We start from the raw sequence: 60,948 nt of genomic DNA on the forward strand, positions 1-60,948 counted from the left end.
AAGTGTCAGGAGGGGTGCGGTCTGAGTACAAGGGTTCCTCTCTGCACCCACAGAAACAGGCAGACAGACCCGCGGGCACACCCCGGCCACCCAGCCCACGACACCAGGCCCCGGCCAGCCAAGGCTGCGGGCTGGGCGTGCATCTGTGATCCGTGGCTTTATAAAACGCCTTCTAATGAAAGTCACACAAGGCAGAGGGAGAGGACGGCCCTCACGCGGGGCTGCGTCTCGGAGAAATATGCTTGTTAAAACGTGTAATAAGAGACATAACAAATCCCCAATATTGGGCAAAGCTGTCGTTAAATCCCTTAATGATAGCGGTATTTTTCTGGTGCACTGCACAGGTCTTCATAAACCCCTTTGGTGTGGGGGGGACACCAGGGGTGGAGGGGGTGGGGCTTTTCCTGCAGACTGAGGCCTGGGACCCTGACCTCCCCCACACCTCTGCCCCTTCTCCGAGGTGGCCGTGTCAATGCGTCGCTGTCCGGCCGGGCCCCGAGGCTGGGTCCACGCTGGGCCGGCAGATGCCCACCCTGTGGTCCGCTGAGCTGCCCCTGGTCGGCTGCCCTGTTATTGGGCTCCTCCTGGCTCCGGGGCTGTTTGGTGCGCAGGGGGTTGGGGGTGGGGGAGGCAGGAGGCAGGAGGGTTCTCAGCCAGGCTCCTGGCCTGTGAACTGGAAGGCCTGGGGCTTCAGGGTGTGACCTTGACCTCCCCCGGCATTCTTTCCCATCTGGTGACAGGCCCTAGGAGCCCTGTGAGGAAGAGGAGGAGGGAAGGGGAGGGGAGGAGGGAGAAGTAGGATGAGGGGAGGAGGGAAGGAGAAGGAGGGGGGAGAGGGGGAGAAGGGGGGAGGAGGAGGACGGAGGAAGGAGGGGGAGATGGGGGAGGGAGAGGGGGGAGGGAGAGAAGGAGGAGGGGGGAGCAGGAGGAGGGGGAGGCAGGAGGAGGGGGAGGGGGAGGAGGGAGAGAAGGAGGAGGGGGAGCAGGAGGAGGGAGGAAGGAGGGGGAGGCAGGAGGAGGAGGGGAGAAGGGGGAGAGGGAGGGGGAAGGAGGAGGAGGGTGGGAGGAGGCGGAATGGGAGGAGGGGGAAGGGGAGGAGGGGGAGGAGGAGCGTCTGCCCCAGGCCCCCACCTCCCAGGCACAGCCTTGACCTGAGCAGCACCCTGGGTTTCGCAGGCCTGGCAAATCCTCAGGCCTGAGACCTGGGCGGAGTCACAGGAAGGCCACCGTCTCGCTGCCCGAGCCGAGTCGAGCCCACGAGTCGCGCCAGGAGCCAGAACGGCACCAGCACCCTCCGCCGCGGGCACCAGCAGCACCAGTTTGGGTTGGAATCTGTCACTTGCAATCAATCACAAGGGTCCTAATTAAGGTTCTCCGAGCCTCGGTTTCCCCATCTCCCGGTGGGGCCTTTCCCAGCAGAGACTGCAGCCGGGGGTAGGCCCGACTGGGCCTCAAGCCTTCCTGGGGGTGAAACTCCTGCCCTCTTGACCCTGAACTCCCTGAGGACGGGGCGGGGGGCCGCACAAGGACCGCCACCAAAAGCAGCCTGCCCGGTGAGTCCTCGCATCCCCGGGTGTCTCTGAGCCCTGGTGGTTCAAGGTTTGGGGGACACGGTGTGGTGGCCCGACCTTGGCCTCACCAGAAGGCAGTGTGGCCTCAGCTGAGGGTCGATAGAGATGATGTCTGCCCCTCCCAGCTGCGTGACCGTGAGTCAGTCACTCGACGGCTCCGCTCTCCAGGGCTCGTGTGAAGAGGGAGGTCCCTAAAGGGCGCTCAGCGCCCAACGACCCCCATCCCTCGGGGTCCCAGGCTCGCGGTGCTGTGTGTCCGTCAGGCCGGGCCCCCGTCTCTAGGGCTCCGCCCCCACCTCCCGCCCCTCCCCACGCGGTGCTGATTACGGCTCTGCACCCCACCCCGTCTGTGCCTGCGTGAGGCCGTGCCCCCTGCGCAGACACACAGACACAAACACGCACCTGCTCGTGCACCTGTCTCTGAAGCCCTGCTTTGCACAACCTGGCGGCCGGGGTCTCCAGTGGGGCTGGTTTGGAGGCAGGTCTGAGGGGTAGGAGGTGCCGGTCCGGAGTCAGGCCGGACCCAGAGCACCTGTCTCTCCCGCCACGCATGGGAGACTGAACTCGACTTTGGACGGTCGAGGACACCGCTGTGCGGCTGGGAAGGGGCTGCCTGGGCTCCCCTCCTTCATGGGGAGGACGTGTCTAGGGCTCCCAGCCGCCAGGAGCCTCCACCTTCCCCTCCTGTGCGCCCCCAGCACTGAGGGGCTGGGGGCCCGGAGAGGAGCACTCACACCCTCATCCCCACGACCAGATCAGCACCTACTCATCCTTCAGATGCCCAGAAATGAAGGCCTCCCGGGAGGCCCCAAAGACTCAGCACAAAAGCTCACAGGTGGCCGCACAGGAAGGGGGTCTCTCCTGGGACCGGCAGGGGACCTGGAACCCACCGGCTGGATGGGTGGGGTTGGAGTTGTGGGTTCCTGGGCCTCCTGACCTCTGCCCAGGTGAGCACCGTGCTGTCCACGGCCCCGCAGAGCGGCCCCTCCCAGCAGAGCAGCCGGGGGGCGGGTGGGGACCCTCCTACCCGTTTGGGGACTGAGCCCCAGTGAGGGGAAAGTCAGGGCCGCGCTCCCCGCCCCATCCCTCCCCCTGAGGTCTCTTACCTGTAAAGCAAGCATGCAAATTTAGCGGGGCGGCGATCGACCCCGGGGAGCAGGTGGGTTCGCAGGGGCTGGCTGGGAGCTCGGCCGTGCGGGTCCTCGTTAGGGGACACGCTCACGGGAAGCAGGCCTGCATGGCCGCCGTTCCCAGAGGCTCTCGGCGTCCGTGGCCACCATCCTTCCGGAAAGGCCGATCTGAGCCAGGCCTCACTGCCACACCCCAGAGGTCCTCCCCACAGGAAGCGGGGATGAGGCCACTCTGCTGGCCGGGAGGAGGACGGTGGGAGGGTGACCCTCGCTTGCCTGGGGCTCGGCTGACACAGCACACGCAGCCTTCGCCGGCCTCCCCCCGGGGCGGCGGTTACCAGGCCGACGGGGGACCCAGGTGTGGGGAGTTTAATCGTCCGTGACCTGCCGTCCACTCTTGCTTGGGTGTTAATGGCCAAATGTTTTGCAAGTAAATTACCAGAAAGAGCTATTCCTGAGGGGGGCAGAGGCTTGTGGGAAAGTGTCAGGACACCGGACAAATGGCCAGCGTCAGCCTCCGAGCCGCCACCCCCTTCCTGGCAGAGGGCCGGACAGGCCCGCCTCGGAGGCCTGGTGGGGGGTGAGGAGGACGGGGAATCCCTCCAGACGGGTGCCCCCAGGAGCCACTCCCGCGAGGGGGGGAGCGCCGCGAGCTGCGTGGGGGGCCACAGAGCTCTCTGGAACGCCTCCCCCCTCGACGGCATCCTCCAGAGGTGGTCCAGGCACAGGTGGGACCGTGGCGGGTGTGGGGGGAGGGTCCGGACTGCCCAGAGAGCATGCGTGTCCCCTCCTCATCCCCTGCAGGGAGAGGGCTGTTCTCCCGGGCTGTCGTCGGAGGCGGTGGACAGAGCTCCGTCCCCAGCCGGAGAGGAAGACTCGACGGGACCCCGGCTTTCAGCAGTGGTGGCAACAACACGTGGCCCCGCCCAGGTGGAGGCACGGAGCCCAACGCCAAGCTGGCACGGCGGGCACCTTTCACCGGATCCCGGGCACCGTGACCCTGGGCGTGGCCGGTGGGCGGACCGTGTGAGCTGCCGCCGGAATACGGGGCAAAAAGTGGTGACCGGGCCCCGGGGCCAGGAGGCAGTTGGCACAGGGAGGCCCCCTCCCCAGTCGTCCAGCCCGCCTCCGCCACGCGAGACCCCGGCTGCCCTGAGACCGCACTCGGCTGACCTGTAACCCGACCCCAGGCGCAGGGAGGGACCGGCCACCGAGGGAGCCCGGACGGGCTCCGCAGACGAGGCTTCCCGGTTCCCGAGCAGCGTCAGGCCCTCGGCGGCACTAAGCCTCGTGCCATCAGGGACACGGGGAAGGCGCCCCCCTGGAGGTTTTGCGAGCAGCAGATGAGATACGTTGAAAACACCTCCCACGGCGTCCTCGCGGGACGGTGGCCGAGCGCAGAGCCAGGTGTGGGTCCCCGAGGGCCTCGGTGCTCAAGCTCCCACACCGCCGGCAGGAAGACCCTGGAGGCCCGGGCGGCGGGCACTGCCTCTGCGCCCAGGTGGGGGGCTGGTGCTGCAGCCCGAGGAGCGCCCAGACTCCCCAGGCATCGCCCAGCCTCCTGGAGGGGGACATGGCCCTCTGTGCGCCCACAGGGGGCCTGGAGCAGCGGGGGGGGGACAGACCCGCAGGTGAGCGAATCTCCAAGCAGACGCTTCGCCCTCCTCGACGGGCTCGGCCTGCGTCTTTAAGACGCTAATGGGCCCTCTTAAAAAAAAATGACAGTTTGCTTGCTCACTAACAGGTTCTCGTCTGACATCAGCAGGGAATCAAAGATATTTTATTATTTGGAAACCCCATATAGGGAAGGCAGCCTTGGAAGTCTGTCATTGCTCCAAAACCCACACCTCCCCTGGGAGTTAATTATTTTCTTAAAATGCAACTTGTACTGTTAGTTTAAAACATTCCAACTGTGTTCACACTCTTTAAATCTTCAGTAAACCTTAGAGTTTAAATCACTTGCAGATAAGAGTAATTCTATTAGGGAGGGAGGGGCCCACACTCAGAGGAGGTGAAATCAAATGGAATAAAAAGGCCATTGACTGTGGGCTCCTCGGCCACCTCCCGCCCTCGCCCCTCGGGACGGGCTGGCCACGGACGGCGGCCCACCGGGTCCCAGCGGCCGGGTGACCTGGCTGGAGCTGCCCACCGTCCCTCTCAGGGGCCCAGACACAGGCCCTGGAGGCTGGATCAAGGCCAGCTGCGTAACGGCCGAGGTGGGGTGGCTTTTGGGGTGACCTGGGACCCTTGCTTTCGTGGGGAGGAGCCTCTGGGTCTCGGGGCAGGAAGGCTCCGGGGGCCTGGACACCCACCTGAACCGGCACGGGGCCAGCGATCTGGGCAGCCCTGGGGGTGGTTGACGGTTTTCCTGTCCTCGCCCCCTAGCCCCTCAGGTCAGACGCTGCCTCCACTGCCCCCAGGGCTGAACACAGCCCGTTTGGATTAGCACCTGGGGGCTGGCCTTCCCTCCGAAGGGCCTCCCTTAAGTCAGAAAAATCAGATAACAAACCCAGAAGCCAGCCTGCTGGACAGGCGGGTTCTGTGCTCTGGAAGGCTCTCGGTTTCCGAGGGGCTCCGAGCTCCCCTGAGCTCTCAAAGCCCGCCCCTGGCCCCCACCCCTCTTAGGCCCCACCGCCAGCTCAGGGGCCATCTGTTTCTCTCAGGGCGACACCTATCATCCAGGTCCTGTGCTTGTCTTCTAGTCCTGAGACACTCCTGTCCCCTCCAGCTTTGTTCACGTTGGCTGCCCAGCCTGGAACGTACTGCCTGGCTGGATGGCACGCGCACCGCAGGGACGGCCAAGCCACCAACCCCTCCTGGCCTCCTTTTCGCCCTGCCAGACCCCTCGCCAGGTGCATGCGGGGACCTCTTCCTCCCGAGCCCTCTGGGTCTGTCCGTCCGGGCGCTGGCCACGCTGGGCCAGGACTGCCAGGCCACTGGTCATCTCCCCGCTGGACTGAGACCCTACCCCCAGGCAGGACCAAGCCAAGTTGACCTCGGGTCCCCAGGCCCTACCCAGGAGAGGCCCCGGGTAGGGGAGAAGAGGGGAGGGTGGGTTGGGTGGGGGAGACTCGTGGCCTCCCACACGTACTCGACTCCCCTTGTGCTGGACAAGGAAGGCAGGGGGCCAGCCTAGGAGTGGACAGAGTGATCGGCAGTCTCCCGGGGTGTGGAAGGGGCTGGGAGCTTCTGGAAGTGGAACCCCCCTCCCCAAAATTGCATAGCTGTCCCAGCTGATTGTGGGGAGGGTGGGACAGCTCGGGTGGGAGGCAGGTGCCCCGAGCTCTGGGCTCTGCGCGTCGAGAGAGCCTGTTGAGTGTTGTGAGTCTGCGGATGTGTGTATAGGGCCTGATTCCCGAGGGGTGTCTGGGAGGAGGGACGGGCTGTGTGAGCTGCTCCTACCCTCCCGCGGCCGCTTGGCTGCTCGGCTGGGGGTCTGGCTGCCCGGCCCTCCTCGCCCCGATGCCCTCACACCAGCCCCGGGGGCTAGTTCCCCGGTTCCGCGGGCCCATCAGCTGCCAGGAGCCCGGCCTGCCTTGCGAGCACTTCACGCCCCATTTCTGGCAGCTTTGCGGCTGCCTCGGTGGGACGGACGTGTTGGTGCCTGCTGTCTCCGGGAGGGTGACTCTTTCTCCATCATTTATAGGTGTCCCCTGCTGTCCCCTCCCCATCAGCACGGCCAGCTGGACCTATCTCTGTCTCTGCCGAAGACGGGTCAAGCCAGGCAGAACTCCGACAAGCTTCCCAGAGCAGGCTCCGGGGCTGGCGGCCGGGGCAGCGGGCTGTCCCCGCAGCGATGGCCATCCGCGGATGGCAGAGGTGCCCGCCGCCTGGGCCCGGTCCGCTGGGGGCTCCACCACGTCCGGCCTGTGTCCTCAGGCCGCCTCGCCTCCAGCTGGGGGCCAGGCCGGCCTCGGGCTGCATTTGGGGTGCAGGAGCCAGTTTCTAAGCTCCCCAGATTCTCACGGGGCAGAGGAGCTCGTGCTGGCCACGAAGGGCCGGCGCCCCATCCCTGGGACTGCGCCCCGGATGCGGGGAAGGAGGCAGTCCTGTGGAGCGAGCGTCCCCCCGGGGCGGCCCGGGGGTGCGTGGGCTCCGTCGGCTCCCGCTCCTACCAAATAGCACTTTGATGAGTTAAGTGTGAGAGAATTAAAAACAACCCGATTAAATTTCCTTTATAAATACACGTGGGTTTAGAAATCAAGGGAGACGCAGCGTCGGGCTAATAAATTGCCGTGTGCGTTTTCCCCGCAAGTGTTGGGGGATGGCGTCTGACAGGCCCTGGGAGCCCCGACCCCAGGCCGCGAGTCTGAGGCCCCCCGACCTCTAGCTCCCTGGCCTGGTCTGACGTGGGGCAGACCCGCGGCCACGCAACCGGTGCCGGGATCGCGCCCGCTGCTCAAGAGAGTAAACCGAGGCAGGGAGCATGCCCAGACTGGCTGAGGGGCTGAGCAGGGACACCCTAACCCCTGGGCCGCAGGGCCCGCTCCCAATATTTGAGGCGTCGCTGGGATGGGTGTGCAGAGGGGGCCCCCCTGCCCTGGGGAGGGAGGGAAGGAGGGAGGGGTCTCCGGGCATATGGCAGCAGGGGGAGGGCTCCGTGGCAGTGGAACGTTTGAGGTCATTGGAAAGGCAAACAGAATCATTAACAGCTTCCCAAAATAACCCAGTAAGAGTGAGATTCCCAGGGGGTTCCTCCAGGCGATGGAGCTTGGACGAGGGGCGCACCTGTAACAGAGAGTGGCGGGCAGGGGTGGGGCTGGCCTTGGGGGTGGGCCAGGCTCCAGCCTGTGTCCTGGGCCTTGCAGAGCGCTGGGGAGTCCCCCAGCCTGCCTCGGGTTTCATCCTGCAGGACGGGCCATCAGGAGACCTGACAAAGGAGGGGACGCTCATTCATCCATTCCGGCAATGTCCCATGTTCTTTTTTTTTTTAAGTTTATTTTATTTTATTTATTTGGAAACAGAGAAAGAAAGAGACAGAGAGAGAGAGAGAGAGAAAATCCCAAGCGGGCTCCGTGCTGTCAGTGCAGAGGCCGACGGGGGGCTTGATCTCACGAACCCGAGAGATCATGACCCGGGCCAAGATCAAGAGTCAGGTGCTTAACTGCCTGAGTCACCCAGGCGCCCCTGTCCTGTGTTATTTTAAAGCAGCATTATTGGGGTACAGTCGTATACAGGAAACTGGTTAAATCGTGCCGTGTATTAAGTGTTCACACACGGATATGCCTGTGAAGCCGTCACCGTAACGGAGGTGGTGAGTGTGTCCGTTGCCCCCCAAAGTCCCCCCGTGCCCTCGGCGGCCGTGCATCCTTCCAGCCCCGGCCCCGGGCAACGCTGACCTGCTTCCCGTCCTTCCAGGGTGAGTGGCAGGCGTGTCCCCGAGTGTGGACGGGCCCTTCCGAGCCTCACCCGCTGCCATGTCCCTGCTGCTCCTTGCCGTGCTGGCCAGTGCCAGATTCTTTCAGCTTCTCCAGGTCTGAAGAAGTCTGGGTTCCACTTTGTCATCTGAACGACGTTTTCACTGGGTAGAGCGTTCTAAGTTCACAGGGCTGGAAACTTTTACAAAGTTTTTCTTGCAGGACGTTACCCTTCCAGCCTGCGTGGTTCCTAACGAAAACTCTGCCGTCGCCCCCGTTTCTGTGGGTTTTCCGTGTGCCACGTGGCCGCTTCTAGGCTGCCTCTATGTGCTGGTCCGATCAACCTGACCGTGAACATATTCTCCTTACGTGTATTAAATTATCGAGCTTTGCAACCACCCTTCCAGATGAAAAATAAATAAACGCGGGTGCAGGGACGCGAGGCTCTTCCAGGGTCCCCTGGCCGGCCGCCGGGCAGCACACAGAAGCTGGGTCGCATCCTCCGGACTCCAGAGCCTGAGCCCCCAGCCGCTCTGATCTTCCCACCCAGCCCGGGGCGCGGGTTGACGGGATCCCCAGGGCTGGAGGGGAGGACCCCTGGAAGCCTCCAGATTCATCCCATCTTGGGGAGGAGAGGCCCCCGGAACACGGGTCCCACAACCCTGCAGATACCATACAGACAAGACAGCCTTCAGTGTTTCCGACGATGTTTTCTTTCCTCAAAGCCTCCCTCTCTGCCCCCCGGTCAGACTGAGTCAGGCAAGTGCTGGCTCACTGCCACAATGCTAGCTCTGAAGGACCAGAGTGGCCCAGTGGCCCGTACTAGCCCACGGGGCCACGCAGACCGCCCTCCTCAGCCCCATCCGGGCCTCCGGAGGGCCAACGGGCAGACAGGTGGGCCAACAGGGGTCCCAAAGGAGCAGGGTGCGGGCGGCCGGCCCGGCAGGGGAGCCCGGAGGTCAGGCGTGCCCAGCTCTGCCCTCTGGCCCCGCTCCTGGCTGAGGGCTTGGCCTTCCTCCGTCCCCGCCCTGGTGCAGGCGGGCAGCGGCGGGCGGATCCGGATGCTGTGGGATGTGGGTAGAGCCACGAACTCCCTCACCAGGTGCTCTGGGCAGGTCGGCCCCAGTCCGGAGGACACGCGGGGTCCCAGCCCAGAGAGGACTGCTCGGGGAGCCCAGGGGAGACCCCGCAGAGAGGAGGCCACGGGGATGGGCAGCCCCGAGGCCCGAGGAGCCCTGGCCTCCTCATGCCCTCTGTCACCGACCTGTCACCTCTCTTGGCGGGCAGGCCCCAGGGTCCTCGGAGAGTCCGCCCCGTGCCAGCCTCAACTGTCAGCCTCCGTGTGAACGCCTGAGAAGCCTTTTTTGGGGGCTGAATTGCCTCGATTTCCCCCCCTCGGCTGGGCCCGCTCCAGGGCTGTGCGTCCATGAGTGAACAGGCAGCTTTGTTTCATTAATTTTCCCCGTTGGAAAACTCCGGTATTAATATTTATGAGAAATGACCTAATATCCACGCTGCCTGCCGTGTGTTTGCTTAACATATTTAACGTGATTTGGGGGCTATGTTTACTTTTTAACTGCCTCAGTGAGGGGGCCTGACCTGCGTCTCCCCACCGTGGAGAAGCAGCGATGTGAGCCCCGTGGCCTCCAAAGTCCGCGTTTGTGACGCCTCGAGGAAGGCGCCCGGGACCCCCCACTTGGCCCGGCCCTCGGGAGGGAGTCCTGCGGGAGCCGTGGCGCCGGGTGGGGGTCCCCTGAGCTCTGCAGCTGTGTGCCATCCAGGTCCCAGCCTGGCAAACCTGGGGCAGGAGCAAGGGGGATTTCTCCGGGAAGAGAAGAAAAAACATTTGAGCGGTTTCTGAAAATAGCTCCTTAGGCAGTTAGAAGACAGCAATTTAAGTAAGTGCTTTCTCCCAGTTTCTCCTGAACATAAAGGTAATTGTTTTTGCCCTGGAATAGATGGCCGGTTTTACTATAAATCGATTCTTTTCTTTAACATCCCTTTGTGCACTGCATTAGCTAATGTGGTGTGGCAGGCCAGCCCCACGGGGGTGGCAGGGACCGCGGGTGCCCTGGCCCGGGCCGTCCGACCCGACACCAGGAAGGATGTGTTCTGGGAAGACCCGGACCCGTGCGGCTGGATCCCGGCTCTGCTGTGGCACCTTCCCGAGCCCCCGCCGGGTAGAGGGGCATGAGGACGAGGACCGCCTCTGGCCCCAGTTGTTGGCGTGAGTGTTAGAAACGGTGCCCCGTCCACTCTGGCCCTGCGTGGGTGGTTGGAGCGGCCAACCTGGGCGGCCGTGGGGACCTGGGACCCACCTCTCCCATGTGGCTCAGAGACTCCAGGAGCTGTTCCCAAGGGGCTCCCGCAGGGTTGTCCTCCCTCCTCCCCGGTGAGCCCGGCAGGCGACACCTCAAAGCCAGCCTGTTGCCTCGGAGACCCCGAGGTGGGTCTGGACAGGGAGGGGCCCGTGCCCGGCCCAGGGGTCACCACGCAGGGGCGATTAGGACCAACACGTTCACCGAGTGCCATCCTGAGCGTTCCGGGCCGTGAGGTCTCTGCGATGTGTCCAGGGACATTCTAACGGAGAGACCCGTGTCCTGACTGCTCACCTAATAAGGAATAAAAGGGGACATCGAGAGCGACCCCTCCACCCCCACCACGAGGTGCCCCTTCCTAGGCTTGAGACATGCACCACACCTCCCCCCACGGGGCACAGAAATGACGTGGGAGGGGGAGGGGGAGGGGGAGGGTGTCCCGGTGCCGCCTGCCTGCTGGGGGTCCGGCAGCCAGGGGTGGGATGTCCACGTGATGCTCGAAACCCACCGCAGGAGACCGGGCAGAACCGGTGGCCGGTCGTGACCTGGGCCCCGTGGTCAAGCTGAACACCTGTTGTGCCTCAGTCACCCTGAGGGGTGGACACCGTCTCCCCATTTTATCGCCTCAGCACGGAGGCTTCGGGGACTTTCAAAGCCAAAGCCCACAGCTTCCTGGGCCTCTCAAGCGCACCTGCTCACGGTACAGCCTCAGACATAAGACATCAGACGAAACCGCTGCCCCTGCTCCGGGGTGTCGGTCAGCCGCCTGGACTGTCCGCTCCCTCCCGACCCAGCCGCCCCGTTGTCTGTCTTCTTTTGCCCGGGGAAGGGGTGACACCCACAGCCCCCCCGCCCCCCCCCCAGGGAGCCAGCACGGCAGGGTGGCCAGTGAGACCTGAAGGGGAGAGGAGCCGGGACCCGGCAGGGGACCCTGCACGTGTGCCGGAATCTTTCCCTGCGGAATAAAGATGCGGCTCCCGGCCCCGACCCGGCTGCCCACCGAGCCCGGCCCCAAGGCCCCCGGGAGAGGACACCAGCACGCGTGATCAATCAGCCCAGCGCTTCCCAACGTGCTTCTCGAGTTACACACAGGGATGAGGTCATAGCGGCTGCCAGCCCTAGCCAGGGAAGGAAGAGGCCCCTCTTTTTCAAACCAAGGGCCAGCACAGGCCAGCTCTTAGTGCCTCAGAATCCCTCTTCTTGGCTTTGGGAAGGGGACGGCTAGTGCTGGAATCCCTGCCTCAGGTCACGGGAGCAATTCATGCTCACTGCGGAGGATTTGGAAGATCCAGAAAAGCAAGAGGAGAAAGACGATATTCAGAATCTCACTCCATTACATTGCCTTCTAGTGTTTTCCATCACACGGCTCTACTTACCTGCCTATCTACTACTCATTAATCCATCCATCCTCCATCCTTCCTTCCTTCCTTCCTTCCTTCCTTCCTTCCTTCCTTTCTTCCTTCCAACCACTCATCCAGTTACACTTATCTATCCATCCATCCACCCATCCTTCCTTCCATCCATCCTTCTATCCATCCATTCTTCCTTCCTTCCTTCTTCCTTCCTTCCATCCATCATCCATCCATCCATCCATCCACCCATCCATCCATCCTTCTATCCATCTGTCCGTCCATCCATCCATCTATCCATCCATCCATCCATCCATCTATTCAACCATCCACCCATCCATCCATCCTTCCATCCATCTGTCCATCGTTCTATCCATCCAGTCATCCATGTAGCCACCATTGTTCCTTCCTTCCTTCCTTCCTTCCTTCCTTCCAAACATCCATCCATCCATCCATCCACTGGTTCATCCATCCATTCGTATTTTCTTTCATCCATCCATTTATCCATCTGTCATCTTTTCAAACATCCTTTCTTCTTGATGATACCCCTCAATTTGCCCGAACGTATTTCCTAGATTCAGCTGCGGAGGGAAAACAGCAGGTCATGAAATAATGTGCTGGTCACAGGAGGTATGGGGGTGGGAGGGAGCGGCAATAGTGGGATACCTCGTTTTGTGCATGTGAGAAGGACGGTGTGTGAATGTATGCGTGTGCGTGTGACTGTGTGCACATCAGTATGTGTGTCTGAGTATGTGCAAGAGTGTATGCGTGCCCCCACAGGGAGGGGGGGCTTGGAGGATGCAGCTGGTGGGTACGGTGGGAACCCCGCATGGGCCTCCCGTGAGAACTCCCTCGGCCCTGCCATCAGCCAGGACGTCCATCTCTCAGGCCCCAGGGAGCTGCCCCACACCCTGCTCTGGCCACCTTGTTTGGGCCAGGGGCATGTCCAAAGTCAAGATGGATGAACACGTCTTTGCTTGTCATGCAGCCGGCCGTGCGTGTCGGAGCCCGCTCTCCCACACATGGTCCACGTTAGCTGCCTCCCCTGACTTGTGTCCATGAAGCGCCTGGCCCTGGTGGTCAGTCCCCGCCCCCACCGCCAGCCTACCTCCATTTCTAATTGGGCCGCAAAGCCGTTTAATGGTGTCTGCGAGGCTGCAGGCTGCTCGGGGCAGAACAATGCACTATTCATGTCCAAACAGAACACTAGTGATCGGGCTAATATCTTGAAGCTAAAAAGCAAGGCTTAATTGCGACAGATGCTGCAAATTCCAGTGCAAAAGGCCAGCTCCTATGTGATCTAAACCAGGTATGTGCCAGGGGTTCATTTTAATAGCGGCTTTTATTTTTTTTATTGGCATATGCAAAACTCACTAACGTTCTGCACAACAGACCAGCAACGGTCTCTTAGGAAACCTCCCCAGGGAAGAGCCCCACAGACCTCGGTTGCTATTGTGTGGGTTACAGGAGACCCCCTACCATTTGGCCAGCTGTGTCCTGGCGGACCCTGGTCTCTCCTCTTCCCTGGGCCAAGATTTCGGGTCTTTCTAGACCACTGCAGCCACTGGTGCATCTGCCAAACGTGCTCAGAGGTTGTGGGTCCTCGCGGATGTGGCCTCCCCTTTGCCAGACAGTGTCCTACCCTCCCAACGCCCACTGGGCTCTTTCTTGCTCGTATGCTCCTGACGTGCAAACACCTGGCTTTACTCTGAAACTGTAGCTGTTGGACAGGGTGCTCCTGTTTTTAATATCTCAGCTGAATCTTCCAATCTAGGAGGAAAGTTCCGGAAGCCAGGGGCTGCTTGTGGTTTCTACAGTGTCTAGGACCTTGCTGAGAAGAATGGGCTTCAGTTTTCATGACTTCCACTTTCTCAGAAAAAGATGCCAATCCCAAAGCTCCCAGCTCTCCCCGGGACTTGGGGAGGGCCTGTGTCCTTGCTGTTCCGAAAGGGCCCTTGCCCTGCGTGCCCCATCCCGTCCGGGGTGGACTCAGAATATTCCTAAAAGTGAGCCCGACAAGGAGGGCCTGGAAGTTGAATCCAAAGCTCACTGTTGCTCAGACAACTGAAGCTGCCACCTCCTGACCCACTTCTGGAGGTATGGAAACTGCTTTGGATTCCTTAGAACATGCTTTCTGTTGTCGTAAAAGCTAAACTGAATGTGGCTTCCTGGCCAGTGAGGACTGTGATTCCATTCACTGGGGCTCCTGAGACCCCAAGGGAGCTGTTGGTGGGAGTTTTCTGAATAAATACCCCAAGAGGAAACCTCGGCTTCAGGTAGAGTCAAAAGTTGCAGAGACTGCCATCAGTTTACTCCAATTTACTCATCTATTTACCATTTACTTATCCCTTCATCCATCTGTTCTTCTACCCAACCGTCCATCTACTTATCCACCCATCCATCCACCCATCCATCCACCCATCCATTCACCCAATCATTCATCTGTTCACCTGCCCACCCATCCACTTATCCATCCATCTAGCCAGCCAGCCAGCCAGCCAGCCATTCATCTATCCATCTATTCACTCATACATACATACATCCATTCATCTGTCCATCCATACGTCCATCCATCTGTCCACCCACCCACCAACACGCTCATTCATCCATCCATCCATCCATCCACCCACCCACCAACCCACTCATTTCATCTATCCATCCATCCATCCATCCATCCACCCACCCACCCACAAACCCACTCATTTCATCCATCCATCCATTCATCCATCCATCCACCCACCCACCCACCAATGCACTCATTTCATCTATCCATCCATCCATCCATCCATCCATCCAAGAAGTATTTACTTGGATGCTACTAAGTGTTCAACTGATGTGTGAATTCCCTTCTGGCATTATGGCAATACACCACCCTCTCTTGGGCTATGGGGTAGGCCATGGGGCTTGCACCAGTGGCTGGTGGTTCAGTGAAGACCAGAAGAACCGGGAAGTCAGTGAATAAATTGCATGCGCACAGAGGCCAGATGAAGAACAAGCCCTCTGTCTGGGACTGGGGCCGGGCACCTGGAGGCCCTTCCTGCAGGAAAGGCTCTCTCTGTCCAACCCAAATCCCCCAAGAAATCCCTTTTCAGGCCCAGGATCTGGAAAACCTCCAGATAATTAGTGGGCAGGGAGGAGGGGGGCTTAACACCGGGGAAGTGAGAGTCAGGGGCCATTAACTAGGGGTGGCCCAGGCTCCACAGCCTTCCTCTCCCTCCCTCTACGGTGCCCCGGGCCAGAGAAATACAGGCCAAGTGGAGCAGTGGCCCTCCTGTGACCCCCACCTGTGGGAACCTGGGCCCAGCATTCCATGAGCTTCGGACTCTCCTTTGAATGGTAGCCGAGCACTTGCCCACGGTCACAACAGGGATGGACCACAGTGACCGCTGTGGTCCAGGTGGCCTGACGCTCTGTCTGGCTGAGCGAGATCTCTGGTGGGGTGGCAGGCTGTAGGAGTCAGCGGCGTGGGGACAGCCTCCCCGTGCCAGCACTCATTCCATAGGCTTCCTGCGTGGTGTCCTCCGGTGGGGACAGTAAGAGGGACTGGGGATACCCGGGACCAGGGAGCTGGGACCAAAACCCAAGGCTGTTCCTCTAGGGACCCTTAGGAAGACGCACCGTACCACATCCCCGTGGGGGAGACGCAGGCAGAGGGGCACAGGGGCCTCGCTCGGGGGAGGGGAGCCAGGCTGTGTTCTCATTTCCGTCGGCTTCTTCACAGGACTCTTCCGCCTTGGAATCTTACAAGCATAGAGAAAAGTACAGAGAACAACAGGCAAACCCCCTACTCACACTCCCGCCCACCTTTGTCACCTTTATCTCGTTGGACAGCCCTTGATTCCGTCCTGTTTCCACTTGGAATCTCTCAGATTTGGTCTCGATCATTGCCAGGCCTGGTTTGTACTCTTCCGCTGGGCATCGCACGTTTAGTCCTGCTTTGCATGTGGTCTGGACGGGCTGTAAGTGGCTTCCCGTGTGATGTGCTGTCGGGTGGAGCACCCGTTGGGAGGAGCGAGGCTACACCCGGCGGTGTTCACCCGCTGTCCTGGTGATGGCATTCGGGGCTATTCCTGCATGCGATTCCTGGGTGCACACCAGTGAGCTCTTTTAGGGAACGCGCCTAATGGTGGGATTGCTGGCAGAAGGTGTGACTTTAGAGACGAAGCTGGCCAAATGACACGGGGGGTTGTTGCACCGACTCGGGGGCCTCTGGCCCCAGCGGTGTGAGAGAGGTCGCCCCTGCTTGGTGCCTCAGACCCTGTGTGGCTGCCCATCTGGCGTCTGTGGGGCGGCCTAATTAACATTCCCTCCTGCCTGCTGACTTCGAGCATCGCTGCCTCAATGCCCAGGCGGTTGTTTCTGCATCTATAAAACACTCATAGCCTTTGCCCATTTTTCTGTTGGAATGTCTTATCTTTTCTGTTTACTCTTGATTTTTAATTTTTTATAATGTTTATTTTTGAGAGAGAGAGAGAGAGAGAGAGAGAGAGAGACAGAGCATGAGCAGGGGAGGGGCAGAGAGAGACGGAGACACAGAATCCGAAGCAGGCTCCAGGCTCCGAGCTGTCAGCACAGAGCCCGACGTGGGGTTCAAACCCACGAAATGTGAGATCATGACCTGAGCCGAAGTCGGACGCTTAACCGCCTGAGCCACCCAGGTGCCCCATTCTTGATTTTTAAATGAACATTTATAAAAATACAACACCATACAGAAAAAAAATGTGCAAGTCGTAAGTGTGCAATTGAATGCATTTTCAACAACTGGGCATACCCGTTCACTCGGAACCCAGACTGAGAAACAGAACATTCCAGAACCCCAGAAGACGGCTGGGTCCTTCCTGGGGAGGGACCTTTACACCCCCACCTTTGCACTGAAGGTAGTGACTGTCCTGACTTGCACTGCTGTGGACACATTGCTATTCCTGAACTCTGCGCGAGTGGAGTCACGCAGCCTGCTCGGCCGTGTCTGGTCTCTTCTGCGCCATGTTTGTGTGTGGGGTGCACGGTGTCATTGCCAAGAATAATCACCAGGGCCTTCTTGTTAATAATCACTGTTGCCTTCTTGTGCCTTCATAGTGGCCCCTTGTTTAAATGCGTGATAGATTTGGGGCGCCTGGGTGGCTCAGTAGGTTGAGCGACTGACTCAGGCTCAGGTCATGATCTTGCAGTTTGTGAGTTCGAGCCCCGCGTCGGGCTCTGTGATGACAGCTCAGAACTTGGGATCTGCCTCAGATTCGGTGTCTCCCCCTCTCTCTACCCCTCCCCTGCTCGTGCTCCGTGTCTCTCTGTCTCTCAATAATAAATGTTAAAAAAAAATTTTAATGCACGATAGATTTGTACATTTTAACATTGATGAAGTTGGGTCATTTCCGGTTTTATGATATTTTGATTGAGGGTCATATCAACCACCTTGTAAATGCCTTTTGATTCACGTGGGTGCCATTTCTGTTGGGCATCAGCACCTGGATCTGAGTGACGTTCTGGTTTTAGCGGGACTTCCAAACAGTCTCTCACAGGGTCCGCCCTACTGCAGACCCTCTGGCCGCGCACGGGGGGGCCTGTCGTTCCCCATCCTGCCAGCACACGGCCGGCTGAGGTGTGCGGTGGTGCTCACCGTGGCCTTGACTTGCATTTTGCTGCCGACTAAGAAGGCCGGGAGCTGTTCCGGGTCGTCTGGCCCTGTGGTGTCCCTCCCTCATCTGGGGCCTGTTCAAGACTTTTGCCCACCTTCCTGTAGGGTTGCCTGTTGTTTGTGTCCTCTGCGAACACCAATTGTATTGCCGCAGGGGTGCTGTTCCATGTGCCGGCTTGCTCTTTGCTCTCATAGTAGCATTTTGTAATGATTGAAATTCAATTCTACACAGTTCAGTTTATTACTCCCTTTCTTATGGTTAGTCCTCTGAGTGCTGCTTAAAATCCCGGCCTGCCCACGGTCGTGAACATACTCCACGATGTCCTCTGGAAGCTTTATCGTTGTTCCTTTTACATTTACAGCTACACCCCATCTGGGTACATTTTTTTGCATGGTGTGAGGTAGGGACCAATTTTCATTTTCTTCTGCATGTGACTATCCAATTGACCCAGGACAATTGCTTAACAATGTCTTCCTCTCCCCACTCCTCTGTGCTGCTATTTTGTCAGAAGTCAAATGTCCATATGATGCATCTGCTTCCAGACTCTTCTGCTTTGTGAGTCTGTAAGGATGAGAATAACATTAAAATGGAGCTAGTCGCTTGTAAGCAGAGACAGAAAGTGTAGCAGCCCCCTAGGCTGCGTAACAAATACCACACATCAGGTGGCTCACAACACCCCCTTTTTATTACCTCAGAGTTTCTGAGTCAGGAGTCAGGGTACAGCCTGGCTGTTCTCTGCTCAGGACCTCGTGTGACTTCAGCCAAGGTGTCTGCCAGATTGCGTTCCCTTCTGTTAGGGGTCCTCTTTCAAACTTATGTCATTGTTGGCAGGAATCAGTATTTCCTTGCTGGCTGGTCTGTTCTCAGCTCCCAGAAGCTACTCTCAAATCCTCACCATGTGGTCCCCTCCATCTTTAAACCCAGCAGCATAGACCATCCCTCTCATGCTTCAAATCTCTTCTGCCAGAACAAGCCTACTCCCTTTAAGGGACCACCTGATTAGGTGAGGCCCACCAGGGAACATTTCCCTATCAGCTGATTCAACACTTAATCACATCTGCCGATGAAATTCCTGCTCCCACCATTGTGTTGTGGGTGTCTGTCTGGGGGGGTATATGACGTGTCTTCTCCTGCTCTGTAGGGAGGCACATCCAGACCTGGAGGAGAGGACCACATGTTGCCGAGAGATGGAAACGTATTTGCTCTCATAGCAGTAGAATTGTTGGCTGTGTGCTCAACATGACTCAGCTCAACATGATTCAGCTGCCCGAGGTAATAAGCCCCACAGCCCGGCCTCTCTTGTAGGTAGTCGTGGCCAAGCTAACGATGTCACTAACAGCGGTGGAGTGACACGTGCAATTCCAGGACTGTTTTGGGATGGTGCACAGAAGGATGTTCGGGTTTTTTGGTTGTTTGTGTTTTTGTTTTCTCAGTTTCTGCTCTACACAGACATGTGGTTGTGATCTGAATCCTCTTGGACCAGACAGCTGAGGGCCATACCCCAGAGGCGATGAAGACAAAGCAGAAGGAGGCTGGCTCCTCGTATAATCTCCTGAAAGGGAGCTGCCATGCCAGCCAGATGGCCTCTCTCCAACTTTCCATGCAAGGGAGAATTAAACCTTATGTGTTCAAGCCACTTTTGTTCTGTCGAACGCTTTCAAATCTGAGCTCAGTTAATACTCATGGCAACTAATTTGAGTCAGACTTCCTACTGTTAAACCAGCCTTGCATTCCTCTGGTAAATCTACTTTGGTCATAATATTTTGTGTTTTGCTTGTATGCATGTTTCACATTGCCGGATTTAATCTTTAGATTATTATTTATGATTTTTACTATGATCATAAATGAATTTAGCCTATAACTTGTCCCTTCTTGTGCTGTCCTTTCCCAATCTTGATTATCAAAGTGATTTTAGCTTCACTAGATGATTTGGACGGGTGTTTCTTGTTTCTAGTTTCTGAAACAGTGGATTCAGAATCGCGATGTTATACTTATCAAATATTTCAGAGACCACCCTCTAAAATTCGTAGATTCTGATGATGTATTTTATGTGTATATTTGGAATTATCTTTAATGGGCAGAGATTTGTTTTTCCAGATAGTTATGTTTACTTTTTTGCTTCTGTTTTTAAAAACCAAATGATGGACTTCGTTTGGATTTCACCAGGTTTCCTGCTAAGGTACTTGTTATGAGCCAGGACCCAGTCCCGGATCCCACAGGGATTTTGTTTTCTCATGATTACATTGTGGTGGTGGATTTGGGGGGAGGGAATTCTATGCCCTCGATGCTGTATGTCAGGGAGCCTGGGCTGGTGCCACAGCTTGTAGCAGTGACATTAACCTTCATCTCTGTCAGGGTTTACACTGCAAAATCGCGATTTTCCGTTTGTATTTGAGGAATGCTTTAAGGCTGCCCAAACATCCCATTTCTCCGTAAGCTTTTACCCGCTAATTCTAGCTTCCATTGGTGGATCTTGCCTACAGCGGTTATCACCACGGTTTTGTAGAGGTGATTTTAAAATTGCCGTCCATCCAACCATTTTACGTGTATTAATCGGAATATTACCGTGAAGAAGAATTGCCCGTTTCCTTCCTTCCTTCCTTCTTTCTTTCTTTCTTTCTTTCTTTCTTTCTTTCTTTCTTTCTTTCCTTATTAAAAGATTTTATTTTTTTATGTAATGTCTACACCCACTGTGGGGCTCGAACCCTCAACCCCAAGATCAAGAGTTGCCCGCTTCTCTGACTCAGCCAGCCAGGCACCCCCTTCCCACATTTATTTATTTATTCAATCATTTGCTTATGGACTTGTAGATATCTTCCCCTCCGGGTTTTAATCAAATACTAGTATTATTTATCTTCTTATTCAAATTGTTTCAGCTTTGGCCGGTGAGTGCTTTCTGATTGGTTCCTGTGTCCTTGAGATATGCCTCGCTCAAATTTGTTCTTCTTCTCCCCTCCCAAGATTGTTTATTCTGGGCCTTTTGCATTTCCATATGACTTTTAGGATCATTTATCAGGTTCTGGGTTTTTTTTTTTTTATTTCTTTTTTTAAATTGTTAAAAAATGCTTTATTTTATTTTTGAGAGACAGAGACAGACAACATGAGTGGGGGAAGAGCAGAGAGAGAGAGAGAGACACAGGATCCGAAGCAGGCTCCAGGCTCCGAGCCATCAGCACAGAGCCCGATGCGGGGCTCAAACCCACAGATTGCGAAATCGTGCCCTGAGCCAAAGTTGGTCGCTTAAGTTGGTGACTGAGCCACCCAGGCACCCCTCAGGTTCTGTTTTTTTTCAAAAAGGCGACTGAGATTTGACAGGGATTTCATTGTCTCTGCAGACCAGTTAGGGAATGGTGCTATGTTCCCAGGATTAAGTCTTCTGATCCAGGATCACAGGTGTCTTTCCATTTATTTATGTCCTTTATTTCTTTCATTTCATCATGGTGTTCTCAGTGTGCAAGCAATAAATACCTTTTGTTGCATGTACTCCTTACGATTTCATTCTTTTTGAAGTCGTTACAAACCAAATGGTTTCCTTAATTTCATTTTCAGATAGTTCACTGATAGTATGTGGAACTATAATCCCTTTTTGTATGCTGATCAGTGTTCTTAGGTCTTATAGGTTTTTCTTTCTTAGGATTTTCTATGTACAAGATGATATTATCCATGAATAAATGTAGTTTTGCTTTTTCTCCAACCCGGGCGCCTTTTATTTCTTTTTCTTGCCCATTTCTTTATTCAATTTATTCAATTTTTTTAAAAGTGAATTTTGAAGTTCTTATTTTGAGAAAGAGAGAGAGCAAGCAGGGGAGGGGCAGAGAGAGAATCCCAAGAAGTCTCTGTGCCATCGGTGCAGGACCCCAGGTGGGGCTGGATCCCATGAACTGTGAGATCATCACCTGAGCAGAAACTAAGAGTTGTACACTTAACCGACTGAGCCACCCGGGCGCCTCCAATTTTTTCTATCTGAGCATAGTTAACACACGATATAATAGCTGATTTCAATCTTTGTCTAGTAAGTGCAACAATGGGGCTTCCTGAGGGGCAGGAATACATTGTCCTATTGTGTGTGTGTGTGTGTGTGCACGTGGCAAATTTTTGTTGAAAGATCAACATTTTAGGGGTGCCTGGGTGGCTCGGTGAAGCATCCCACTCTTGATTCCAGCTCAGGTCATGATCTCACTCACAGTTTGTGAGATCAAGCCCCACATTGGGCTCTGGGCTCACAGAGGGGAGCCTGCTTGGGACTCTCTCTCTCCCTCTCTCTCTGCCCCTCCCCTACTTGTGCTCTCTCTCTCTCTCTCTCTCTCTCTCTCAAAATAAATAAATAAACTTAAAAAAAAAAGGCAGATCAACATTTTAGGTAATATAACATGGCAAGTCTGGAAATCAGATTCCCTTTCCCCAGAGATTGGCTGCTGCTTCTCTTTCTTTATTTAGTGACTTTCCCGAACTCATTCTATAAATTAGAAGTCAATTGTCCTTGTCGTGGTGGCCACAGAAACTTCTGCTTGGTTGCTTAGCAGGTCAGCTTATGTTTGGGAGAAGATGTCCTTAAATACCTTGAGCCAATAAGTGCTCCGGACTTTACTGAGAAGGACATCAGTGCCCCAGCAGGGTGATTCTGAGTTCACCTTCAGTTCCTGCTCATGCCGAGTCTCAAGGTCAGCGGGAGGTGAGAGATTCACACCCCCCCACCCAGGTCCTTGCTAGGCACAAGTCCCTGCACACGCACGTGGCCTTTGGCTCCTTGGGAACGCACTCACACGTCCCCCTGGTCTGTAGGCTGGTCTCTCACAGCCCACGTGCTGGTGTTCAGACTGTAACAGTGCCCGGGGGGTGGGAGGGGGGGATGGCGAGCGAAAAGGCCACAGACGCCCTATTCTCATCTGGATTCAACCGTTTTATGAACAAACGCGCTCCCAATTGTCGAGGCCTTAGGGGGAATTTCTAGAACTTTAAAAAGTTGATGTTGATGATTTTTGTGAGTGGCCCCCTTGCTTTTGTGGAGGAGCATCATTCTGAAAATGCTTCTTCTCAGGCTTTCAAACTTTCTATCTCGGTCCAGGTAATGACCGATGACGAGCCTGCTTGTGACATCCGTGTGCGGGCGGGCGGCTTTTGTTGGTTTGCTCCGTTCGCTGAGGTGACTTCGTGCAGAAGCGTTTCCCCCGCCTGGGCCCTAGGTGTCGCGGGGCCTCGTACCCTGTTGCGGAAACACATTTCAAGCCCGTTTACATCACATTCCGCATCTGGGAGCCAGCCCCCAGGCAGCCGCGGCATTAGCTAACCTCGATTACTGGTTTGGGTCATATTATTCACTTTTGGACCCCTGGAATATTCCATTACTCTTTTGCAAGCTCAGCTCTCTCTAAGAGATGTGTGTCATATTTTACCTGGCCATTCTAAGCTATTTCGTAAATAGGACGGTTCTCGGGTTATCTCGACTGGAATCTTCCTGGACAGGGGAGCTCTCTCTCTCTCTTTAACACTCACGCAAACACACACACACACACACACACACACACACACACACACACACCTGCCAGGCAGGGAGCGCCAAGCCGTGACGGGGACAGTGCGTGTGGTGCCCCAGCATGCGGACAGGTGAGAGTCTGACCTGGGTTCGGGGGTCTTCACGTGGTCCCCTCCAGAGGCGATTAGTGAGACAGGGATGAGGTTTCTGGGGTGTGCGGACAACCAGGGGTTCCTGGAGTCCCAGGGCCTCTGTCCACCAGACAGGGGCCTGCCTTTGCTGAAGCAGGACCTTGGAGGCTTCAGGACTATTTGGGGGCCTCAGGAGCACCCCCTCCACGTTCAGAGACAGCGAATGTGTCACCCTGAGGTGAGGGTGTTAGGAGGGGGGGCCTTGGGGAGCTGACCGTGTCTGAAGGGGAGGCCCACGATGGGGCTGGTGCCCTTGTGCAAGACCCCAGAGAGCTCTCTTGTCCCTTCTTGCACGTGAGGACACAGGAGAACACGTCATCTATGAATCCGGAAGACGATCCCCACGGGGCTCTGAATCTGCCGGTGCCCCACTCTGGACTCCCAGCCTCCGGAGTGCGAGGGGTGAGCATGTGCTGTTGATGTGTCCCCATCAGCTGAGTAGCCCCAGCTGGCACAGAGGGGGTGTCCCCAGCGGGCACAGAGGGCGCGTCCCCAGCGGGTACAGAGGGTACATCCCCAGCAGGCACAGAGGACGCATTCCCCAGTGGGCACAGAGGGCACATCCCCAGCGAGCATGGAAGACACATCCCCAGAGGAACAGAGGACGCGTCCCCAGTGGGCACAGAGGGCACGTCCCCAGCGGACACAGAGGACACGTCCCCAGAGGGACAGAGGGCGTGTCCCCAGAGGAGACAGAGGACGCATCCCCAGAGGGCACAGAGGGCACATCCCCAGCAGGCACAGAGGACGCATTCCCCAGTGGGCACAGAGGGCACATCCCCAGCGAGCATGGAAGACACATCCCCAGAGGAACAGAGGACGCGTCCCCAGTGGGCACAGAGGGCACGTCCCCAGCGGACACAGAGGACACGTCCCCAGAGGGACAGAGGACGCGTCCCCAGAGGGACAGAGGGCGCATCCCCAGCGGGCACAGAGGGCACATCCTGGGAGGACCCAGGACGAAGCTGGCACTCCCAGAAGCCACCCCATTTGTATCAGAGGACTTTCCGAGCTGGGGGTGGGGACGATGGGAGGGCCGGCCAAGGACGCCCAGTGGGGTGACAGGGTCCAAATCCAGAGGGAGACGTGTGAGGACCAAGGGAGAACAGTGGTGGGTCGTTCAGACGGTGGATGTTTCCTTAGAAGAAGTGTGTGGGGACATCCCAGTCATCGGGATATAAATACCACGTCTCCCTCACCCCTGGCACTTGAACGTATATACATATATGGGCACACAATTCTACTTTTCTTTTTTTCCCTGCTTTCCAGCCATTCAGTGGTTTTTATAAGCTCTAAATTTAGAAAGCAACAGAGTGTCTGGGACCGGGCTGCAGGCACTGGGGTTTCTGGGGCCCTGTTTCTGCCACAGCGACCGTTAGGAAGGCCGGCGAAGGATGAGGCCCCAGGGGGTGGAACCGGATCTCGGCCTCGTTCTCAGCGCTCTTGTCCCCGGGGACCTCTCGAGGTCTGTGTCACTCGGACCTCCCGGCCCCCTAGGGCCTCCCTTGCTCCTGGTGCCCCAGCCGCGGGACGCATGGCGTGTGCGTTCTCAGGCAGTGCTGGTCTGTGAAAGCCTGCGGGGGGACGGGAAGGGCCGGGGCCGGGCCCTGGGGCCTCAGAGAAGGCAGAGATGGCCGTAAGCCTCCCCAGGGGACAGCTGACTTCCAGGGCGGGGCGAGTCCTGCCCATCGACACTGGCGCACCGGGCAGACGGAGCCTCTGGTCCAGCGGGGGGTCCGAGCGGCCCCAGCAGCACCCACGCGCTCTTGTCTCAGGAAACGCACCTTCCCCGGGCACGGGTCTCGGTGAGTCTGCGACCTCCATCCCTGCGGAATCTTCCGGAAAGGGAGCCGGTGCCATTGACCACAGCCCCACGGCCCCGACGGATCTCAGGACCGTGACAAGCACTCGCCGTGCCCCGTCCTCTGTCTTGCCTGCCCCGGGGCCGGGACTCCTCCTGGTCCAGCTGACCTGACAGCCTGGGTCCTACGCCTTTTCAGGCCATCAACCCCAAGCTTACCCGTTCAGAGCTACAGCCGGGCACTCGAGCACAGCAGGTGCACATGTGGGCGTGTCCCAGTCCCTGGCATCCCAGACACCAGACTCCTCAGGCTCGGCCGCCGCCAGAGTCAGCCTTTCGCGCCTGGGGGTCTCCTGGCACAGTCCGGCGAGAGCGACCAGGCAGGACCGTCCGAAACTCATGAGGGCTCTTCCTAGCGTGACCTCGGTGACACGCGTCCTCTGGGCACCAGAACGTCTGAACCCACACGGCCAAAGGTGGGGGGTGGGGAGCTCACAGTCAGCCACTCGGGATGGGTGGGACGACCTGTGTGCCCGCCCGCTTCCCGAATCCGTGGATGCTACTAACACGGCCACAGTGCCACCCACCTGTCGCTGGCTCTGGGAGGAGACCACGGGCAGAGGAGCGGCTCCGCATTCACAAAACGCCGTGTCTGCGCCGCATCTATAGGGGCCCGGGTGCGGTGCTGGAAAAGCAGGAAGAGCAAGCCCGCGCCCGGAGCGCACGCCAGGCCCCAGGTGGAGAGCCGGCCTTCCCAGCCCGAAACGGTTCCACGGGACAAGGGCCGCCGAGCGGCCGGTTGGTATCTTTGCAGGGTGGTGTCGCGGCAGGGCCCAGGGTCAGTCTCTGATACCGAGACGGGTATCGGACGGGTCCAGACGATGGCGCCAACGTGCAGCCCAGCCATGCCCCCTGGCACTTGATCCGCGCATCCATCGCTCGAACTCGGAGGAAGCTGGGGGAGGAGGTGGTGGGGAGCTGGCCCAGGCACCCCGCGCCCTCAGTTGCTGGTGCCCTTGCACAGCGGAAGCTCCCCGCGCATGCCGACGGGGGCTTGTGTGCCCACCCTCAGAGGCCCGTGCGCGCGCCCCGTGCCCAGTGCACCCCGTCCCTGAGCAGCTCCCCGCGCCGCAGCCCACTGTCCGCGAATCAGCCCGTCTGCTCCTGGGGCCGCTTCTCCCCACACAAAGCTCGGCCCATCGTGGGGGTGGGGGCTCCCTCCCTGGTTCCACCTGTGCCTGGAGGGCCCGGTCCCCTTGCGGCTGGCGCCGTGGTTCCTAAGCTAAAGCCCCGAACCCCCACGGGGTGGCGGTAGGAGGCAGCACCTTGGGGGGGGGTCATTCGGGTGAGATGAGGTCACGGGGTGAGCCCCCCCGGGGGAGCAGGAGAAGACTGAGCTCTCCCCCCTTTCTCCCGCCGCCCCCCCTCTCGACCCGTGAGCAAGAGGGCAGCCGCCTGCCAGGAAGGGAGCGCTCACGGAAACGGAATGTGCTGGCGCCTTGATCATGGGCGTCCAGCCTCCAGATCAGCGAGAAGGAGATGTCTGTCCTTGAAGCCTCGGGTCCCGGGTGTGTTCTGTTCCAGCAGCCCGAGCGGACCCCCCGAATCCCACCTCTAGGACTGGACCCCAAAGAGCCGAGGACGCCCCGGGCAAAGGTGCGTGCGTGAGGGGGTCCACTGCCCACCGCTCACCTCTGCCGGCTCTGAGCAGGCCGGATGGACCCTCGGCAGGTTCGCAAACCCTGCCCAAGGTGTGGGGGGCCCCAGCCAGGGCATGGGGAGCACTCGGCAAAGGTGCGGGCCAACAGCCAGCGCAGATGGGGCCCCTCGGGGCCTGCCCGTCGGGATTTCAGCTCTTCCTGGGAGCGTCCGTCCCCAGCGGCCCAGGCCTTGTGGCCACGTCCTGGGGGAGGGCCTGGCTGTGGCTGCATTCCCAGGGAGCAGAGAGGGGCCGGAGGCCAGGGCACCTGAGCCCTGTGTCTTGGCCCACAGTACGGGCCCCCAGCTGCCGCAAACCCAGCGTGGCCCTGACCCCGGGGTCTGGACACCACACGTGGCTGCCTCTCTGGCCGGGCTTGGTGGTGATGCCTCCCCCCGCAGGGGCCTCTTTAATATACCAGGTCGGGGCTGGTCAGGAAATACCCTAAGCCAGAGAGCCAGTGCTATGACAGGCAAAGAGCCAGGGAGGGTGACACGATTCCTGCCCCAGGGCCTTTGCCCGCCCCATGCCGCTCCCTTGCCATGCTGGAATGCTCTGTTTCCAGGTCTCCCTTGTGCTCTTGGCCTTGGCTTTGGGGTCTCAGCTCAGGGGGGGACACCCCCGACCACCTGGTTTAACTTGTCCCCCAGCCCAGTCTGTCCTTACTGTGTTTCATGTTATGTGTTATTTTCATCACGGCATATCTGCCCCTCCGACACCATCTGGATGTGTGTTTGTTAACTGGCCTCTGCCCCACCCCACCGCCTCCCGACCGTCCCCAGCGTGCCCAGCCCTGCCTAGGGGGCCGATGGCAGGTGCACGGTGGAGGGGGGGATGGCAGCCGTCACCGAGGGCGGGCGGTGGCCAGACAGGGCGCAGGGTCACTTGGCACAAGGCGGGGACCCTGGCCTCGTCCACACTAAACCGTTCATGTGATGTCCTCAGAGGTTCGGCGGCAGGAGGGGACAGGCAGGGAAGCCGCTGCACTTGGCCCTCCCCTGCTGAGCCAATGGGGCCCATCGCTCTGCCCCGCCCGCGAGGCAGACCCCCGTCTGCAGCTCCTGACGTCCGTCAAGCTCCCTTTCCTGGCTTTGGTCGCTTCCGGCTAACCGATCTTGTGGACATCTTGGGAGCTTGGTGACAAGACCCGAGGGCAGGTAACGGTTACCCCCCCCCCCCCCCCGCTCTCGCGAGGCGCAGGGTGGGTGTTTCAAGTCTCCGCCGGCCGAGTCCCGGCGCCCCTCTCTTGGGAGTCTGGGCCGACCGGCGGGGCCCGCGGAGAAGGGGGCCGGTTTCTATTCTTAGGTTGAATTCCCTTCTGGAAGTCTCCGGGCGTGTCTGTGGCACAGATGCCCGGGGGCCAGAGCTCCCTGGCTCACTTCCCTTCCTCGTGTGTCTCCTTCCTCCCGGCCCGAGGGACAGGGCTCCTCTCTCCTGCCTTAGAGCAAGACGTCTGTCCGTGTTTAAGGCTCCTGAATGGAAAACACCAACCACCCGCACACCCGGCGCCGTGGAGCTTAGGACACGAGGCCAGGGAGGCCCGGCTCTGCGGCTCTGAGACTGCACCCACGGCACAGCCCGCCCCAGCCGCATTTCAGATAAACGCAGACGATGTTCAGCGTGGGCCCGTCTCCTGGCAGCCCCACGCGTGCACGGCCGGGGAAGACTCTGGAAGACGCGCGCACGCCCCCCGACCGAAGAGACGCGTCAGGAACCCTCGCGGGTGAGCGAGGCCACGGCGCCCGTGAAACGCGAGCGGAGGTGACACGTGTCCCTTCCAGGCAGAGGCGCCGACCCGCTCTCCCGTGGCCCTCGGCGTCTTTCTTACCACGGGGACAGATGGCGCGTGGACAGCGTGGAGGCTCCCGCTGGCCCGGGTCTCGGGTCTGCGGGCAGTTGATGGCACAGACTCAGGACGCGGAGAAGCGTCCCGGGGGCTGGGCGCCCAGAGCGGGCCGGCCTTCCCACGTCGTGTCCAGTGGGCGATGGGAGCCCGGCCGGCTGCTCGACACCTGCCCTTGGCGGACGCCCTCAAGGGAAGAGAAGAAAGAGAAGAGACAGGTCGCTGCTCGCATGGGAGCCCGCAGGACGGAGCCCTTGCATTGCCCAGCTCGTCTGTGATTCCTTCCCTCCTGTCATGGGATCCCCAGATCCCGCCCTTGAGGGAGCTGCTTCCTCTTCAGGGGGTGGACACTGGGTCTCCAGGAAGGGCCAGGGGCCGCCCAAAGCACCTTGTTCTCATCCGTCCATTCATTCATTCATTCGTCCGTCCGTCCCAACGGCTGTCGTTGGGGCACGTGCCGGGCTGGCAGGTTCAGGGACACTAGGCTCCCAGAGCCCGTCCTGGAACGCGAGCTCTGGTGGGAGAGACAGACAGACCCGATCACGGTCAGAGACTAGCTAGAGGCGGTCAGAACTTGCAAGGACGAGTGTGGGAGGCAGAGACTCCCTCCGCTGTGGCTCTGGACACGGTTCCAGTCCTGACCGCTGGAACTCAAGGCCCTGGTGGGCAGGCCCGCACCTGTGCGTCCGGTCTGGCAGCCGCCAGCCACACGTGCCTGGGGCCCCGAGCGTCTTATTCTGACCGACGCCAACGTCTGTGGTCACAGGTGTCTGAGTTGCCGCACGGATCTCTCAGGTTTAGAGGCTGCTGGCATCTGGGAATTGGGAGGAAAACCAATTCAGAGAGACGAGCCCCTGAAGCCCGAGGAGCTGGAGAGAAGCCGGGGGGTGGGGTGGGGAGGACAGAGGGGAGGATGGGGACTGAGCAGTCTGCACGCAGATTTTATTCAGCCTGAAGGAGAAGTGTAGACGGTGGTACCAGGGTTATGACCAAGTGACTTGCACGTTTTCTAGATCCTTCCGGCTGCTGCTTCTCCCACCCAGGGCAGCGGGTCTGTGCCGGGGGCTGATGCCACTGACCTGGCTGCCCCCGGCCTGAGCAGGGGGGCGGCTGTCAGTGGGAGGGAGCCGTGGGCGGAGCAGGGGCGCGGGACTGAGGCCCACGGCTGCGGTTTCCTGTGCGGCAGGTCGGGAAACCCCTGTGGTGGCTCCAGGCTCCGGGCGCCGGGCTCGGGTCCCCCAACCCGCCCGCAGTGGCCGCCCAGACCTCATACCCACCCACCCCCCCTCCCCCCACTCCGCCCAGGGACGCTTCCCCAGAGTGCCACGGAATGTCACGGAATGTGCCACTCCTAAAAGACAGACGGTGTTTGTTTCTCGAGAAATCTTGCCCCCACCCCCTAGCATCCTAGATCTGCTTCCGGTCGCCCAGAATCGGACAGCGCCTTGTGGCACAGAGGAGACGTGCACGGGACGTGGCTGGGGGACGACAGGGAGGGCCCGGTGCCGAGACCCAGGTCGGGGGGGCGGCCTCCCCCCGCCGAGTGCTGCTCTGGGCTCTGCTCCTCCTAGAAGATGCTCCCGGCCTCCGCCAGCCAAGCCGGGAACAGATGCTCCTCTTTGGAGCCTTCCAAGTGAAGGTCCCACGGATGCCGTTTAATAGAAAAGGCGACAGTCAGGAAAGGGGGAAATGGATCATTTTCGAAAGGTGAGTTGGGGGCTGTTTCGCGTCCCCGGACAGTGCCTCGGGGATCAGAGCGCCAGGTGCCACCTCAAAGCAGACTCAAGGAGGGAAGGGGCCGGAAGGGTGACACCGTTCATCACCGTCACATCGAGAAGAAGGGTGCACGTTGCAGCCACACGGTGCACACGTCGGACAGCCGTTCCCAGAACCTCCCTCCGCTGTCTTCCTACGAGACGCAGGCGCAGGCCTTACGACGACAGAAACGCGTCCCTTCCCTGGGCGCCAGGTGCGGGCAGGGCTGGCCCCTCCGGGGGCCCCAAGGGAGGGTCTGGGCTGGTGCGTCCGCCCTTTCTCCTGAGCACACCCGCCACTGGTTTTGGAGCCCGTTCTCATCCAAGAGGACCTCATCTTATCTGACCAGATTCTGAGGTTTCAGGTGGCCGTGACTCTTTGAGGGACACCGTCAGCTCACGGCACACAGCTCTGCAAAGCCTTCAAAACCGAACACGAACCCTGCGGCCCGCATCGCCCCCAACCCAGGCTGTCCCCAGCTCCTGGTGGCCCCGGCCGCTTTCCCGGTCTGCGGCTGACCGCGGGCTCTCCCTCCTCGGAGGCGCCTTGGCCATGCCGGGCCTGCGGTCGGACCCGCCACCCTGCCCCGTCCGCCCCCGTGATGGGGACCGGGCCACCGAGTGCACAGCGCTTGTGCGAGCGGGTCCCCCCTGAGCTGTCGGAGGGGCGAGCGTCCGCGGGGAGGGGGCAGCGCCCTCGGCTCCCCTCGGCAGACTCGCCGTGGACAAAAATCCTTTCACCTGGAATAGAAACTCCGCGGAGATGATAAATCTTCTTGCCCCCACGTCTGGCTTTCAGAAACGACGCCTGCCACTTACGGTATGAAAAATGCCGGCGAGCCGGCTGTGAGCGGCACATGGTAAAAAGGTTAGTCCCCGTACCTCGGGCTCACAACCCGCCACCCTGCCCCCACCCCGCACACAAAGCCTTTTCTTTCTCCAGCTGGAACCGCGAACACCACATGAATGCAAAGAGCTCTTTCAACCTTAGATTTTAAATTATTTGAATTAAAGCTGGGATCCTTCCGGGCCTTGTGCTTTCCTGGTTATTTATCACTGGCTAAATGTACGGGTCTGCCGAGCATCTCCAGGGACCGCCCTCACTTAGACGTGGCCTCGGAGATGTTATAAACTATTTAAAACCGAAGGCTTGGCCGTGTCCGGCTGCAGGGAGGGCGAGCACGCTCTGCTCGTCGGAAGCTCTTTGGGAAAACGGGGGACTCGCCGCTCGGTCATTCGCCCTGGCTTTCCTCTGGGTAATCACTTTAATACACTTGAAAATAAGCCTTTCCCCACTGAGGCACGGTGATTTTTCCCCCCCTGTTTAGCAAACATTGATTTTTTTCCCCTCCCCCCCATCCCCCTCCCCCCGCCCTGTCCTGTCTCGCCTGAAACTAACAAGCTTCCTTTTGTTCCAGGGACACCCCAGCCACCCCGATTTGCTGACACTTCCGCCGGGCGCCAGCAGGGGGCGGGAGACCCTCTTTTTTGAGGGCCACACTAAGGCGCTCCTGCCGGACCCGCCATGGTTCTGGGGCAGGCAGGGTGACTGTCGGCACCGAGACCCGGGGGCGAGGGAGGCCGAGATGGCTCCCCTGGGTGCCTGGGGAGAGGACGGCTCAGGTCAGGGATGCGACACGTTGAAGCCATCAGAACGGGCAGCAGCAGCGGTTTAAGTTCACGAGGCCAGCGGAGAGCCCCCCGCTAATCTGTCAGGGACCCCACTGCCACTGAGGAAACAGAGGCCAGAGAGGCACCAACAGAGGCTTGGGTGACCAGCGCTCTGGTGGATGTGGACAGCCTCCAAGGTAGCCCGAGAATCCTACCTCCGGGCACGCGGCCCTTCACGTGCACGGCTCCCCATGGGCTGGGCCGGCAGATGGCCCTTGGAACAACAGAAGGCAGCACAAATGACTGGACGTCCTTCCCGGGATCAGATATAAAAGGGCTGTGGCTCCCGACCTGGGCGAGACGCCTCACGCGGCGAGGGACGGAGGCCTGCCCACAGGCACGTGTGTGAACTTGGAAGCAGACCCCCCACCCCGGCCTCCCCGTGGACCCTTCAGATGAGACTGCGGCCCCAGCCTCCGGCACCCAGGTGAGCAGAGCCCGGATTCCAGGCCCACAGAGACCTCGAGATAAGAACTGACAGCTGTTTTCAGCGGCCAAGTGTCCTGTTAACTCATTGGGCGGGGCCAGGTGACACCACAGCCCCTCTCTGGGTCGTGTGCGGCCTCCCCTCCCCCAAGGTGCTCGCTGGGCTCCCGCCTCCTCACCTGGTCCCTGCTCATCAACACACTCTGTTCTCACTGGGCAGGTGCAGGGCATGGGCTGAGTTGTGTCCCCCACATTCTTAGGCTGAAGTCCTGACCCCCAGACCTGTGCAGGTGGCCTTACCTTGGCAGGTGATATAATTAAGATGAGGCCACCAGGGTTGCCCTAATCCAATATGACTGACGTTCTTATACAGAGGGGAAACTGGCCACAGACCCGTGCACGGGGTGAATGCCACAGGAGGATTGGGGTTCTGCTGATGCCAGGAGCCATCAGGAGCCCGGAGACAGGCCTGGAGGGTCCTTCCCCGGGGAGGCGTGTGGCCTCTAGGGCCGCCTGGCTGCATGTCTGTGGTCAAGCCGCCCTGGCCGTGGGCTCCGTCACAGCAGCCCCAGGTCACAGGTGGTTCCAACCTCCCTGTCCTTTCCCCCAGGAGGCTCCATGACACCCGGAGAGGAAGGGACTCTTGGAGCGGTAGGTCCCTCCTCCTCTAAAAACAGGGGCTCAGATCTTGGCAGCCTCTGCCCCGGCATAAGCGTGTGTCCCTTTGGCCGTGGGGCACCTGAATCAGACCTCTAACGTACACACCAAGCCTACGAAGACGGACGTACAGGACATCCCACTCTTGTGATCGTTTAAACCTTGACAGCGGAAAACTCACTCAGTGCAAACCCTGAAGAGAGCTACACAGTCAGAAGAATCAGGTGAAGTGGGCAGCCGGTCGCTGAGCAGCCGCTCGGAAGGCAGAGCTCGAGCTCTGCAGGCCCCTTGGAAACAGAAACTCACGATGCGTACCGGTGGGAAGGACGGGACGGTGCGCGCAGAGGGAAGGGCGGTTCAGTCTGTTCACCTCCGCTCCGTCCTGCTGGGGCTGGAGCCTCGCCAGCCTCCGACGGGGTGCAGGATGGCCATGGCCCCACAGCCCCCCACCCCACGCAGGCATCGTCCCGTGAAGGGGAGACGAGATGGTGGGACCCCAAGGTTTCCGGGTCTAGGAGCGGGGAGAACGGTGGTTCACAAGCCTCTCTCTTGTTCCCCTGGAGGCAGGTGAAGCCCCGGCCCAGCCCCGCACCCCAACCCCCCCCCCCGCCCCCGCCACTGCCGGCTGGCCTCCCCTCTGCCCCTCCCCCCTCTGCTTTCCTGCCTTCCATGCAGAGGCTCCCGGCAGCTCAGCACGTCTGGGCTCTCCCCCCTCTCCTCTGCGTCCCGGCCTAGATCGTCTTCCACCTGCCCTGCAGTTGGGTGGGGCCGGTCATGCTGCGGGTTCCTGCCGCAGAGGGGCGGATGGGACAGCGCCTGGGATGGGCTGAATGTCTGTTTTCTCCCACCAGATTCCTACGCTGAAGCCCTGGTGTGACGGTGTCGGGAGGGGGCCTTTGGGAGGTGGTTAGTGTCAGATGAGGTCGCGAGGGTGGGCCCCACAGCGGGATTAGTGCCCGTCCAAGGAGAAGGAGAGACCCCAGCCCTCGCTCCGCCCTGTGAGGACCCAGAGGGAAGGTGGGAGCCCACAGGCCGGGCCAGGAAGCAGGGCCTCACCGGGACCAGGCCCCGCCGGCACCCCTGCTCTCGGACGTCCGGCCCCCAGAGGCGCGAGACACAGACGTCTGTTGTTAAAGCTGCTCTGTCTGTGCTGTTCCGTTATGGCACCCGAGTTGCCCAGGACGGCCCCCCGACGGCAACGGCTGGGTCTCGGGGCAGGCCTGGAGCTGTGCCCACCCACACGGGGCCTGATGCCCCCGAGATGTGGGCTCAGGTTACGGTGGTTAGCGGTCCGGTGGCCGCCACCCGCCACAAGGAGAGAGCCTCCTCTCCTGTCTGCCCTGTGGTCAGGCGGACCAGGCACGGAGCCCTGGAGTTGCTGCACGGAAGGCCTCTGTCCTGATGGATCAGGAACCTGGGTCCCCCCAGAGCTGCCTCGGGTCTCCGGCCATACCCGCCGCGATGAGGGGTCCACTTCTCACCAGCATGTACCCGGGTGAAGTTCATCACCCGCCGGGGCTGGGCCCCCACTCCTGCTGGGCCACAGAGCCACGTGTCCCGGGAAGTTTCCCTCTGCCTCCACACTGTCAGTGGCCTGAGCGCTTGGGGACGCCACAGGCCAGCCCACCACAGCGCATTTGACCGCAGGTGCAGAAGGCATGGCAGGCCACCTGACTGCTGGCCACAGGCCACCCCCACGAGGCGATAATTTAGGCAGATATTGAACAGTATATGAGAATTCAGGGGGAGGGGCGCAGGGAAGGGCCCTGCACCCTGACGCTCTCACCTATGTGACAAAGGCCAGCCGTCACTTTGAAAATGACCAGGCACCTGTCACAGCGCCTGGCAGGAGGTGGTGCGTGAAGTGGGGCGGGGCGAGGGTCAGGTGGGGGAGGGATGGGATGCACGTACAGCACGTCCCCGTTGTAGTTTGAAATCTAAAACCCTAAGGAACACGCCAAGGTATCAGCAGTGCTTAGCGTGACCGGGTTGGGTCTACTTCTTATCAGCTTTATAATGCTTTTTCTTATGTTTGCCAAATTTCCTCCAACAAATGTATTTAGAAAACACATTTTGTAGGTTCTGGGGACCAGCGCTCCATGAGGGTGGGGGACAAAAAGCAGGAGAGGGGTGGTCTGGCCTCAGACCGTCTCTCCCCCCAAATAGGCCTGCCTCACCTTCCCTGCCCAGCAGTGTCTCCACAGTGCCACCCTGAACCGTGGAAATCTCTGCCAAGGGCTGTGTCGCCGAACTCCCAAGAGGATGTCAGCTCAACACCAATTCCTTCCTTCTGCCCCCTGAATCCTGACTTGTTGCTGTCACGTTGGCTGCCGTGAGCCCGGTCTGCCCATCCAGGCCAGTTTAGTGAGTCAGGCTCATGGGAGGCTGAGAGAAGAGTCACCTAACGATGCTATTCCTGACCCAACTGGCTGCAAGGGGACAACGGTAGGCAGGGCTCATGATTGCTGTGCTGTCAGCTGTAGGGGCTCCATGGGCTCAGCTGAAACCCAGAGGTCAGAAAGAAAGGAGGTAGATAAAGACAAGTGAGTATGCTGACTTCAGCTACCGAGAGAAGAGAGGGGGATGGGAGGGATAATTGAAGAGGAGGTTGGATGGATAGACGGGTGGGGATAGGTGAGTGGTGGATGGATGGATGGATGGATGGATGGATGAGTGGATGGGTGGGTGGGTGGGTGGATGGATGGGTGGATAGATGGATGGTGGATGGATGGATGGTGGATGGATGGAAGGATGGAAGGATGGATGAGTGGATGGATGGATGGATGAATGGATGGATGGATGGGTGGGTGTATAGATGGATGGTGGATGGATGGAAGGATGAATGGATGGATGGATGAGTGGATGGATGGATGGTGGGTGGATGGTGGGTGGATGAGTGGATGGATGGGTGGGTGGGTGTATGGATGGATAGATGGATGGGTGGATGGATGGATGGATGGGTGGATGGATGGATGGATAGATGGATAGGTAAATGGATGAATGGATGTATGGATGGATGAATGGATGGATGGATGGATGGATGGGTGGGTGGATGGATGGATGGATGGATGGATGGATGGATGGGTGGGTGGATGGGTGGGTGGATGGATGGATGGGTGGGTGGATGGATGAGTGGATGGATGGATGAATGGATGGGTGGATGGATGGATGGGTGGATGGATGGATGGATGGGTGGATGGATGGGTGGGTGGATGGATGGATGGGTGGATGGATGGATGGATGGATGGATGGGTGGATGGATGGGTGGGTGGATGGATGGATGGGTGGGTGGATGGATGGATGGATGGATGGATGAGTGGATGGATGGATGAATGGATGGGTGGATGGATGGATGGATGGATGGGTGGATGGATGGGTGGGTGGGTGGGTGGATGGATGGATGGGTGGATGGATGGGTGGGTGGATGGATGGATGGATGGATGGGTGGATGGATGGATGGATGATGGATGGGTGGGTGTATGGATGGATAGATGGATGAGTGGATGAATGGATTGATGGATGGGTGGGTGGATGGATGAGTGGATGGAAGGATGGATGAGTGGATGGATGGATGGATGGATGGATGGGTGGATGGATGGATGTATGGGTGGATGGATGGGTGGGTGGATGGATGGATGGATGAGTGGATGGATGGATGGATGGATGGATAGATGGATAGGTAAATGGATGGATGGATGGGTGGATAAATGGGTGGGTGGATGGGTGGATGGTAGATGGAGAATAGATGAGTGGGAATGTGACACAAGTTCCTTCTCAGAGATTCAAAAGAGCCAGGACACCACACAGAGTGCTCAGGGCTTTGGGCTCCCTGGGGCAAAGAGTTAGAAGAGAAGACAGTTGGGGAAACCCTGTAAGCACCCGTGGCCCCTGCACTCCCACATCGTCCACGGACATGTACCCAGTTCTCTCCTGTGGGAGCAGTGCCCATCCTGTCGCTCACAGTGTCCCTGTTCCATCAAGCTGCCGGCCAACACTGGACCAGACCCTGGCAAACAGGATCTGGCTGCCAGATGTCAGCCACGACTGAGGCCAGCCTGCTGGTCACTAATTGGCTGAGGCTCTGGGCATCAGGGGCAGATGGAACCAGGGATGATGGGACAGCCAGGGCGGCCCCCAGCCCGGAACTTGTGTCGTCCAGTCGCGCGGCACCAGGGCAGTAAGGAGCAGGGGCGCTCGGCCGATCCGGGGCTGCCCGCTCCTGTCTAAATGCCTGGCAGCTTTCCAAGGCTGCCCAGGGGCTGCGCACCTCCCCCCACGGGCCGGGGCTCCTCCACGGGTGTGGGAGGCGGGGGTCGTGCAGGGGCTGGCGAGGGCTGCCGTTGGGCATGACTGCTGGACCAGAAATAAGAGCCAGCCTTCCCGTGTAAGACGGAAACGAGTGCCCTCCCGGACGATCACGGTGGCGAGCCTTGCCCTGTGGAGGGGGACGGAGTTACAGCCGGTTCGCCCATAAACTTGTTCGAGCGATTTACGAGGCATGGCCGGCTGGGGTGGGGGCAGGGCAGCCTCAGAGGCCGGCTTCTCACCGGAGTCTGAAGGGCGGTAACGTCCTTGCGTTAATAGCAAATGCAACCTTCACGGCAAATGCCAAGCTGCAGGGAGCATCGCCTCCGCCGGAGTGGCCAGGACGCCTGTGGACTCCGACGTGGACACCTGCACAGGATGCGTGCTGCCCCCCTCCCCAGATGCACACCCCCGGGGCTGGGAGGGGTGGGGGCGGTTCCGCGAGGGACCGCAGACACGGCTGCGAGGAGGCAGGGCTCGGGGGGGGGGGGGGGGGGGGGAGAGGTTCCCAGGCACCTGAGCCCCACGGGGTGGAATCTCTGCCCCCGGCTGGGAGCTTGAAACCAACACAACATCATGTGGGCTGTGGCTCCTAAACCCACTCGGTTTCCTCAGCGGCCGTGTGGTACCGCCCCCCAGCGGATGTCCCACTTCCTGGTGGTGGGTCTCCTCTCCGTGAGGTGGACAGTCGTGAGCCAGACTGGACGCTGATGGTGGGGGCAGAGGCTTCCCCGAGCCCGGGGCCAGGCTTCGAAGGCACAGGCACACGTGACAAGCGGTGGGGAAGGTGCGTTCCAGGCGGGGGGCGGGTGTTTGTCCCAAGCGGGAGGAGAAGAGTGAGGTGAGGACCACTTTCTGGGGTCGCTCTGCCGGGCGTGCAGCGACCCAGCGGCCATGGCTCGGCAGGGAGACTGGAAACATTTGGAGAAGGGGTCCTGGAAACACTCGGATGGCTTTGCTAAAAACCACTGTCCTGACGGCTGGGCCTCCTTTCCTGGCTCTGTCCCCGGGGGTCTGAGCTTGTCCGGGGCTGGCAGGTGTGGTTTCTGTGTGCTCGTGTGGCCTGTGCCCGGGTCAGAGGCAGCTGGCCTCTGGGACGCTGTTATTGTGCTGTTACGACAACGGGGTGCCCAGTGGCCACAGGACAGTCCCACACCCCCTGGCTGGTCTAAGCTGCGCCTCTGCCTTGGTCTTCTTCTCCTTCTCTGTCCCTCCTGCAAATGCCCCCTAGCCCCCCCCCAGCCCCGGCCCCCACCCCCCGGGACAACCGTGTCACCCGTGTGCCTCGACCCGGCGTGTGAAACTGACATCTGATGTTACATCACCTCCCACGTGGGCCGCTTTGGGGCCCAATTTAGAAACCTCGAGAGCACATTCCTCCTGATTCTGCCCGGAGTGTTTGGCGACAAGGAGAAAATTCTAGCAAAGCCTGAGACCCGGGCACACAGGCCTTTTGTGGTGTAAGCAGAGGCTGGAACCCCCCCAGACCCAGCCTTCCGCTGACCGTCCCCACGCCCGCAGCAGCCTGCCGGGGACACATCCTTCCCTAAGTGCTGGAGCCTCCAGATGGTGGGAGCCCCCGCAGGGGCAGTTGATGATGGTTTGGGGCTGTGCAGACCCTGCCCGGGGTCATCCCGAGGCACCAACCCCATTGCCCTTGTGACTCAGTTTCTACCTGAGGTGTCCTTTGGGGAAAATGTCCAGCAATGCCACCTTTATATCGATTCTCACCCAGGACTTAGCCCTGAGGGTGCCCCCAAAGTCCTACGTCTGTCACTTGTCTACACGACACGTATACACCACACAGCTACACCACGCGTCTACACTACAAAATAACACGTGACTATTTTTGCTGGTGGGTTTAGAGGGGTCGGCCGGACACACAGGACCACCGGCAGGAGGAGGCCAGGAGGTCTAGTGGGGAGGGGTCCTCTGGGAGGGCTCTCTGGATGGGGCGGAGCTGGACTCCCCGAAGCTGATTTGGGATGTGTGGGGAGGGGAGGGACCATCGGGGACTCACACGTCCCCCACGCCCCCCTCCACCCTCCAGGGCTCAGTGCTGTTGGCCCTGGCTCTCTGGGAGGCTGCAGCGGGTGCCCCTTGGCCTGGCCCCTCGGGCAGAGCAGGACTGGGGCTACAGCTCACAGCCTTGCCACCGTTCAGCCTCCCTGCCGGCCTCAGATTTGCTGACCTGGTCATCTCTGAACGCGCTTCAGGGGGCGTGGCCGGCTGTGTGATGGTCCGTAGACACAGGTGTCCCCGACTCCAGAGACCTCAGATCCCGTCTTCAGAGGTCATGTCCCAACCCTACTGCTATGGCTATGCATGCCTAGAGAGACAGCCAGCAGGCCCAGACAGCTTTGCTTAGCATCTCTTCTGTGGGATAGAGAGCCAGGGCCACGGGCTAAAGGGAAGAGAAATCCCTGAGGCCTTCCTGGAGGAGTCTGCATGTTCTGAGTACCTGCGGTGATGGGCTCTGGGCACTGTCCCTCCAACCTGGACCCGTGCAAAGGGAAATGTGTTTTTGCCCCCCCCCCCCCCCCCATAATGGCAGCCCGATGGGCCAGAGGCACCGGTCCCCTGGGTGGCCCCAGGATGGGCTGCTTTGCTCAGTTCCAAGGCCGGGCCTTGGCCCACGGGCCTATCAATACCTCCTGTGGGTCTGGCTTATCCCGCGACTGTTGGAATCTCACCAGGAAGGGAGCGCTGGGGGGCTCTGAGCCCCCCGCTCCAGAAGGTCCCGTGCCACTGGCTGAGGACAATTGTTGCCTTGGCTGGATTGTTACATGTGGGATCGTCACCCCTGAAGAGGCCACAGCCCCCGGACCGTCTGAGAGCAGGGCAGACCCGTGGGGAGGATGGGGGGCTTTCGGGCCCGGGCCGCCTGCTAGTGCCTCCTGGGAGTCGTGGAATCCCGTGCCCTTAAAGCTTCCAGGGGGCCTCTCGTGTCACAAAGTAGCTCGAGAGAGTTCTGTCTTTATCTCGGTGAGGCGCGGAAAAGGCTACTGCAGACATGTTTAATCCACACGTGTTAGATTCTCCGGCCGTGATTTTCGACAATGGCTCCGGCCTCTGCAAGGCAGGCCTGTCTGGGGAGATTGGCCCCCGCCACGTCATCAGCTCCGTCGTGGGGCACCCCAAGTTCAAGACGCCTTCGGCAGGACCCAACCAGAAGAAGGACTTTGTGGGGGAAGAGGCTTTGCACAAGCGTGAGGTCCTGCACCTGTGTCACCCCATTGAGCGGGGCCTGGTCACCAGCTGGGAGGACGTGGAGACCCTCTGCAGGCATCTGTTTGAGTGGGAGCTGGGGGTGAAGGCCAGCGACCGGCCCGTGCTCATGACCGAGCCCTCGCTGAACCCCAGGGAGGCCCGGGAGAAGATGGCCGAGCTGATGTTCGAGAAGTTCAACGTGCCCGCCTTCTACCTGTCGGACCAGGCGGTGCTGGCCCTCTACGCCTCAGCCTGCATCACGGGCCTGGTGGTGGACAGCGGGGATGGGGTCACGTGCACCGTCCCCATCTTCGAGGGGTACTCCTTGCCCCACGCGGTCACCAAGCTCTACGTGGCGGGCAGGGACATCACAGAGCACCTCACCCGGCTGCTGCTGGCTGGCGGGCGGACCTTCCCGTGTGCGCTGGACAAAGTCCTCGTGGACGACATCAAGGAGAAGCTGTGTTATGTGGCTCCGGAGCCAGAGAAGGAGCTCTCCCGGAGGCCGGAGGAGATCCTGAGGGAGTACAAGTTGCCGGACGGGAACATCATGCGAATCGGGGACCAGCTGTACCAGGCGCCCGAGGCCCTGTTCGCACCCGACCAGCTGGGCATCCAAAACCCGGGCCTCTCGAAAATGGTCTCCTGCAGCGTCACCAAGTGTGACGCCGACATCCAGAAGAGCCTCTTTGGGGAGATCGTTCTGTCGGGGGGCACCACCCTGTTCCAGGGCCTCGACGACCGTCTCCTCAAGGAGCTAGAGCAGCTGGCTTCCAAAGGGACCCCCATCAAGATCACAGCCCCCCCCGACAGGTGGTTCTCCACGTGGATTGGGGCCTCCATTGTCACCTCCCTGAGCAGCTTCAAGCAGATGTGGGTCACCTCCGCGGATTTCAAGGAGTTTGGGACATCCGTGGTCCAAAGAAGGTGCTTCTGAGGGGCCGTGGGCAGGGGTGGGTGCGAAGTCTCCCGTCGGCATCAACAGGACGTTCAATAAAAGACCGAACGGTGCAGCTTTTGGACACATCGGGCCGTTTATTCTAGGTGGCACCAGAGTAATTTGCAACCCTGGTGGCGAATCTCTTAAGTGGTTCCCCCCCACCCTCCTCTCCCGAGAAAGCCTTGGGTTACATCTGCAGAGTTTGCACCGAAGGCAGGGGCCCAGGCCTCATGCTGGAGTTTGATTCAGCAGGGCCCTGGGATCTGCATTTCAGATGGTCTGAGATGGTCAGCCCTGGTGGGGGACAGGGACAATCATGAGCACTGCCCTGCTCTGGGGGCCAGCAGACGCTTACCTGGTGCGTCCTCAGCAAAGTATGGCTTTCGTTGCTTGTATGAGGCCGGGCAGCGGGAGCAGAATGGAGCCCTTGTCCTGGGCGGACGGTGTGGGGCAGCAGCAGAAACTGCTGTCTGTTTAGGACCCTCTAGGGCCCCTGCTCTGAGGAGGCATGGAAGCATCGACACCCCTACTTGATTGTTGTGATGTGTCTGTTTGTTTTTACCTCCAAGGATGTTGATGGCGTTGTTTGGGAGTAAAATACTGGCCGCAAAGTGAACAGCCGTCGATAAAGTAATGGTTGGATAAGTTATGCACAAAGGGAACTTTTCCTCATTGAGTTGGCAGAATTCTCCCAAAATAATATTGGGAGAGGAACAAAATACAGAAATATCTTTATAAAATGATTTTTTTTTTTCCTGGCGAAGAAAACAACGTCACTTGCCCACGCCTATCCGTGCATGTTTTGTACCAGTGAACATGTGGGGATTTTTTTATAGGGTAATAAGCATGTGGAGCAAAGAATGGAAGGGTAGATGCCACTGGTTGGTGCAGGAAGGAGGGGACGAGGCAGAATGCAGGGGGAAGGGAAGAGGGCAAGAGGGAGAAAAAAGTCTTAAAGACAGGACTACGTGAAATCTTAGCCTGCATGAAATACACCCATTTTTCTACACGTGTGTGTATTTCATGTCTGCATCGTCCATAATCTATTCCTATACTTTGGCTGTCAAGCTACTTATGTCATATTTAGAGTGAGCCCACAGTGTCTCAGTGTACCAGGTAGCAGGTACCTGGGTCCCTTGTCGAGGCCGTGATACCGATCTCTGCCTTTTAGATGGTGTGTTTGGGTTGTTTACATTTAAAGCAGTATGTTCTATCTTAACTCTGCCTCCTTATTATTTTGTTTCCTGTTCTTCCTCTCTCCCCTTCTTGTGGGTGGTTGAACTTTTTTTTTTAATCCCGTCTTGAGGTATTGACAGGGATTTTCAGCATATGGAGTTGTATTGATTTTTTGGTGATTGCCCCTGGTGCACATCACAGTCCACTTGGAGTGATGTTTTAGCTCCTGGAGTGAAATGCAGAAAACATACTTCTGTTGAGGTCCCTTCACCCTCCCAAATATTAAGATAGAATTGTCCTGTTTCTTCTACACATGTTGAGAACAACCTTAAAAGGTATTCGATTTTTCCTTCTACCATCAAACGATTTAAGAAACTCATTAGAGTACCCCATAATTTGGGGCGCCTGGGTGGCTCAGTCAATTGAGCATCCAGGTCTTGATTTTGGCTCAGGTCACGATCTCATGGTCGTGAGATCAAGCCCCGCACGAGGCTCTGCACTGGGTGTGGAGCCTGCTCGTGATTCTCTCTCTCCCTCTCTCTCTGCCCCTCCCCTTCCTGTACTGTCTTTCTCTGCTCAAAATAAAACAAAAAAATAAGCATTAAAAAAAAAAGACTAACGTGTCATATGGTTACCCTTATTCTACCCATGTTCTTTGGTGCTTCTGGGGTTCCAAGGCCCCTTTCTGTTTAAAAGAACCTCCCTTAGTCTTTCCTTAGGGGTAGTTTTCTAGTGGTGAGTTCTCTTAGCTTTCTGTCATCAGAGGATGCCTTTCTTTCTCCTTCGCCCCTGAAGGATATTTTCTGTGGACATAGAATCTGCAGGTAACCATTCCCTTTCAGTACCTGAACGATGTGTGGGCCCCTTCTCCATGGCGCCAGGGCTGCAGATCAGAGACCCTCAGTTATTTGCTGCCCTCGTACAGGTAACGTGCTGTTTCTCACTCGCTGCTCTCGAGAGCTTTTCCTTGTCTGTAGTTCCCAGAAGCTTAATGATGGTGTGTCTGGGCGTGGATTTCTTTGGGTTCATCCCTTGGGATCTTCGCTGCCTCTTGAATCTGTAGATGCATGCCCTTTGCCAAATTCGGGAAGTTTTGTCCACTCTTTACGCTCCTCCTGCGATGTTGTATCGTCCCCTGGACTCCTGACGGTCTGTTCATCTCTTTTGGCCTCTTTTCTTGGTGGTTCAGTTTGGATAAATCCCACTTGCCTGTCCTGAAATTCACCAGTTCTGTCCCCTCCCATGCCCCACACCAGCCCATTTGTAAATTTTAGGGATATTTTTCAGTTCTATAATTTGTCCTTCTTGTGTAAATTCTAATTCTTTGCTGAGAGTTGCCGCTTTTGCATGTGTTGCAAGGAAATTCACAATTGCTTGCTGAAACATTTTTGCGATGGCTGCTTTAAAACTCTGCCAGACAATTCCAGCCTCGGATTCAGCTCAATCTGCTGCGACAATCGGGCCTGCTCCTCGCCCTTTCTCATTCAGCCTATGATTTTCTCGGGTCTTGACATGATGAGTGATTTTCTATTATACCCTGGAAGTTTTGAAAGTCCTGAGACTCTGGATACTATCTAATCTTTTTTGTAGTAGACAGTCCCGCCTTGGGGTGTAGCACGAGGGCTGGGTGGAGTTTTCTGAGGATCCCCACAGCCAACACCCCAGAAACACGGGCACTGACTCACACGGCCTGCTGCGGACAGGGGTGGGGCGGTGGACATTCAGCTCCCTCCTCGGTCCCACTGAGGCCTCGGGAGGAAGTAAGAACCGACTAACTCTGCCTGCCTCACTGCCTCTGAGTGGGGGTGAACACTCAGTTCCCCACTGAGTCCCACGGACACCAGGGAAGGGGGAGGCAGAGAGTCAGCTAGACTTCGTCCACCATTTCCTCTGACCGTCTTGTTAATGCCGGGTGGGGCTGGGGACTCAGCTCACGCATGGGGCTCCCGAGGAGTGTGTTTATCTCTTTCCATCATACCTAAAGGTCACTAAAGGAACTTAGAGAGGGCCACTGGTCCTTACTCTCAATACCCTCCCCGTCAGGGTCACCGCTTTCCAATTGAGGATGTCAAGCTCAGGAGCCGTGACTTTCCAAAACCACGTAATAAGTTGAGAACCGCTCTCAGCCCAGCTTCTAGGGCTCTTTCCTCCATTGTATATTCCTTCGCACTCTGCTCTGCCCGAGACTGTCCTCCTGTTACCCAGCCACACCACAAAGAGTGACTAAAACAAAGCCCCCTTTTATTCTATTCAATATACTCTGCTTTCGGGGCGCCTGGGGGGCTCAGTCGGCGAAGCGTCCGACTTCGGCTCGGGTCATGATCTCGCGATTCATGGGTTCGAGCCCCACATCGGGCTCTGGGCTGATGGAGGTGATGGTGGTGATATTGGCGATGATGATGATGGTGATGGTGGTGGTGATGGTGATGGTGATGATGATGATGATGGTGATGATGATGATGGTGATGGAGGTGATGGTGGTGATATTGGTGATGATGATGATGATGATGATATTGGCGATGTTGATGGTGATGGAGGTGATGGTGGTGATATTGGCAATGATGATGATGATGATGATGATGGTGATATTGGTGATGTTGATGGTGATGGAGGTGATGGTGGTGATATTGGCGATGATGATGATGATGGTGATATTGGCGATGTTGATGGTGATGGAGGTGATGGTGGTGGTATTGGCGATGATGATGATGGTGATATTGGCGATGTTGATGGTGATGGAGGTGATGGTGGTGATATTGGTGATGATGATGATGATGATGATGATGATATTGGCGATGTTGATGGTGATGGAGGTGATGGTGGTGATATTGGCGATGATGATGATGATGGTGATATTGGTGATGTTGATGGTGATGGAGGTGATGGTGGTGATATTGGCGATGATGATGATGATGGTGATATTGGCGACATTGATGGTGATGGAGGTGATGGTGGCCATGGTGGTGGTGTTGACGGCTGTGATGGCACTTTTCTGACTGCTAGGTCATCCTCAGCACTTTGTCCCTGGGGTGCTCTAGCGTGGAGAGGGAATGTAGCTCCCCAGTCCCTGGTAGAGTCCATAGCAGGAGCTTCGTACCAGGTCTGGCTTCTAGTTCTGGCTTCCTTGAGGGAGCGAGGGGGCCCAGGGGAGTGTCAGGCAGGCTAGACAGATGGGAGTAGCTGTGGGTTCAGCCTTCCCATCTGTGGCTTCACCCTTGCGTCAGCCCAGAGTTGTCTAATGCAAAAGGTCGGGGCTTGGGGCCGGGGTGGGCTAGGTCCTGGAGGAAGGGGGGAAACCGTCCTCTGGCTTTGAGCTCCTCAGACCCCGCCTGCCAGGAGAGAGACCGAGGGGTGAATCTGAGCCCGTTTTCTATTTCTGATTTATGGGTCGCCCTCCCCACATCTCGACAGAGGCCTCTTCAAAGCCCTTCCCACCCTTTCCCATCCCTGTGGTCACAAACAAAATCTTTCTGTGAAGCACCATTTGGATGCAAGGTATAATGGAGATGCTGTAGGCAGGCAAGCTCTGCTTGAGCGGAGGGGATGGCACACAGAGGCCAAGTGCGCCCCTCGCTCTGACCTGCTGTGTCCCTGGCAGAGCCCAGACCGTGTCAGCTCTCCTGTCCCCCTACTGAGGGCCCCTGCCGGCCCTGCCGGACTCGTCACTCACATTCGGAAGTTCAGCCCGTGTGACTCTGGGGTCCGGGCTCCTCCGTGTTCTGAGGGCGCAGTGTTCAGCAATGCCCACACCCTGCAGTGTCCCCTCACGGTGCTCAGTTCCCCTGCTCTTAAATCCCAGCTGCCATGAGGTTCCCAGAAGGTTCCATGAGCGATCCTGGCCGTGATTGCCAGGCACCCACAAAGCCGCGTCTCGTGGTGGGAGCCAGACGCAGGCAGTCTGTATCAGGGTGATGGGGACGTCAGGCAGGGAGGCAGAGGACATGCATGCAGGGAAAGCGCCTTTGTGCTCCTAACACCCACCTGTCCCCTGGATTCTGTGATCTCTGCTGTGACGGTCTCCAAGGCCAGCCCTGGACACCCCCACGGGGCCCGTGGGTGCCAGCCAGTCACGGGCTCACCTACAGAGGCTCTGTTGCTCTCTAGGGATGTGGTCTGCGTGCCAGCCCCTCCACGTTGGGGTCCGGGCACAACACTGACCCTCAGGAAATGGCTGCGCCCCTGCCCAGCCCTTTGCTCCCTCCTGGGCCCGGGTCCGCTTGCCTGGAGGCCAGAGCAGAGCTCCAGGCCCCAGCGGTCTCCCACCTTCCGCATGGCTGCAGTGTGTGGGCCGAGCTCCGTGTGGCCCCAGGAAAGCCATGGGGCCGCTCAGAGTCTCCGTGTTCCCCTCTATAATGGGGTGATTACCACCCCTCCTCCCGGGGGTCACAGCTGTCCTCCTGCATTGGCCTCGACCCAGGGGTGGTGGGAGATGTGGAAGCGGTTCTGGGGCCAGCTCCAGGGAGCACTGCGTTCCAGCTCCAGGGAGCACCGAGTTCCAGCTCTTGGGAGCATATTGTTCCAGCTCCGGGAGCATCTTGTTCCAGCTCTGCGAGCACCTCATCCCAGCTCTGGGGAACACTGCTTTCTAACTCCTAGGAGCACCTTATTCCAGCTCCAGGGAGCTTGTCATTCCAGCTCCAGGAAGTACCCCATTCCAGCTCTGGGCACCACCTCATTCCAGCTCTGGGGAGCACCAAGTTCCAGCTCCAGGGAGCATCTCATTCCAGCTCTGGGGAGCAGCGTGTTCCAGCAGGTGTGGGACAGCTTCTGCTTGCAGACGTGGGGCCATGAGGCCACTGGTGGAGGAGGAAGCCCAAGAGAGAGCACATGTCACTCTGGGTCTGGCCCTGTGTCCGCCATCACCCCGTGGCCTCAACCCCGGGTCCAGGAGAGCGGGAGACACCCCCCCTCAGTCCATCGAGTACACGGGGGTCCAGACTGCAGATTCCCTCCCGTGAGACTGAGGCGAGGCCGCCTTCACGCAGACACACGGGGGAAAGGGGTCCCTGCCTGCTCACCTCTCGGCCTGGGAACACGCCCTCTGCCAAAAGGTGCTTCAGCTGAGGTGACTGTGGTGACCGTGTGCACTCACTCATTTGTTCACCTCACGGGCTCTGGTGGGAGCCCCTCCCCCCCAGGTCCGGGGGCTGCTGCGTCCCCCACGGGGCCACGTGGCTGCCAAGGACGGGAGGGGGCATGAGCAAAGAGGGGTGCATGTGGATGGGAGCCACAGCCCTGACGTGTGTGGTGAACACCCGCTCGCTCCACGGGAGGCAGAGCAGAGGGCCCCAGGGCACTTTGAGTCCGGCACCGGCCCAGGCTCTGTGCTTGGACACCGCGCCACGGGGGTGGGTCCAGAGCCGTGAGCCGCTCCCCCGCCAGCAGCCCCGCACGCCTGCATGGACGGGAGCCTCTGCCCGGTAGTGCCGTGGGCACCAAGGAGCCTCAGGCGTCCGGGCCCCCGCCCGGCGCCCCCTCCCATCCTCAGCCCTGAGGTTTGAAGACCCCTGTGGGACCGTTGAGCACGGACCACACTGTCCTGACCCCAGACAGACTCCCCTGGAGTCTGTGGGCAGGGGGACACTTGCACCCCCTCCCCCCGATCCTGTCCCTGTCCTTCCCCGAATGTGGCGACAGGGCTCCTCTGGCCCCAGGCCTGGGGCTTACGGGGCTGTTGGGAGACACAGGCCTCGGAGGCCCCAGTGCCAGCAGGGAAAACCTGTAAACCAATGAGGTGCGACCGTGGACAGTTTAAGTATGATACGGCTCGCTGACTTCCATATGAGAGGGGATTTACGGAAGCTTAGCGTTGAGACCCGGGGAATCCAGGGCAGATAACAAGAGAACCGGGGCGGCTGCAGGAGCCGGTGCTGGCCGCCAGGGGCCCTGGGGCCCATACCTCCCCCCGGGCGGCCCTGTCCCCGCCCCTGCCCCTTTGCACTGACTCACAGGGCTGCCGTCCCCTGGGAAGGCATGGGAGGTGGGCCATTCTCGGGGCCCCTGGCTGCCCTCTGAACACGTGGCCCGAGGGGCGGGGCAGGCATCTGTGGGCAGAGCAGACCGACCGCATCGGCACCGACCCCCAAAGAAATGCATGTGACTCTCCAGCCTCCCAGAGGCCCCACAGAGAAGGATCGGTGGTGCCCCAGCTTCTGGACCCCCCGAGCCGTGCGGGCCCACGCGCGCGGCCCCCGCACCCAGGGCCCAAGGAGACGGCCGTGGGGAGGGGCTGCAGCTGAGGGGCCGGGCAGATCGACATGCCTCCTGGGGTCCACGACGCGGGCTGCGCGAGCGCCGGGAAGGTGACCTCAGAACCTGAGGTCCGGGGGGGCAGGCACGAGCTGGGGGGGGCCAGCGGTCAGGCCTGAGTTTCCTCACACGCTTGCCCGGGGCCAGCACAGAGAGGCTGGGCTCCAAGGGGTGGTCTGGATGGCTGGCCCTAGATGAGCAGCTGGGTCCCCGTGGCAGGGCTCAGGGTGGGCCCGGTAAGGACAGAGACACAGCTCCCCTGCCCCCACCCCTGCCCTCGAGGCCTGAAGCAGGGCAGAGAGGGAGGAGGGCCCCGGGTGGGAGAGACCCTTCTGGGCTCTGCTCACTTTTCATTGTTCCTACAAGGTTCCTGGGGGCACTGCCCCATCCCTGCCGGGCCCCACGGGGCGGGCAAAGGCCCGGGCCCTGGAACGTTGTCGTTCCTGGTTCCCCTGGCGCAGGACCTGGCCTGTGCTCTCTGCTGTCCCGGGGAGGGGAGGGGGGAACCTGAAGCAGGCCCGGAGCCCCTGGGCCCTCAGCCGCTCCCAGTCAGGGAAGCCGGTGCTGGTTCCAGCCTCACGGTTTTGCTCAAAATGAAAACCCCACGAGGGTGCCCACGATCCTTCCACGAGTGCCTGTCCCAGCTGCGGGCAGACCTGTCACCAGGCCGCGAGTGCACGGCCGTCAGCAGCAGGCGGTGTGTCCCCCGTCCTCTTTCTGGTGAGTGTCCAGGGCCTCGTCCCCGTTTCCCAGTGCGTGCGGATCCCCTATATTCGGGGCTCGGTCAGCCGGTGACAATGCCCAGCACCCGGAACAATGCACTTATTGTCACGGCCGGCCCTGGCTTGCGGCGCGGAAATGTAAGACGCGGGGCCCCCAGTTATCACGCTCGCAGGGAACGGGGCTGGGCTCCAGCTCACACGAAGACATAATAATTCTCACCCATTATTCGAATCTCCTGTTTCCCTTGCCCCACCTTTTGGCGGCAACAGCCGAAGGGAGAGGGTGGCGGGGCCGTAAGGGCACAGGACCGTGGAGTCCTCACACGTGGGCATCTGGCCACAGCGAGGGCCTGGGGCCACGGCCAGGGTGCCGGACACGGCTCTCGAGGGGGCCTGGCCGGCGACGAGGTCATCCGTCAGAGCACTCCGGCATCGGCTCCCCGCAGCAGTCGTCTCCTGACCCGAGGCCCGCGGTGCTGGCAGGGCCGGGGATGACGCCAGGAGGGACGCAGTCAGAGGGCGGAGGCGGCCCTCGGCCCGTGCCGGCCAGCTCGGTCGGAGACGGCAGCTCCTGGCTCCCGGAGGCCGGGGGCTCCTTCTGCCACGGCCAGTCCGCCTGCCTGTGGTCGGGGGCCACCGCCAGGGACCCGTCCCAAGCCTGGGGGAGGGAGCTGGAGGCCGGCCCGCCCGCTCAGGGCCATTTCAGGCCTCGCGGAGAGGCGTCCGCGGAGAAAGCGGATACCTCACGGTTATGCAAGCCGGGTCTCCGAGGATGGCCGCTGTCGGCAGCCAAGACAAGCACGGTCCGCTCCAGAGCGAGAGGTTGTTGGGCCTGTGAGGGGAGGCGCGGGGAGGCGGGGAGGGGGCAGGCGTGGCGGGGCTTTTCCAGCGTCTCCCCCCTCCGCACGACGAGACCTGCTCGCCTCACGCGCGAGCCGCACATCTGGGTCTGGAAGGGTGCCCGGATGGAGGGGTGTCTGCCGTCTCCCCCGGCCCCGGCGGGGGCGGGAGGCCGAGACCCGTCTGATTACCGGACTGGTGCTGAGCGAGCAGCGGTTCTGTGCACTGGGGGCCATCCGGCAGGAGCCCACAGTGTCAGGTGTCCCCCGTGGTTCAGGAAACACGGGGACAGTGCTGTCCCTTGCACCGGGGTGCCACGGAGTCCGTAAGGGCCTGGGGCACAGAAGAAACCCCCAGCGTGGACCAAATGGAGGGCTGGGTCGAGGCGGGGGGCGGGGTGGGGGGCTCCCGGCTGCATGGGAGGGGTTGTGAGCCAGAGGATGGCGGGAACCGGGAGCAGAGAGCAGGCTGTCCCTGCGCGGGGACCCCCCTGTGGCGAGGCAGCACACCCCTTTCTGGCCGACGTGGCTCCGGAGCCCGGGATACGCGGCAAGGGCCGCACGTCCAGGTGGAGGCATTGCCCGCCGGGGGCAGCCGCACCCCTGCAGGCTCAGGGGGAAGAGACACAACTCAGCGGCCCCTCGTGTGTGGCCCTCAGGCTCCGCCTGGAACAGAGGGACGAGAGGCGGTCCGGCAGCGAGCACAGTCCCCCCTCCGCGCACCTGGGCTTCATGAAGACAGACGAGCCAAGGGGGGAGGCTCTGCACCCCCAGGGCGGGGCCTTTTATCTGCCGAGGAGCTCAGAGAATGTTTCACAGAAAACTCATCCCTAGGACCATCAATCAGAAAGTGGAAGGAAGACGCCGTCAAGACCTGAAAATATGGGCTTTGGCCTGTGCACGTGGGCGGTAAGGCTCTTAACCAGAAAAACCTGTGAGTCCACAGCCCCGGGCGAAGTGGGAGCAGCGCCCCCTGCAGACGCCTTCTGGCACCTGCTCCGGGTCCCACGCGGACCCGCGGGGCCGCCCTGGGGCTCCTCCTCGCCCTGAGGTCTGGGTGGGCGGGAGGGGTGGGCTTCAGGGGAGTCCCTGGATGGGGCCGCAGTAAACCTCGCCGGAGCCCCCCGGCAGGGGTGGGGCCGCACCCCCGCACCGGCTGTCCCGGCAGCGTCCCCAGCGGGGAGGGCTGCACGGCCAGCAGGGCAGGGAATGACCACAGCTGGCCGTCCCCCTCCCGGGTCCTCACAGCATGCCTAATGCTCCCTTTCTCTTCCGGTGAGCGGAACAGGGCAAGTGGGCAGCTTTAGCAGACAGGGGGACACCTAGACGGTAGCCGCGTGCCGGGGACAGAAACGCACGACGCACCCCGCGGCCCTGTGACTGCGGGCCGGCCCCGAGGCTTCCCGCGACAAGAGACGCGGTTCGAGGCTGGGGAGGGCGGGTGTGCCGCCGGAGGCCAGCATGGACCTCGCCCGGCAAGTCGCTGGATGGCCGGCGGGCCTCTCTGGGTCCGCGGTGTGTCCTGTGATTGACAGGCCCGCGCCCGGGCCCCAGGGCCAGCCCCATCACACAGGTGGCTGCTCACCGACGTTGGTGTCCCGGAAGCGACGGGCGGCGACCCGAGCACCCCCGGGGCTAGCGCAGTGCCAGGAGGCTCGGGGGACGCCTCGGGGTCCTGGGGGTGCCTGTGAACTGGGAGCAGGGGGAGTCCCCCACCCCAGCCCCAACTCCCAACCCCCCCCCATCCCTGCCCGTCCAGCCGGGAGGTCTCTGCCTTTCGTTTGGAGAAAGGTCCGGCGGTGGGGGCTGCAGCGTTAGGGGTGGGCGTCCGTCAGCAGAAACCACAGATTTTTCGCCCTCAACAGAAACGTGCATCGGTGATAAACGTGCCCGACATTTCTGCGGGTGTGAGCCTCCCTCAGCCTCAGTGCACGGGGCCCCCGCCTCCCCGTGTGGCCCTAGCGCATCCCGGGTGATTTCCGGTGGGTCTGCCTGGGGCGTGGGTGCTGGGAGTGCTTGGGAGAAGGCAGACCCAGCGGGTTTTCCGGGGCAGGCAGCCTGTGTTCCCAGGGGCAGGTGCCGGGGCCTCCCGTCCTCTCCCTGCTGGGGACACCCTCGCGCCCTCGAGGGCGGATGGTCGGGCTTCCCCGATGCAGGCCGTGGTCAGCGCGTGGAAACGAGACCCCAGATCCCGCTTCCAGGCCTGTCCCGGTTTCCCCTCAGGACTCCGTGGTGACGTCACCTTCACGAAATTGTCAGCATCGTCTGAGACGTGAATGGCTTTACTTGTTCGCAAGCCAACCTGCACGTGATCCAGTGCCTTCCGTGAGCTGAGCCACAGCCAGAGCTCGGGACACCCGGCCCTCACCGTAGTGTCCAGGGCAGGGCTTCCTCTCACCATCCTGGCCGAGCCCGCAACAGGCGAGCGATGTCCAGTGTCATGGGTCAGCTTGACCAGGCCACAGGGCCACACATTGGGTCAAACACCAGTCTAGACCGGGCCGTGAAGACGTTTTTAGATGAGATGAGTGTTTAAGTCAGTAGACTCTGAGCAGAGTACATGGTGGGCCTTGTCCGATCAGTTGAAGGCATGGATAGAACAAAGACGGAGCTCCAGCCGGGGGTCGGGGGGCGGGGGGGAAGGAGCTCTGCCATCAGACAACCTTCGGGCTCAAGCTGCTTCAGTTCTCTGGGGCGCTCTGTCTGCGCGTGTGCACGCGCACACACACACACACACACACACACACACCCTAAGGGAAAGTGTTTAGGACATTCAGGGCAATGTGCTTTCTACTCAAAATACCCCTCACCGTCAGGCACTCCCCACAGCGCAGGGGCGCCGGGGGACAAGCTGGGCAGGGCCGGCTGGGGACTGGCACATTCTGGGCGAGCAGGTGGAAACCCACGCTGGCCGGCTAGGGGTCCCTCTGCTCAAAGCCGGCTCACCGCTCGCCACCAAGCCCGCCCCACACGCCTAGGCACCTCGGGGCCGCACCTTTGCCGGGGGCATCTCGGACGCCTGGGCCGGTTGCCCGCACTGGCCAAATTCTGCGCCTCTGCACACAGGTCTGCATGAGCTCCAGAGGCGCCTGGGTCCGAACGTGAAGGGTAGGAAAGTGACGTTCGGCCACTGAGCAGCCGGACGGCGTGGGCCCCGGGCAGACCCGATGGCCACGCGCCAAGCTTCTCCGAGCCCCTTACGTCCCGAGCTCGCAGAGACGCCGCAAACATCGCCCGAAATGGCTCAGTCAGCTTGCAAGAGGCTAGAAAACAGCTCGCTTTTCTGAGAGCCGGTGAATAAAATATAGGAGCCAAGCTTTCAGAACCCAAGTACACACTTAAAGTTTCTGCAGCCAAAGCACAGCAGAGCCCAGACTTTGGGGGAAAAAGTCACTCTAATGTTGAAACTAGGCCACATAACGTAAGTTACCGTGAGCCTGATGAACCGTTAGCGGAAGGAGTTGAGTGACCCATTTGGCTGACGCGTCTTCAGTGACTCAGCCCCCCGGGCCGTGACTCTGGCCCTCAGGGCTCGGCCGTGAGCACCGAGCGGGCTCCTGGCCCTGTCCGGCTCGGCCTCCTGGATCTTGGGGACCCTCGGAGGTGGGGGGGCGTGCATCGCCGGCTGTGGGGGCGCACGCACACGCAGAGGCACACACACGTGCCCACATGCACACACAACAGAGGTGCAGACACACGTGTGTGTAAACACGCGTGCACATGCGTAAACACGTGTGCACACGCACGCACACATGCAGACACGTGCACCTGCCGACAAGCAGACACACACACACACACGTGCACACACGGAGGGAGGGGCCACAGCAACAACCGGCTCTACGTCCAAGTTGGCCCCGGTTCCACTCTGGCCCCCGGGACGGCCACCCCCTGCTGTGCACAGGAAGTGCCAGAGATTTCCAGGGAGGTGCCTGTGACCGTCCAGCGGCTGAAGACGCGGGCTCCGTGGCCTGAGGGTCCTGCAGAGGCGGGGTTTCCTGGGCAGCCCCAGGCGTGGGGCGGGCCCTGCTCCGTCACAGCATCACGTCGGGCCCACCACCCCGCGCACACATGCCCCCCTGCCATCCGGACCCGGTTGCCCCGTGCGGGTCCTCGGGGCCAGCAGGTCAGGGACGCCCAGCTGCGGGAGCCCCCAGGCTGGGCACCGGGGACAGACGGAGGGAAGTCGGCGTTGAGGCCGGACCACGTCACGTGACGCTCTCTCCCTGCCGCCCCCGCCGCCCCTCACCCACCGGCACTCGCGAGCCGCTGGAGTCTGACATGACCCCGGCAGCTCTCATGGGCTTACACGAAGCCAGAGTCACTCTTTCCGACGATTACACAACTGCCTTTCTTTTACACGTTTCTCCCTCTGTCCTGAGGACAAGGAGGGAAACTTCCTGCTCCAAACCCTTGGCCGGAGGACCGAGGCTTCCTTCCAGGACAAGGCGAGGGGACGGACGAAGACCTGGTCCCTTCCAGCGCTGGTCTCCCGAGCCGGGTCGTCCCCTCCGGCCACGGGGTGCTGGGAGTGGGGGGAGCCATTGGGAGGGGGGGGTATCTGCCCGGTGATGAGCTGTGAGAGGTGGACATGTGTCCCCCACACAGACTGTGCTTTGGGACCCTGGGGTGACCCCCGGGAGGGGGAAGCAGAGGGGGGCCACGGAAACCACGAGGGAGAGAGCAGAGCGCCAAGCAGGCGTCGGTGGGGGACTGGGCGGGGGGTCGGGGCCGCCGTCTGCGGGGCCGTGGCCGGCTGTGCTGGCCCCTCAGAGAGGACGTCACAAAGACGTCGGGCTCGGGGGTGGCACCAGCTCGGCCAACCTGGTGGGGCGCCAGCCGTCGGCGGGGGCCTCATAACGCTACAGGCTCGTGGGGGACATGACAGCCACGCGTGGGGGGCCTGTGTCTGTGGAAGGCCACGGCGACCAGCCCCCCAGTCCCGAGTCTCAGCAGGAAAATCCCGAGAGTCGGGGGCGACGAGCACGAGGGGTCCCGGTCTGTGGCAGAGAGGGGAGACCCCCCCACCGGACCAGGGCTCCCTCCCAGACCACACTTCTCTGAGCCCAGTTTAGTGAGAACCCCCACCCCCAACACCTGACTGGACTCCCCTCGGTGGGTCACACCCCTGCCCACCCCTGCCGCTCCTGGAAGCCAGCCGCCCCCGCCGTGTCCAGAGCTGGCTGGGGGCTGCACCGAGCCCCCTCCCCGGCCCCAGAAGCCCCAGCAAATCTGTCTTGCTGACATACATCTGTGGGTCTGTGACGCCCCCAGGACCCGGGTCCTGGCGTGAGACTCTCACCCGGCGAGGGGGAGGGCGGGGGGCAAGGCGCGGGGAGCACCCCCAACTCTCCTGCAGGATGGGGTCTTAGCTCCTGGGGTGCCTGAACCCGAGGGCTCCTCTCTGGGGTCCCCATCCTGCCCAGGGCAGACCCTCACGGAGGCTTTTCCGCACGGTCCCCGCCCCTTCCCTCACTGGTGCTCTGGGCAGAATCCCCTGGGCGCCGTGGTCAGGAGTCCGGACTCCAGAGCCATAGACGTGGGCTGACCTCTCCCACCCCCGTGTCTTCCTCGGGACCGCGGTTCCCCGGCCTCTCACCCCACACCTGGGCGGACGCTGCCGTGCTAAGGTCCTGAGGCTGGGAACACAGGAACGGCCCAGGGATGCTGCCGGGCCCCATGTGCCACCGGGTGCTGGCCAGGCCTGACCACGGGCGCGTCTCTGGCACACCCGGGACGCTCGCCTCTGATTTCCTCCGACGACTCCGCCGTCTTCACCTGCCCCGGGTGGCTGTGGCGTGGGGCAGCTGGCCAGCCTTGGTGCAAAATGGAGCTCAACGCTCACCAGCCCTGGGACCGTGGGGACCTTATCTGGTTGCCCTGGGACTCAGTTTCCTCAGGTGAAAAACACAGAAGACGTGAACAACCTAGAAAGTGCGGGAATACGGCTGAATGGGTCAGGCAGGTGGGGAGTAAGGCGCGAGCTGACCGCCAGGGACTGTGAGGAGCGTGCCTCCCGGGCCACTGTCAGGACGACCCTCGGGAACGCTGGTGCAAGCTGGAGTTCGCACCGTGAGCATGGGCGGTGAGGGGGGCGGGGGGTCACGTGGCCCAAATCTCCCACCCCTCACCCGTCCCCGCTCCAGAAGCCTGTGGCAGGTTAGACACTGATGCTGACCACCAGGACCCAGGTGCTCTGCCTCCCCCCGGGGGGGTCGGGGCTGGAGTAGGGACAGGAGGGCTTAGGGGACGCCCACGGCCTGCGACCCCAGCTGGCACCTGCGGCCACACACCTGCGGCCAGCTGGTCCTTTAGGCCCCGCACCTGCTGTTCATCTCTGGGACCCCAGAGGGGCATCCCTGCCTCAGCAGCTCCGGGGACTCAGCCCTAGGCACCCTCCAGTCCCCACGGCCTGGGGCCTGGGGTAGCGCCTGCCTTCAGGGTTCTGGACTCGATGCGTGTGCGTGTTGTGTGGGTACCTGTGTCGTGCGCCCCCAGGCGCCCCTGCCTGTTCATACATTTAATTCAGACATGGCCTTGATCCCCAGCTACAGGTAAAGACGTTAGGTCTAATTAAGAAAGTTCTTTCCCCCGGGGCGCCTGAGGGCTCAGTGGGTTAAGCGTCCAACTTCAGCTCAGGACATGATCTCTCGGTTCGTGGGTTCGAGCCCCGCGTCGGGCTCTGTGCTGACAGCTCGGAGCTTGGAGCCTGCTTCGGATTCTGTGTCTCCCTCTCTCTCTGTCCCTTCCTTGCTCACGCTCTGTCTCTCTGTGTCTCAAAAATAAATAAATGTTAAAAAAAAAAAAAAGTTCGTTTCTGCCCCAAGATGACTGATACCCCTGCCTTTTCTTTCCTTACTGAACGCGCTGTACGTCCGCCTGTCACACCTGGGGTTTTCTCTGTCCAAAGTGCACCTGTGCGAAGACTTGATTTTTTTCCCCACCTGGTGAGTCAGTTTTCCAAGTGCATCCGTGGAAATGCACATCTTCTCTGCAGCGCGAAAGCTGGCCTGGGCCGGGCCTCTCTGAGCCTGTTTCCGGACGTGCTGTCTCTCAAACCCAACTTGTCCCCAGCACAGCTCTCCTTCCGTCCGGCTGTCTCGCTCCCACAGGGACGCAGCTCCCGGGAAAGTCTGGTGAGTTCTTGCTTAGGCCGACTCTGGGTCTCCCAGGACGTTCTGCTGCCGGTGTGAGCAGCATCATATGCTCTCTACTACTTTTTCTCACTGATTCCTGCTGGTCCGTGTGTGAGTTGGTCTCTTTTTAAAAAATGTTTTTTCTAATTTTTTTTATTTTTGAGAAAGAGAGAGAAAGACCGAGCATGAACGGGGGAGGGACAGAGAGAGAGGGAGACACAGAATCCGAAGCAGGCTCCAGGCTCCGAGCTGTCAGCACAGAGCCCGACACGAGGCTCAAACTCACAAATGGCGAGATCATGACCTGAGCCGGAGTCGAATGCTCAACCGACCGAGCCCCCCAGGTGCCCCAAGAATTTTATTTATTTTTAAAAATTTTTTAATGGTTTTTTTTTTCTTTTGAGAGAGAGTGAGAGAGAGAGAGACAGAGCACAGGTTGGGGCGGGGCAGAGAGAGAAGGAGACACAGAATCCGAAGCAGGCTCCAGGCTCCGAGCTGTGAGCACAGAGCCCAACGCGGGACTTGAACCCACGAACCGTGAGATCGTGACCTGAGCCAAAGTCGGCCACTCAACCGACTGAGCCCCCCAGGTGTCCCAGGTTGGTCTCTTTTTAACCTAGAATCTCACCTATGTTGCTGCCGTGGCTGTTGTCTGTCTGTTAGTCATTTAGGATTTTGACGTAGTCGTTAGATAGACAACCATTCTTTTTATCTTCATTCTTATTTTATGCCTTTTGTATTTTCATTCCTACAAGTAAGGGTAGATTCATTCTTTCCTTTCAACCCTCATCTCCTGTGTGCGTCTGCTGGAGGAGGCAGGACCGCCCAGGGCCAACTACCAGCGGCGGGCGCGAGTGTCCCTGATCACGGGGAGGACACCCCCAAACCCCGTCACAGGGACCCTGCTGGCGGTATTGTAAAGACCGCCTTCATCAGGCTGAGAAAGCTTCTTGTGCTCTGGTCTTCGGAGTCTCTAGAAAGACGGTAAGTGATAACCTTTATCACATATTCACGCTGCACCCGTTAGTTTTTTCCTCAGTCCATTGACGTAACGGGTCATTTTCTGAATGGAAACCACGTCTGCATCCCGGGGATAAACCCTACTTGGCCACGTTGTATCCTTTCCATCATTGTATTATGAAATTTTTCCGACATATAGAAAAGTCGAGTCGTACCGTGAGCACCTGCGTTTAGAGGGCTTTTTAGATTACCCTATTACTAATAAAATTTGCTAACATTTGACGCCCTTTACATTCGCACTTGACTAAACACGCTTTATCACACCGCTACGCACTCATCCGTCCGTCTATCCATCCATCGGCTCATGTTTTTCTAATTTTTAATTTGTTAAGGGCAATTTATTTTTATTGATCTGTATGTAACTGGCACACAGCGCCGGGTGGGTCTAAAGCGTATCATGTGTTGATTTGATGCATTTATATATTGCAGGATGATTAACTAGGATCTGCATCGCCTCGCGGAATTATCGCCCATCTCTCGTGGTGACGACAATCAGCGCCCCGTCTCTTAGCAGCTGTGAAGCGTGGGATGCAGTGCTGACGGTAATCGCCGTGCTGTGCACATTGTACCTCTTTCTGAGGCGCGTCGAGGTACCTCGCGACTCTCAGCTCACTTGCCCCTGAATTCTCCAGCACGACATTCTGCCTGGTCCTTGTCGTTTCCCTTTTGAGATGAAATGTACGTACAACGCCCTTGCCGAACGCACACGCCTGTGTGGCCCAAACCCCGACGGCGGTGCAGGACGGTCACCCCGGGGAGCTTCCTCGTGCTGCTCCCCAGCCCCCCGCCTCCCCAGAGGTCAGCGTAGCTCTGATTTTCTTCCCCACCGTGAGCTGGCTTTGCCTGTGCTAGAGGCTCGCGGAAACTGAACACAGCGCGTACCCTCTGCGTCTGGCTTCTTTCAAAGAGAAGTCGGGTGTTGGGATTGGCTGTGGTGTTGAGCGGCTGGCGGTCCGTCTGGTGTTATTACCGAGTAATATTCCGTCCAGCCTGCTAAATCCATCCTCCCGCTAAGGGACTCGTGGGATGTTGCCACTTCTGGGATGTTACGGATCGAATTCTCATACAAGCCATTTTGTGGACATGTGTTTTCACTTGTCTTGGGTAAACAACTTGAGGCGGGCTCCTGGGTCGGGGGGCAACTGCGTGTTTCGATGTATAAGCTACGGCCAGATCTCTACCACGCATGCCCCGTCACCACCGCTCTGGGTAGTTCCACGTTCTTGTCAAATTTGAAGTTACCGTCTTTTCAACTTCAGCCGTTCTGGTGAGTGTGTACTTTTTAAATTATCATTCTAGAGGGACACAGAGACAGCGTGAGTGGGGGAGAGGTGCAGAGAGAGAGGGAGAGAGAGAGAATCCCAGGCAGGCTCTGCACTGTCAGTGTGGAGCTCGACTCGGGGCTCGAACCCATGAACCCGCGAGATCATGATCTGAGCTGAAACCAAGAGTCAGATGCTCAATCACCAATCCCCCGCCCCAGGCGCCCCGTGAATGTGTATTCTAAAACATGCTGTGGGATCCCGTTAGTTAATATTTCATTCGAGATTCTCCTACCTGTGTTATAAGGAACATTGACCTCGTTTTTAAGGAACAAGCCCTTATCCAGCTTTGGAACAAGAAGGACACCAGTGTCTTGAAATGAAACATAATGTTTTGCCTCTATTATTATTTTCTGGAAAAGCTTGCTTAAGATACGGACTTTCTGTCCCGGAGAGGGGCTGTAAACTGCTTTGGCATAAGGCTCTTCTCCTGAGAAAGCTGCAAAAACCCCGTTTCCCATTTTACATCTATTTGCGCTTTTATTGTTTCTTGGGCCAGGCTTGGCACTTTGTATTTTCCCAGAAATATGCCCATTTTATCTCAAAGTCTTCCTTAAATACCTTTTTCTCATACCTCAGCTGGGCATAAAGAGAGACCTGGGGGCCCGCGGGGCAGAGGATCAGAGGGCTGCTCCCGGAGGCCAGAGTGGTGCAGCGAAGGGCGGGAGGCTTCCTGGAGGAGGTGAGTCCTGGCTTGGGCTCTGAGCTCCAGGATCAGCCACCCTCCAGACACTACTCCCTCTTCCCAACCTTGGAGGACCTGATGTGACGTCCGAAGGGCTGAGCTTCCCCTCCGGGGAAGCCGGAAGGACGTCTGCACTTAGAAGCTCTGGGTCTGTAGGGACTTTTGGAGGCTCCTCAGGGCCCTCCCCTGGGGAATGGGTGTGGTGGCACCTGCCTCGGGTGTGTGCAGAGGGTCGTGTGAACCGTGGCACCTGTCTCGGGTGTGTGCGGGGGATAAGATGAGGACTGGACACTTGCCCCAGGCGTGTACGGGAGACAGAGTGGATTGTGGTCGCTGCCTCCGGTGCGTCCGAGGGACCAGGCAAATTCAGTGAGAAGCAGGTGAAAAGCACATCTCGCAGCAGGTGTCTGTGCAGCCACATTTGCTTCCTGTCTCCCTCTCAGGAAATACAGCAGTAGTGAGGTTCCGAAGGCT

At 59.6% G+C, this 60,948-nt stretch overlaps 1 protein-coding gene and 3 long non-coding RNA genes across 6 annotated transcripts in view; 2 read left to right on the forward strand and 2 right to left on the reverse strand.

The window, feature by feature from the left end:
- LOC113599584 (uncharacterized) overlaps positions 1 to 810 on the reverse strand; it is a 7,064-nt gene extending 6,254 nt beyond the window's left edge. The window contains exon 1 of the long non-coding RNA XR_003420505.2: positions 1 to 810. This exon is cut by the window's left edge and continues 1,058 nt beyond it. This is a non-coding gene — a long non-coding RNA (uncharacterized LOC113599584).
- A 27,869-nt stretch (positions 811 to 28,679) lies between these two features.
- LOC128312363 (uncharacterized) lies at positions 28,680 to 33,380 on the reverse strand. Of its 2 annotated transcripts, XR_008291531.1 has the most exons (4): positions 33,244 to 33,380; positions 33,055 to 33,160; positions 32,396 to 32,516; positions 28,680 to 28,879 (listed from the first exon to the last, which is right to left on the reverse strand). It is a non-coding gene; the product is annotated as an uncharacterized LOC128312363 (long non-coding RNA). The 2 variants fall into 2 exon arrangements; XR_008291530.1 differs by lacking the exon at positions 28,680 to 28,879 and having other exon boundaries at positions 31,500 to 32,516.
- Positions 33,381 to 39,986: 6,606 nt separating this feature from the next.
- Positions 39,987 to 41,412, forward strand: ACTRT2 (actin related protein T2). Its single transcript, XM_015082851.3, has one exon. It carries the CDS (start codon positions 40,192 to 40,194, stop codon positions 41,323 to 41,325), a length of 1,134 nt encoding a protein of 377 aa, XP_014938337.2. The 5' UTR covers positions 39,987 to 40,191; the 3' UTR covers positions 41,326 to 41,412.
- Positions 41,413 to 57,092: 15,680 nt separating this feature from the next.
- On the forward strand, positions 57,093 to 60,669 carry LOC128312364 (uncharacterized). 2 transcript variants are annotated; one of them, XR_008291539.1, is made up of 3 exons: positions 57,093 to 58,046; positions 58,260 to 58,431; positions 58,897 to 60,669. It is a non-coding gene; the product is annotated as an uncharacterized LOC128312364 (long non-coding RNA). The 2 variants fall into 2 exon arrangements; XR_008291533.1 differs by having other exon boundaries at positions 58,263 to 58,431.
- The last annotated feature ends 279 nt before the right edge of the window (positions 60,670 to 60,948 follow it).

This window comes from Acinonyx jubatus, chromosome C1, assembly GCF_027475565.1.
Source record: "Acinonyx jubatus isolate Ajub_Pintada_27869175 chromosome C1, VMU_Ajub_asm_v1.0, whole genome shotgun sequence".
NCBI classification, from domain to species: Eukaryota; Metazoa; Chordata; class Mammalia; order Carnivora; family Felidae; genus Acinonyx; species Acinonyx jubatus.

What these genes read in the sequence shown, in the direction of transcription:
- ACTRT2 (XM_015082851.3), top strand. Translation starts at nt 40,192, where the DNA reads ATGTTTAATCCACACGTGTTAGATTCTCCGGCCGTGATTTTCGACAAT.